The sequence below is a fragment of the Sander vitreus genome, chromosome 8 (genome assembly GCF_031162955.1).
Source record: "Sander vitreus isolate 19-12246 chromosome 8, sanVit1, whole genome shotgun sequence".
Classification (NCBI taxonomy): domain Eukaryota; kingdom Metazoa; phylum Chordata; class Actinopteri; order Perciformes; family Percidae; genus Sander; species Sander vitreus.
In genome coordinates this window covers 7382899-7453215 of record NC_135862.1, presented here as the reverse complement: position 1 = coordinate 7453215, position 70317 = coordinate 7382899, and the positions used below count along the sequence as shown (strand labels likewise).

At 39.0% G+C, this 70317-nt stretch overlaps 7 protein-coding genes and 1 non-coding gene across 12 annotated transcripts in view; 5 read left to right on the top strand and 3 right to left on the bottom strand.

Moving 5' to 3' along the window:
* The window catches only part of rerglb (RERG/RAS-like b), a 9939-nt gene extending 3797 nt beyond the window's left edge, over positions 1 to 6142 (bottom strand). Inside the window, exons 1-3 of the mRNA XM_078256028.1 lie at positions 5994 to 6142; positions 3381 to 3437; positions 1865 to 1938 (exon numbers count right to left, since the gene is read on the bottom strand). Coding sequence (XP_078112154.1) covers positions 1865 to 1938; positions 3381 to 3437; positions 5994 to 6045 — 183 coding nt within the window. The 5' untranslated portion in view covers positions 6046 to 6142. The remainder of the gene's footprint in view (positions 1 to 1864; positions 1939 to 3380; positions 3438 to 5993) is intronic.
* An 8555-nt stretch (positions 6143 to 14697) lies between these two features.
* Positions 14698 to 22313, bottom strand: LOC144521481 (uncharacterized). The gene is made up of 9 exons (XM_078256027.1): positions 22079 to 22313; positions 21594 to 21780; positions 21328 to 21467; positions 20899 to 21082; positions 20230 to 20819; positions 18824 to 18947; positions 17903 to 17977; positions 16684 to 16836; positions 14698 to 15443 (listed from the first exon to the last, which is right to left on the bottom strand). The coding sequence occupies exons 2-9, from the start codon at positions 21759 to 21761 to the stop codon at positions 15240 to 15242; spliced, it is 1638 nt and encodes a 545-aa protein (XP_078112153.1). The 5' UTR covers positions 21762 to 21780; positions 22079 to 22313; the 3' UTR covers positions 14698 to 15239.
* A 1758-nt stretch (positions 22314 to 24071) lies between these two features.
* Positions 24072 to 27788, top strand: rpl27a (ribosomal protein L27a). The gene is made up of 5 exons (XM_078256554.1): positions 24072 to 24189; positions 24848 to 24911; positions 24999 to 25074; positions 26081 to 26255; positions 27612 to 27788. The coding sequence occupies exons 1-5, from the start codon at positions 24187 to 24189 to the stop codon at positions 27738 to 27740; spliced, it is 447 nt and encodes a 148-aa protein (XP_078112680.1). The 5' UTR covers positions 24072 to 24186; the 3' UTR covers positions 27741 to 27788.
* Positions 25445 to 25574, top strand: LOC144522792 (small nucleolar RNA SNORA3/SNORA45 family). The gene has a single exon (XR_013502447.1). It is a non-coding gene; the product is annotated as a small nucleolar RNA SNORA3/SNORA45 family (small nucleolar RNA).
* Positions 27789 to 28314: 526 nt separating the features above from the next.
* On the top strand, positions 28315 to 31169 carry akip1 (A kinase (PRKA) interacting protein 1). 2 transcript variants are annotated; one of them, XM_078256552.1, is made up of 5 exons: positions 28315 to 28507; positions 29394 to 29580; positions 29681 to 29755; positions 29836 to 29955; positions 30763 to 31169. In XM_078256552.1, exons 2-5 carry the CDS (start codon positions 29422 to 29424, stop codon positions 30910 to 30912), a joined length of 504 nt encoding a protein of 167 aa, XP_078112678.1. In that variant the 5' UTR covers positions 28315 to 28507; positions 29394 to 29421; the 3' UTR covers positions 30913 to 31169. The 2 variants fall into 2 exon arrangements, with proteins under 2 accessions (XP_078112678.1, XP_078112679.1); XM_078256553.1 differs by lacking the exon at positions 28315 to 28507 and adding an exon at positions 28531 to 28684.
* An 11032-nt stretch (positions 31170 to 42201) lies between these two features.
* Positions 42202 to 46640, bottom strand: LOC144521480 (nuclear receptor-interacting protein 3-like). Of its 2 annotated transcripts, XM_078256026.1 has the most exons (7): positions 46436 to 46640; positions 45356 to 45529; positions 45066 to 45148; positions 44842 to 44981; positions 44674 to 44726; positions 43068 to 43157; positions 42202 to 42324 (listed from the first exon to the last, which is right to left on the bottom strand). In XM_078256026.1, exons 1-6 carry the CDS (start codon positions 46601 to 46603, stop codon positions 43071 to 43073), a joined length of 705 nt encoding a protein of 234 aa, XP_078112152.1. In that variant the 5' UTR covers positions 46604 to 46640; the 3' UTR covers positions 42202 to 42324; positions 43068 to 43070. The 2 variants fall into 2 exon arrangements, with proteins under 2 accessions (XP_078112152.1, XP_078112151.1); XM_078256025.1 differs by having other exon boundaries at positions 42202 to 43157.
* Positions 46641 to 49079: 2439 nt separating this feature from the next.
* znf143b (zinc finger protein 143b) lies at positions 49080 to 67500 on the top strand. Of its 3 annotated transcripts, none has more exons than XM_078256550.1 (15): positions 49080 to 49660; positions 51376 to 51488; positions 52374 to 52562; positions 52734 to 52811; positions 54662 to 54858; positions 57007 to 57075; positions 57168 to 57284; positions 57476 to 57551; positions 57924 to 58049; positions 59051 to 59230; positions 60580 to 60807; positions 61505 to 61653; positions 63595 to 63747; positions 64259 to 64387; positions 67142 to 67500. In XM_078256550.1, exons 2-15 carry the CDS (start codon positions 51383 to 51385, stop codon positions 67223 to 67225), a joined length of 1881 nt encoding a protein of 626 aa, XP_078112676.1. In that variant the 5' UTR covers positions 49080 to 49660; positions 51376 to 51382; the 3' UTR covers positions 67226 to 67500. The 3 variants fall into 3 exon arrangements, with proteins under 3 accessions (XP_078112676.1, XP_078112675.1, XP_078112677.1); XM_078256549.1 differs by having other exon boundaries at positions 51373 to 51488; XM_078256551.1 differs by lacking the exon at positions 49080 to 49660 and adding an exon at positions 49747 to 50383 and having other exon boundaries at positions 51373 to 51488.
* A 1273-nt stretch (positions 67501 to 68773) lies between these two features.
* wee1 (WEE1 G2 checkpoint kinase) overlaps positions 68774 to 70317 on the top strand; it is a 7044-nt gene continuing 5500 nt past the window's right edge. Inside the window, exon 1 of the mRNA XM_078256546.1 lies at positions 68774 to 69754. Coding sequence (XP_078112672.1) covers positions 69266 to 69754 — 489 coding nt within the window. The 5' untranslated portion in view covers positions 68774 to 69265. The remainder of the gene's footprint in view (positions 69755 to 70317) is intronic.

Genomic DNA, 70317 nt, shown 5'->3' with positions numbered 1-70317 from the left:
TGCTTTTATATTGGTATCACACTGACAAATTCAGGTAGTATGTATTATCTGTCTGTATGGCTTGTTTATACTGGGACAGATTCAAACAGAGAGAAATGGTTGAAGTGCACTGTGCCTTTTTATCAACTCATAAAGATGAGCTTTAGATAGACAGCCTTGGCTCATTAGCAGTTTGGTAGTTTTGGCCACAGTCAGCTCTGGACACTGAATAATATGATTCAACTCACAAAAAAAAGGTATGTAAAATATTAACACACAAATATGGAATATGATAAACAACGTTCATATTGTATCGCTTTACGACATTAAATTAAATGGGATTGATTGTGGCTTTTGTTTTAATGATCAAGAGTAAAAGATCCTTCATAGTATTTTATATTTGTAGTTAATTAAGATCACTTTGTAGAGATCTGTTTTCTAACTTTTAAGCCGATATAATCTAAAAGATTTGATTTAGATCCCCGTCGGTACTGCCACATATTCGGTTTAAGTTTAGAAGCTAAAGACATTCTAGCTTGTATGTCACTGTGACTTTAAACTGCCAATAACCATAGCAATAGTGCTTCTTCTTTTTCTTCTTGACACGTCACCCAATAATTCAAACAGCTAAACTGGACTCAACCACTAATTAACCAGACTGCAATGGATAACAGCTTTAACAAAATCTTTTGTAGCCTATTGCTACAAAAGATTGCTTGCTGTAACATGCTGCCCTGCATGTCCGACCAATATTGCTCCTAGTTATTTTTCCTCTTGGATGTGTTTTTAGCTTTCAAAGAAATGGCATTTCAGAAAGCTATTCACTGGGGAATTTCTCACAGGACTCACATCACATTTTTTCTATATACACGGTACGTATACAGTATACATTACTGTTGTCCCACTTCTTCTAGAGCTATTTTACTGCTGTTCTTGTCACCCTGAGAGGAGGAATCTGTACAAGTTTTAGTGACCTTGAGGAGAAACAAACCGACATGTCTATGCACTGTGCGAACTCACTCATCCCTTTCTCTTTATTGACTTCATAGTTTCTTTATGCAGTCCAGGTCAGAAGGGCAGGACATCCATTTCATGTTTCTTCATGAAAGGGCGCCCTTACAGTGACTTTAAGTGACAAAGACAATGGCCGGCTCTTGTTCTGCTGAGCCAAGGGGTATTCCAATAAAATACTAAGTCTGTAGTAAAAGGCCTCCCAGGTCTTTCTTCGGTCTTGCTGGAAGAGAAGTAGGCAGGTTATAGGCCTCTTTTCTTCAAAGAAACAGCCACTGGCACACATTGCCTCAGGATACTCTCGTAAACCTTTTGGCTTTGACTTTAAGTGTTGTGCAGATTGCGCACGTGCCCGCCCAAAGATAACTGTCATGACTATGATTCATTCAAGGTCCTGGGCATGTAGTGCAGCTTCCAAAGCACACTGAAAACTGGCCAGTTTTTACTGTTTTAATGTGATTATGTTTTCACCTCAGCTGAAGTTTTCACAAACATTTTTACCATTATTGGGCTTTAAAAACTCTTTGAAACCCAAAGGATACATTTAAAAAATAATGCTTACAATAGGAGAGCTTCTCTTGGCCCATGACATTTTGAAGATAGCAGGTTTTCTCCCAGAACTAACGCTTTGTTGACATTTTTATCAACAGTTGTATTGCCATACCTGTGAGTGATGCTTATCATTAGTCTAACAAAATGCTGGAATATAAAATGTAACTTTCAAATAGATGGCTGAAATGCAGGAGGAAGCAATAAAACTCAAAACAGGAAAGTTTGGAGTCCTACTGCAGCTCTGCTTTTCTAATAAAAGAATACACACATAGTTAAGTAGTTAAGTATCAACGATATTAGGTGTGTTTGTGATGTGTTGTACCTGAGAGCAGGGATCAAAAACCTCCAGATTTAGCTGCCTGCCATCGATTGACAGCCTTTTATGGTACAGGGAATCTGTAACAAGGATTAGAAAGAGTTAAATATAACAGTAATGTCAATTGATTAGAATATTCACTTATGTGGATATGCATACCAATTGCTTTTACCCATCAGGTTCTGTCCATCTGTCTTTCTGTTTGTTTGTTTGTTTGTTTGTTTGTTTGCTCTATCTTATCTTGAGTTTGGCTTGGTTTATTTTTTGGACTTAAAGCTGCACTAATAAATATTATTATATGAACAATGTATTAAATGAGCGTTTTAGCATCTTTCTTTTTTTTTGGTTTACGGTTTTGGTTTTGTAACATCACCATTATTTAACATTTAGCATAGCTTAGCATAGCATGTATCAGTTAAAGGTGCTGTAGGTAGGATTGCGAAGATCCAGGGCTTAGCCAAACATTTTTAACATCGACAACTTCTCAGTCCCTCCCCCCTTTCCGCTAAATCCCAAAACGGATCAAAGCGGGGATACAAAAACCTAAGCCCCTCCCCCCACAAGGGAGAATGAATGCGTGTGCATGAGCACCCCTGGCCCTGATTGGTGCATCTGAACAGGGAGCAGTGGATTTTTGCAAATCACACTACAGGCTGTAAGGGGTGCCAGAGGAGCCAGATTTCTTTTAATTACCTGCTTCATGTAGTTCTACTCAAACATAGGGTCAGTTTCAGCAAATATGACAGAAAGTTAGTTTTATAAGTCTTTCCTACTGCATCTTTAAAGAGACAGATATTTCCCTCAGGAGTTGGTGGAGAGCAAAAAAGAAGGAGATTAAATAATGGCTTTGAAATAAATAAATAAATATGGCTTTAATAGAATACAATAGGTGCTTCTCATGTCGCTTATTTGATAGCTCCTCGACTCCTCGGTCCTCGGCTGAACCGGAAGTTCTTCTGTCTCTCCTCGGTGAAGGTCCGTCACAAAGCTCTTATTTCTGCTCCAATAAATGAGGAGGGATCATCGAGGGAGCTATAGGCGAGGATACACGAGAACAGCCTTCCTGGAAGCAGTGCAGCTGAAGAAGTTGCTATACTTTGAATACTTCAGAATGTCTGCACAACGATTCAATGACCTCTGGTCGCGCACTTTAAATCCTGGCGCTCCAGCGAGATCTACGTCATTTTGACGTCACATTGTCGTGCGATAGGTCAGGAACGGCGACTGTAAAGAGGCTTTAAAACGTGAGGAAGGCAGGCAAGTGGAGGACTCAAGGAGGCAATCTAAGCGATATGAGAAGCAGCTAATGTAGTGTGTATGAGTATGGCATTTACTATTTTAATATTTTTACAGCATACAGAAGTAATCCTGGATTGATAATCTCATGAATGCTCAAGTGAAATCTATGCACCCCTAAGGGACTGAATAGCAACACCAATGATGTCTGGAGATAAACTGTTCTCTAGGACCAAAACCAAAACTCACATCAAACCTCAATCTCTTCAAATATGGAAACACTTACTGGCATTAGAGGCATATTCACCGATGAAGCGCCTGGTCAGGAACCGCACAAGGACAGCTGGAGGAAACAGACCAAATGAAACAACTAAATGAATCATGACATCATTACACTCTCAACCCTCACAGGTGGTAGTAGTGAGGGTTAAATGACCCTCATTCACTCCCGCAGGCGCAACACAGTGCCAATAGTCTTGGAGGATTGGAGCTGTGAAACTGAAGAGACTGTATGGCTCTGCTGGAAAGCATGTGTGCATATTTGGCAAGCTGAATGGTCATATTTCCCCCTCTGCTTCACCGACAGACTACGAGCTCCACATGAAACTGACTAGTTATGGTCCCACAGACAATCAGTTTCAATTAAGGGCTGAAGTTTCAAGTGCTGTTTGTAGTTATGGGCTTCTAAAGGGATTAGATAGGGGTTATGCTAAGGCTACAGGGACACACAAATATGGATATGACCCTAAAATTTACTAATGCATGCATTCTGGAAAATGCAATGCAAATTTAACACATAGGACTTTGAGGCACAATAGCAATTCATTTGGGGTATTTTTTACATTAACACTGATATATTCAGAGAGCAAAACAACAAGACAATGAGAAACGTACATTGAAAGCAGCAAAAAGCAGAAAAACATTAAATGGACACACATGCACATATAGCCTCCAGAGCTGTAGCATCTCCACAGTAACAGCTCTGCTTCACTGCCTGGCAGCGAGAATGGAGACGTCCCATTGTTTTATGAAGCTTGAACACAGCGCAGAGCCAGTCATTCTACTGATATATGCAACAAGACCCCAAGCAGCAACAAGGGTCATATAACTTGTAGTTTGAAAAAATAAAATCTGGAATGTGTTTGACTTTGCAGATTTCAGGTATGGTCACATAAACTGTTGAAAGTCTTGGAAAATAAGCTGATGGAGATGGATCTTTTTCACATGTTACTTATGTAAACAAAAGTACAGCGCAGTACAGCAAAGCAGTACAGCAAAGTCAGCGTAAAAGGCTTAATCTAGTAAATTGAAACATAAACAAAACCAGTAGCAGAGAACTTTAGCCCCCCTAAAGGTATAGGTTTTGATAAAACAAGATGTACTTTTTTTACGTGTTTTTCCTTTTCCAACCTTGAAACAAGCTCTGCAACAGATGCGTTTTAAATCTACCAAAGGTCTTTCAAAAGGCAGGGATTCTCAGAAGGCATACATAAAGTCATTATTTCAGTTTGGCTTGTTTTTTTTAAGTATGTAACATGAAACCAAAGCCCAGTAGAAAAGGCGTAGGTCTGTTACAACCTGAAAGCAACCAGCAACCAGTTAAAGTTAGCCTAGCTCAACATCCAACTAGCCTAGCTAAATTAGCTCACAGAGAAGTCTAGGTAAAATAGAATTCTTTATTTTAGAGAGACAACAAAGATGTGGTTGAACGCTCTGTAAATACTAATAGTAAGTGGACTTTGTTTAACATTTTTGTCAAACTACTGTTTTCAAATGTAAGAATGAATACAGTTGGCAGTTAGCTACCAGACATTAACACATAGCTAGTTAGCGTTACCACTACCTCATTTTAAGTCCAAACATCAATCCACAAATCACTACTTCAGTGGGGGGATGTAACTAAAAAAGGCGAGTATAGTCGAGGCGAGTCAAGCTAGTACCATGTAGTGGAAAAACGCCATAAGTCAAGCACTAACTTAAGTACAATATTGAGGTACATATTGTACTTTTGACTCCACTGCACTTATTTCATAACTTAAGTACTTTGCAGATTTAAATAAATAATACAAAATATAATCAACAAATACATTATTATCAATGGATAAATATAAAATGTATTGATCCCTTGGTGAAATTTACAAGCTATCAGTATATAAAGTAAAAAAATATCTCCACTTTTACCAGCTGTAAAATTAAAGTGATATTAATGCATCACTAAATATAATCTAGTCCATAATAATCCATATAGGCCTAGGCTACATTATTTTGAGATGGGTCATTCTGCATAATGAGTTCATACTTTAAGTTTATTTTGATGCTTATACTTTTACTTAAGTAACATTGTAGAATGTAGGACTTCTTGTAACATTCCTACATATTTCTACCATTTGGTATTACTACTTTTACTTAAGTAAAATATCTGAGTACTTCTTACAGCACTGCTCTACTTTGAGTCAGAATAACATCTATGATATCACTGAATTATAATTAATACTAATACTGCACTAATGTTGCAGCCAGGGCTAAATATAACTACTTTATATACTGCCAGGTAGCTTAACCTATACATCATATACATCATAATTAATTAGTTGATTTATATTTTGTATTAATATTCTGACTCTGCAAAGTAATAAATAATAATAATAATAATAATAATAATAATAATAATAATAGCAGTATAACGTACAATATTGGCTTCCAAAATGAAGAAGAGTAGAAGTATAAAGTTGCATGGAATGGAAATACTCAAGTAAATAACAATGTGCACCTACAAATTATTACAATTTGACAAAAAGAAAGCAACAAATATAACTTTTGAATTCCTCATTCACAGTACAGAGATAAAACAGGTAGGCTTTTTTTCTGTTTCGAATAAAAATCCCCTCCAGTCACTCACCTGATTTCCCAGCCCCCTGGCTTCCCAGCAGGGCCAGCTTGATGTCGTTCATGCCTGTGCTCTGTCAGGTCCTCAGCTGGCTCTGTGTGTTGAGTCTGGTATCTGGGTTAGTGTCGGCACATTAACTGCTCCTTACAATCCAGGCTGGATGGAAGTACAGGACTCCCCCCCCCCCTCTTTTCCTCTTCAATGGGCTGTTTTACTTTTTTAAAGCCGGAGGGAGAGGAGAGGAGGGAAAACAAGCGCCCCCCCTTTTCTCTCTGTGTCTGTGTGTGCCAAGTGCTGTTTTACTCTCTCACACCTCTCTTTTCTCTGTTTTCTCTCTCTCTCTCTCTCTCTCTCTCTCTCTCTCTCTCTCTCTCTCTCTCCTGTGTCCAACAAAGCTCTCTCTCCCCTCATGTTCCCCTCTCAGTCCATCTGTTTTTCTTCTTTCTTTCCCCTCTTGTGTCCATATATCTCTTTTCTCTGCTTCTTCCCCGTCCTGTTCCTCAAAGGTCATGGCTCACTAAACCCTATTGTGCTGTTCTAACCATGCAACTGTAGTCCAGCTACCATCTATGGACATTTGTGTTATTCTTCATACTGTAATGTTATGGAACAAAAAACTATGAACCGTTCCCTGTGCCTTCTGTCTTGGATTAATATTGAAGTAAAAAGTGAGTTGAAGCACAAGACTAGTTGAGTTTAGTCTAACATTAAACCAAAACCTGTTCCCTATACTTGTAACCACACAAGTCCTCCAAGTTCAACACTTTGCACTTACTAAGTCAAAATTATAACTATATTTCCCATAATTACGACTTAACATGAATATTTTTATTTTTATCATTAGCAACTTTCTGTGTATTTTTTTCTGGCAGAATTGGGCTTCCATATTTGTGGCTTCCTATTCAGTTAAAAGCAAGAAACCTGCATATTTATTTCTTTAAGTGGTGGAGTTATTGTTGACGTCTCTGTGATAAGATCCAGCAACTTCCCACTAAGTCCAGTGTTGATAATGTTCTGGCTTTAAGGAAAGCCATTTTATTGAAATTGAATCAATTTATTTAAATGAAAGGAAAGGCAGTGATATGATGAGGAGGAGGGGTTGGGTGTTGATGAAGTTATGTACTTCATCAACTGTACAGTCGCAGCTCACCAGACTGAAGCAATATAGTAAAAGTTGAGGCTTTAAATGCAGTGTAGAAGCGGGACTATGAGAAGGCCACATACTGATTAGTGCATCAGTCATAGTCCTGACAACAAACTAAATGATTCAGACAAGCAATCCATTTCCCTCAGCTTTAGCCGCCACACAATATGTGGCACATGCTGCCAATAAATCATCCTCCGGTAGCTTTGATTTCACAGGCGCTAACGTCAGCCAAAAAAATGTATATTCTTTAGACTAAAACCATATTTTTGTCCCCCAAGGCCCAGTTGCATACTGGCCATCTTGGGCCCATTTCCAAACTGGCTTCATTTGATCTTGTATCTGTTTGCATGCAAAGTCAGTGACCCTCTTCAAAAAGAAAGAAAGTTTTACCCTCGCCTTTAGAGAGGGCTGTCATGAGTTGGCTGCACTGTTGGTATTATCAGCATTTCACAAAAACAATTACAACACTGTTTTAAGCCTTCATTTTGGGTTGTTGTAGTCTGCTTACATAGTTTCTTTATGATTTTAATGGTTGGATAAAAGTAAACAAGGCTTTAAAAATACAGTGCATTATTCCATTTGTTAGTCTTTGCATCAAGAAAGTTGTCAGTCAGTGTGAGAGGGAAGAAATGTTTCAAAGCCTCCTTTTTTGGAGTTTAAAGGGCTGTCTTCCTGTTGACTTTAGGATCGTGCCGGATCTTAAAATACTGTAAAACAAAAGCTGTAATAATGAAATGAAAACAGCTTGACCACATTATGATGTGCATCCAAAGACATTCATAACACACAGCACGCAGAGTTGTTGGGCTTTTATTGTTTACCAAATTATGCTCTTTCCATTAGGCAATGTTTAGATTTCATATACCCACCAAATCAGCTTGCATGAGACAAAATAATTGGTACCACGTTTGAGGGGTTCAGATGAGGACTTATATCACTGTAAACACGTCACTTCAATTATTTGACTTGCTTATCAGAAGGAAGGGGAATATTTGCAAACAGAGAGATTAATATTGTATATTGGTGAAACATATGTTTGTCCCAATCATGCCTAATCCCAACCCAGTAAAGTAAGAATTTTAATCTGTCTTGAACGCTGAAACACTTGAGCTGCATTACCTCAATAGGCTGCAGAACAAAATTGATATGCTCCAACAATAGAACAATTTCAATTAAACCGCTTTTCCTCTCATGCTTCTCATCGTCAAACTTCTCAATGGGCATTCCTGTTGTAATCAAGAAGAACAAAGTTCCTCTGTTCAACTTTCCGACAGTGGAAGACCCAGCCATCCATGGCAGCTTTTAATCAGGCAGAGAGGGAAAGGCCATTTCTCGTGAGCTGATCAACACGTGGCTGTAGAGAGGCTTTCACATGGGACGACGTCATGTGCCTACAAAGCTACACACACCAAGAAACACATTTTTCTCAGCAGCTGCATACACACACACACACACACACACACACACACACACACACACACACGAAACCTCAACAAATCAACATCAAAGGGTAACACAGTACAACATAATTACATCACGTCTGTACACCAGGAATCTGTCTGGAAGGTTTCTGTTTATTCTGTGAAAACAAGATTAGCTATGTATGACATGTGAAAAGTTATGTCGAACTGGAGATTTACTCATGGCTGTGATGCGAACAGGAGACGCCGTTTCAGCAAAAATATAGGCGAAACACGGTAGAAAATGATAGGACAAGATACACACAATCTAACTCAACCATTTCCTTATAAAGATGCAATATCTACAAATAATCAACTCATAATTATCGCCTTCATTTTGAGATGGATGATTACAGATAGGATTGTCGATTGTCAGCAGAGAGTGCTGTTCCTGTGCAAAATGTGTAAAAGCTGTCAGGGTTTCCAGCATCTGTAGAGGATGGAAGGAGTGAATACATGGAAACTAAATCACAATTAGGCGTATTTGTCTTTTGCAAGACAGCCAAACCTTTGATTTTGTTACAGGAAATGACAGGATTTATGGAAAACGTGGTCTTAATCTTCAGCCACTTTCACAGAAACAACACCACTGACTCGAGATGGCAGCTATCGATCATTTCGACAGAGGTCTCACTTGGTAATTGTTTCAAGAAATCTGAGTTTATGTGACATCTGTTTTTAAAGGTGCTCTTAGCGATGTTGGGTGACGTTACTTCTTGTTGACATTCGAAGCATTTTCAAACAAAACTGAGGCTAGCTCGCCCCTCCCTCTTCCTCATCTCGTCCCCTTCCCCTCCCTTCCCCTTCTTGTCGGTTATTGGCTGGAACACTGTTTGGTGCAGGTTGGCGCAGTTTGTTTTTGCTGCTGTTTGTGGAGTCTGGGCTGTCTACAGAGACTGTGTTTTTTTTTTACAGTGTGTTCAGGGGACAGGCAGCTAGCGGCTAGTGAGGCGATGTTTGCTGTATGTGACAAACAATGTTGTAGCCTAAAAAATTGCTTAGAGCACCTTTAAAATTGCCCCTTTAAATCCCAAACTCACGATCGTCCTTTATTGTCAAAGGCCTGTTGGGTCAACTGTAGTTATACAGCTGACCCAGCTGACTATACATCTTGAACATGTTACTGTACTTAACCAACATTGTCAGTGTGACAGGCTGGAATAAAGACATTGTATGACACCCTTCAAAGTCAAAGTCAACTTCATTGTCAATTTTGGAGACTGCCCCCCCCCCCAAAAAAACGCTACCATTGGTCGTTTTGATTAAGCAGTGAGCGCAAAGTTCCGTGTAAGGAGGGATGGGTCAAACAAACACAGGACTTTCACCAAGGAGGTTGGGGTTTGTGTCCCGTTTGCAAATAAAAGTAAACAGCGATTTCTTTTTTTACTTTACTGAACAAACAGAACAAACGGACCTATGGCAACATTTGATTTTAACACTCAACTAAATAGTTTTGGTGCCTTAAAATATTTAAGTAGTTTTTGTGCATAAACCTAACAAAAGAGAATGTGAAACGTTCTGTGGTTTAGATATGAGAACGGAAAACGGTCCTGTAGCTCGTATCAGAGGGTAGGAATAAACAACCTATATAGAAGATCTAAATGCAAAAACAGGGTTTAAAAATATTCCTTATTGCCCTTCTTCTTCTACTTCTTCTTCTCGTCTTCCCTCAAGTTTGCTTCCCAAATTTGGGCATCAGAGGAGATATTTTTAACATGTTTGGACAGCTGAGGAATTATGAAGTGAAATGACACGAAGTGACTGATCGTGTGTCGGTGGTCTTTGAGGTCATTCCATTTTGAGGTTTCTGGCTTTTGACGCATCCAAATCTCTGTCTTTGGCACAAGAACATTCTCAAGTTAAATGTGAAAAATGATGTGCAACATTATTTTCTTTATGTGTGATATCCCAGAGCTTTCACACTGAGATATAAAATAAGGTAAAATATGTCTTTGCTGAGCCAACTTTCTTACCCCTATACTAAGATCAACTTTGGTCAGAAAACTAAAAGGCGGTATATGTAGATAGATCTTTATTGTCATTGTATGCGATACAACGAAATTTTGTTGGAGCCATCCTCTCCAAATAGCAGCATAGATTAAAAAGATAAAAAATTATATAAATATATATGTATATATATATATATATATACACACACATCTCACCCAAGCACATCTTGCACATACACATTCATCTCGCACATACACATTCATTCCATGTTCTCAATAAATAGCTATATGTACTGTATGTTTCAGTATCAGCTCTGCTCTGGTCAACACTGTTCAAAGAAAACATCATACACTTATCCCACTCCGAGACATGATAAGTCAAGAAAATAGTGCTTTAACGCAATAACTTATCAACACTGTAAGTGAGGAAGTGAGTCTGAATGACTGAAGAGTGCCGGTGGTATATCAACAAATCTTGCAGCTTTTTGGAGGAAGTACACATCTTAAACACCCATTCCAAAGTGATGAACGTGAGATGAATGAAAAATATCAGGTGTGTAATCGTGGCTAATGCATGCTCTTGAGTTTGATCTAAACATTAGATGTAGGTCTAATCTCAAAGAAGACCACTGCAGCCGGAGGAGCGTCGGCTTTATACTTCTTTGTGAGCGTGTTAGTGATTGAGACAGTGAGAGGGGAGCTGCAGGAGATGTTCTTTTGATGTTCGGAAATGAAACATCTGCACATTACTACTCATATGGAAAAAAAAAGAGACAAAGCGCAGACATGTGAGTAAGGTTAACTGGACTGAGTAAAGCGGGTTTAAAAGACACAAGAGAGGAATAAACCTCCCTTTGAAAACATCTCACGGTCAATTTCCCCTATTTTATCATAACATTAACCACAGGGCTGCTGGCCACCTGAAAGCTCCCTCTCACTTTTCTCCATATGTCTTTATTCAATGGCTGATCACAGTGGATGTACACGGTTTTATCAGGTGTTGAAACAGTTTTTGTCCATTTGAAAGTCTTTAATTGGGTTTAGGGAGTAAAATCACTCATGGTGCTGGATTGCATCACTGTACATAGAAGAGCATTTTGACAAAAGTGTATGAAAGTATGAGCTCTCTGGCTCAAATGGCCAACAGCAGTCTCTTCGTGTTCTTTCTTGTTTGACAAATTACACTATGATGAATCTTGGAAGAACAAAATGTCCTGAAACACTTACAAAAATAAAAGAATATCATGTTTACGTAAGAGCTGAAAATTGAAAACCACATTTAGAAACTGACACCAGACCACCAAGGAGTGTAGCAGAGTCCAGAAGAAACAAAGATCGGTAGATGACTAGACATCAGGATTAATACAAACAGCAGATGTTTGAGAGGAGATTTATATAGAGGTAATTATGGTGGCCGAGACGGTTCAACACAAAAACAAAAGTTACAACACAAACACAAAAGCTACAACACAAATACATAAGCGACAACGGAAGTGTTGTTGACAAACGGAGCCGGAGGAGGAAAGTTCTTGTATGTTTGAGAAGTAAGTGAAATAGGGTTCCTGGCTAATTATGATTACTGTCGCTACGTAATTGTCACAAATAAGCAATGTTGTTTAATATCTTTTTTATTTTCATATGTATGTACTCTGCCATTTTCTTGTAATATCGTGAAAAGTTTCTTGTTTTAAAGAGGATTTATAATAAGATTTGGCAAAAATTTTCATGGGCGCAACCCACATACTCAGCGCTGCTGCTCATCCCACAAATGCATGTTCCTTACAAATGGGGCACCCTTTGAAAGGGAACTAAACAGGCTTTCCAACGGTATAAGATATATTGCCAAAAAGCATTGTTACCACAGAGAAATAATCTACCAAACACAAATTTCCTTACTTAAGTTTACATACCAAAGTATTCCGTTTCTAATAGTGCAACCAGGCAGGCCTGCTTGGTTCTTTCGACGAATGATTGTAAAAAAAGAAATTACAAAGAATATGTTTATGGCATTTACTCTCCAACTGGGACGTTTTGGGACCGATTGGCAGGGGTTGCTGACGAAGTACACACGGTGACACACTGGTAAGAGCAAATTATGTTTCACCATGTATCCAGCTAATTTAAATAGCTCACATAACACACATAGTTACGGTTTTGTGTGAACAGTTAACTTCATTTCATATGTTATGTGGCGTTTTCTTTTGCGGGGTACAAAAACTATTTTGCAGAGCCACTGTCGCTGCGTCCGGAAGACGATTATGATTGGTTTAAAGAAATGCAAACGACCCAGAGCGTTTTTTTTCTCCTATCCCAGAATATATCCGTGGTGTAGCCAGACCTTATTCCACAGAGCTGTGGAGATAGGTCTGGCAATGGGTAGTCTCGCTTTGCCAGACCATCCACATGCTGCGGAGTAGAGGAGGGTCTGGCTAGTCCACACAGCATTCCAGGATGGGAGAAAAATGTTCTCTGGTTTATGGCATTTCTTTAAACCAATCACAATTGTGAATTGCAAACACCAGATGGAGCCACTGCACAATAGTCGTGCGAGAGAAAACTCAGATTGGACACATAGTGGAGGAGTTAACCATAGTCCTCATAATGCCACCTGAGTTTAAAATTCCAACACAAAAAAAGTGGAAGGAAACGGAAATTTGGCGAAAATACATGCATCTGGCGGAATTTCCAGCTGCATCGGAACAATCCCGGAAGTGGAACGTCAAGGATTTAGACTAGGCAATGGGAGACTAAGTTCAGGGTAAAACAACTAAAGTTAAACAAACTACAAGAGATTGATAACAACAGCGGAGCAGATAAAACAAACTGTGTGTATGTTTGTGTCTTCCTGTGAAGCTCCCCCGACTGAATCCTAACTATAACAAGACATTTAGTCAATGAGGTGAAGCATTTTATTTTAAGCCTTCACGGGGTTTTTACGACATCGCTCTGCACAATGTTTTATTTTGTTTTATTTTTTTATTTATTTATTTATTCGGGACAGTCCACATTAATGAACAATCTAACATTTCTGTACAGACTGTAAATGAGCCAGGTTATAGCATAAATGCTAATTTTCACCTGTAGTCCCGAAAACATTTCACCTAATTATTTTTGCAATTCAGTCTATTAAAACTTCAACATTTGCTGATTTTTATACATTTTTAAAATCCAGAGCTTGTTAAATATAGCGGTACTGCTGTCCACGCGACGCCTAAAATGTGAGGATAACAGGGTTTTTGAGAGTTTTTTTTGTGTGAAAATAATGTGCATTTAGTTGATATTGTTGTAAGGTGATTGATTAAAAGCGTCAGAGTATTGTTGTGCCCAACTCTGCCTCTCCTGTGTGCAGAAACCAGAGAGTGGAAAGGGAAGTAGCAACCTAGATAAGGATCATCTAAATGGAAAAAGAAAAAAGTGCTTAAAAAGTGTCACTGTAATGTCAAACTTTTGACTGTATGTATGTCGAGCCAATATAAAGTCTTAGATACAAACACGCCCCCTGGTGGTGGAGTTGTGGTTTCAGCAAGAGCCTGGAGAAGAGCAAACCAAAAAGAATGTACCTCAAAACCTTCTATATTTTTATTATCAAGCACTTGTCTCATCGTCATTTCAGGGTCAGTGGATTTCTGAGTTTTTACCTCCAGTTTTAGTTTAGTAAGGTATAAGCAGAGATGGCAAAAGTACTCACTTCTCGTACTCAAAGTAGAAGTACAGATACTTGTGTTAAAAAATACTCTGGTAAAAGTAGAAGTACTGATTTAACTTCTTTACTCAAGTAAAAGTAACAAAGTACAGGCTTGGAAATTTACTTAAAGTATAAAAGTAAAAGTAGCCTTGCGAATGACAACCATTTTTTATGCAAAGCTACCTGGACCACACAAATGTTACTAGAGTACAAGCTGAGAAACTGGGACTCCAGGTTAATAAGATTCTGACTAAGTAAGTAACAAAGAGCTTTAGTTACTTAATGCATCTGTTTTGTTTCTCTTTTAGTGACCTATTTATTTATAATATGCACAATGTTACATGTGTTTTGTTTTAAGAGAGAGAGGCAGGGGTTCAGGATAAACACGTTTTATTTCTTCTTTTGGGAAATAATTATTGTAATTCAAATACAAACAAAAATAACTTTAGTAAGTGAATGACCATAAACATCATATACAAGATACCACATATTATACCTACATCACTTATCGCTTATGCTTATGCATCACCTACCTTAGTAGAGTTAACTGAAGTACAATGTAAGTCACATCACACAAATAAAAAGAAACAACGTACAGTATGTCCATTGAAGAAGTCGATTGACCTTTCTAAAAGTTCATGGTTTTCAAACATGTGTAAAAAATAACTAGGAAAATGTTTAATTCACATTCGATGAGATGTTTGTGAGATCTATCAAAAATAATATTTCATTTGCATTTGACGTTTTTTCATTCTAAATCCCTAAACAGTAGCAATCCCTTTGTAAGAAATGTTTCTACCTGAACTTCTGTGAAAATACCTGAAATTTGAAAAAGACTCAACTTGATTAGCTCCCCACAATGTGTTCTAATTCATGAAAAGGTAAAAAAAAAAAAGTTACAAAATGATTGCCACACTTTTCAAAATCAATAAAGAACTTCCAACTCAACATGTTCTCCATCAATTAAAAAGGCTTAAAGGCAACAACATACAACTCTGCATGTATTGTTTAAACTAGTTACAGGCAATATTTTTTCCCACTGAACAAATATCTTCTCTTCCTGTAGTTCTCCTTCCTCTTCCTGCAGAGCCAGCGGAGGCGAGCTCTGTCCGTCCGGTCCTGGCTGGCCGATGGAAACGTCCGGTCGGGAAAAATCTCCTTCAGTTTGCTCAAGAAAAACACCTCCAGGCTTCGACCGGCCTGGCCAACCTCTGAGTCTGGCTGCACAGCAAAAAGAGATAAATGTAAAAATCCCAAATATTAGAGGCTAATTTTATAGTTTAAAGAAAGAAAAGTTGATTTAAAGGCTAGTTAGTCCTACTTAAGTTGATTTATTTCACAGGCCTCCACACCAATGAGGAGCGAGACAGTAATGGAGTTATAGACTGAACTATCTCAACAACTATTTGATAGATTGCCATGAAGTTTGGGACACACATTTGTGGTCTGCAGGTGATAACTCCTTGTGATTTTGGTAATCCTCTGACTTTTAATCTAAAGCCAGTATCACATTATAATTTGAATTTGCCAAATACTTTGGTTTATGACCAAATATCTGCAAAACTAATGACATAAACTGTCTGTAATTTGTGTTAAGTGCTAAACTAAGACTACAGCCACACTACTATGTTTTCATTTTAAGGCGGCGTTTAAAAAAGAAAAATAGATCTCCGTCCACACAAGCGTTTGAGCTCTGTAGCAGAACTAATCTCTGTCCATATTAACACGTCTGACAATCACATGACCATTCGCATACACTTGGCATGCGCGTGCCAGTGTAAACAGGAAGCAGATTGTCTAACGTTACTCTACGGTTGAAAATCATGGATGTGTAAGTTGAAAATACGAAAAATACTTTGGAGAAAGAACAACAATGGGGAAAAGTAAGACCAGGGATTTATTTGCTTGGACAGACGAAGACTGAAAGGTAAGACTATCCTAAGCGATAAGACTGACTGAGGTGCATCGTTGTTTCCAAAAGTCTCTGTTTCTGCCTGTCAAGACTACAACGCAACCCCGGAGTTTTCAAACCAAAACGAGGTCAGCAGTGTTTCGAAATGTCTCCGTTTTAAGGGGCTAGGAAACGCTGGAGTAGTGTGAACGCGAGGCGTAAACGCAGCAAAAGATATTCGTTTTAAACCAAAACTTGGATGTAGCCTAAGATGATGAACATGTTAAACATTTATACCTGCTAAGCATCAGCATGCAGCAATGTTATTGTGAGCATGCTGACATTAGCTCAAAGTACAGTATCACTGTGTCTGAGAACAGCCTCACAAAGCTGCCAGCATGGCTCTTGTAACTGGCAGGTGGACACAACCTGATTGGCAGTCGCTATAATAAAATCAAAGTGGAAAAGTTGCCCAGTTTTCTGCTACATGTGGAACTTATTCCCACAGGTTACAGTGCAGCAATAAATCAATTACACTAGAAATTAGATTAAAGCGGGAAATCCACTCACGTAGTTGAACGTAGCACAGTTTTTAAACATCAGCAGGACGTCATCAACAAACTGCTCAGCAGTGAAGTAGTGGAGAGTGTTGCTCTTGTCCAGTTTCCTGCGGATCACTGACAGGTCGATGGGCCTCTTGATGATCTGGTAGTAGTTTCGGGCCTGGAGCACATTCACAGAGGTTAGAGCTTTGTGGGGGAGATTGTTTTCATTTGAACATAAAGGTTATTTATGAAAGGTAAGTGGAACATTGGACATGTAGAGTACAGTAAACCAGTGTTTTCTCCACTTCACCAACCATTACATACTGCCATCACGTTGTGCCTCAGAGTTTTAGATGAGGCCAGCATCATATGTCTTCTTTTTTATTGCTAAATGATTTAATAGGTTTACCAGGACCTTTTACTTCTTCCCAGGATCGTTTCCTTCTGTCTGCTCCAAAGGTTAGAACTGAACTGGGGGGAAAAGGCGTTTAAGTTTGATGCTCCCTCTACCTGGAACAAGTTACAGAAATCCATGAAACTTAATGAGCTGGTCTCATTGGTCGCTTTTAAGAGGATGTTGATTGACTTGGAGGCAGCCACATCTGGCTGCAGATGTTTTGCCTGATGTGTTTAGGATTGTGGTTGACTTTGAGGGATTTGCTGATTCAGTTGTTTTATGTCTTTAGTGTTTTTGTGTATTTTGTGTTTGTACATACAGTATGTGTGGTTGTACTGCTGCCTGTCTTGGCCAGGACACTCTTGAAAAAGAGATTTTTAATATCAATGAGTCTTTTCCTGTTTAAATAAAGGTAAAATAAAATAAAATAAAAATAAAAATTTGATTTACAGTACTTGGAAGAAGCCATTTATCTGGATAGAAATGAGGTGAATTTGATGTTTGCAACAGAAAGGTTTACATTTATGTGTTGAATGTTCAAAAGAAGATATTGTAATATTTGTTGTATAGCATTTGAAACTTTATATATATACATGTAATGTTGATGTGATGCTGAACAACATCTTTCTGTGTTTTATAATATATTTTTTTATATTTAACCAATGGTGGTTTTATTTAATCCTGGGTTGAGCGCGGTGATTTATAATATCCATTTTTTAACTATACCTTTCTTGAGTGAGGGCTTTCATGTAGTATGACATACATTTGTACACTGATATGTGTTATTCAGTGGTGTCAGGGTGAATTATTTAATGTGATTTCTATAATGTAAATCTGTTGGACTGACCAGGACGCTGACAGGTTCATGGAACGGAGCGCTGAGCGTGTGATAGTACAACAGCAGAGTCAGCTTCTCACACCTCTGCACAGGAAACACACAAACAAACATACACAGTCACTAAAAAACATCTGTTCATCTAATCATAGGCTGATACCATATCAGAGTCTGGGGGGAAAAAAATATTGTTAGTATGTATCGTGATTTATTTTGTGACGATTTTTAAAATCGATTCTTTTCCCTAGAATCGATATTTTGTATTTATTTATTTTTTTACCAATGATTCACCTAAATATTTTCTGTTTATATGATACAGCCGACGGCGATTACATCATCTGTTTCCAGCTAAACAGACCAAAAGCAGAAAATGCAGAAAATACATGTTATGTACTTTTTTTTACAAATGAAATAAATGTCAGACTGACTGACTGACATGTGATGTGCATTCTTCTTAGAAAACAATTCATTTTTAGAAATTTCTCACGATATATTATATCTAGAAGTGTATTTTTCAACTTTTATTTTGTCAAAGAAGGAAAAGGAAAGAAAATCGCAATACTCAATACTATCGAATCGCAATACTTCTAGAATCCCAATAAATGAAAATCGCAATACTAATTGAATCGGCACCCATGTATCGTGAAAGAATCGAATCAGGACAAAAGCATATCGTCCCAGCCCTGACTGTTAGAAAGAAACATTTAAGTGATCTTGCTGCAGTAGAGAAAAACAAAAAACATTTTGTGTTACTCTTTCTCACTTAATGATTCTATAACCACTGGTACATTTAGTGAGTTCTATGACTGTTTGCCCACAAGAAACACATGTTCCTGCTTTCTTTAGGTTGAAACAAAATAAAGAAATTACTACTTTTATAGACAATACTTTACATGTTGTAAGGGTCAAACGGCTTCCCCCCCTGCAGCTCACCCTCTGGTCCTGGTTGCACAGTGTGTATGGAGCTTTGACTCCCCCACAGGAGGGCTTGTTCTCACAGTCGTACGTCTCCACAGGCTCCTGGTTGGTTCTGCACAGCGTGCACACCCAGTCACCTCTGTAGAACACATAGGACCTCCGTTACTTCATAATTTAGAGATTAAAATAATACATTTTCTCTGCAGCATCTATTCTTTACATGGAGTGATGCTTCTGAGATTTACTTTGTATTTTTAAATGATGCCGTTATTGTACCTTTTTATTGTTGTTAACAAATCTAATGAAACGACCAAAACCAAATGAATGCATCTACCATACCGTTATGTTGGCTTGTGTAGTATATTCCTCTTTGCTCATGTTGCTCATTGCACGCTCAGTATTGTCTAAAATAAAATCTAAATAAACATAAAACAACCTTTTATCTTTGTAGGTTTACCTACAATGTTTTTGTGTAATCCTATGTGGAATAGACCAACCGTTTGGCATGAAACAACAATAAAATAATATACCAATTTTAACTTGGACAAGTACTATATCTGGAGAAGGGTTATGCAAATCCACATGTCAACAGCCACAATAACAAACTGAGTGTAAGACAAAAGAACATAATGTCTCCAAGATAAACCTCCATAGATTTACTGTAAATGTGTAAAGGAGACTGTGGTGTCTGGTGGGCTCATTAACAGACAACCACAGAAACTGACAAATAACAGCTTAACAAATATCTTGGGTGGCTGTGGCTCAGGTGTTAGAGCGAGCACGTCGGCAAGTACAGGTAATGAGCACACTTCCTTCTCCTCTCCACATTTCGGAGTGTCTTTGAGCAAGACATTGCACCCTAAATTGCTCCCAATGTGAGTATGAGGAGAGTTCAATGTAAGTTGCCAACCTTAGAGTCAAAACCCCTGAAAGAGTCACAAGTCAAACTAAAATCCAAAATGAACAAGATATGATGATTTCCTGCTGCATCTTTTTAGGTCATTGACTAATCTTTGCTTTTTAATGTGAAATACTAAATAATTACTTCTTCAAGCCTCTATAACGTTATCCCGAGCGGCCGGAGAGCTCAGTTGGTAGAGCGCCCATATATAGAGGTTTACACGTCGACGCAGTGGTCCCGGGTTCGACTCCGACCTGCGGCCCTTTGCTGCATGTCATTCCCCCTCTCTCTCTCCCCTTTCATGTCTTCAGCTGTCCTGTTGAATAAAGACCTAAAAATGCCCAAAAAATTATCTTAAAATGTTATCCTCTCTTTGGTTGAACTGCTGACAACGCAAGTAAATACTGCTTCACTATAAAAAGTCACAAGCAAAAAGAGTTGGGAACCATTGTCCTCAGTCACGGCGAGTGTTTTGATTGTGTATAAAGCAGATAGTACTGGGTGTCCATACAGCACTTACAGTGGGAAGCTGGTGAGCGGAGGTATATGGCAGGCCAAGTGGTAAACTTTAGGGCAGCGGTCGCAGCAGAGCAGCTCTCCTCCGTTCCGACACACGGCACAAAAATCATCACTCTCCATCTCCTCGGCCCCTGGTCCAGGTCCAAGTATCTGGATACATGGGTCTGCCTCCTCCTGTGAGCTACAAATATCAGTTATTTGATCTTCACTGTCGTCTATTTGAACTACCTCACATTTAGTTTCAGCTTCATCCTCCAGCTCCAGGGATCGATCGGCTAGATCTTCTTCTGGTTCCGGATCCAGTTGGATCACAATGGTCTGCTCTGGGTCCGGGTCCAAATAAAATGTCTCTGAATCAGGTTTCCCATCCGGGTCCCATTCATCAGAGTCGGAATCCAACAGGATGTACGGCTGATCTGGATTGGAGTCACAGTCAAATCCTGAGTCCTGCTCTGGTTCTTCGGAGGGGGAGCTGTCGGGACAGTACGGCTCAGTCCAGGAGGTCGGTGTTGTTTCTGGTCGGCTGAGCTCAGACGGAGGCGACACTTCTCTTACCTCCAAAATGTTTGCTTCAGGTTGACTGAATCCATTCTGAAGACAGAGACAAAGGTGTCATAACATGGAGCTCATGTTAAGTGAAAGTTTAACGTGCAGATCTTCACCTTTGTACCTGCTGAGGACGTTCCAAACAGGAAGCGTCATTGCGGAGCTTGGCTTGTGTTTGGCACGGCAGCCGTACCAGAGAGACCACAGGCTGCAGACATGATAAGGACACAGACTGGAACTTCAGGCGCTCCAAGCTCACTACAGGTATGCAGGAATTACCCAGAATCCTTTGGGCCTCTGGGTGAATCCTGTCGACATAATTAAAGACTTGTAGTTAGTGGAAGAAATCCTTTACATTACATTTAAAATGTCCAAATAAGGAGTATTATCCAACACGGAATATCAAAAAAGGAATAGTTCTCATTTAGTACTCATCTACCTCTTGAAAAAAAGCAAATAAGCCTATTTCCCAAAATGTTAAACTATTTATTTGAATACATTTCCACATTGTGTTGCTGGGAGAATATGTTCCCCGCGTTGTCCTTTATTTTACCTTATTCTCTTCAGTAAAGCTGCTACATCTTTCCCAGGTTGTGGTTTTGCAGCTGAAGGAGAGGCTGCTCGGGTCTTTCCGTTGTGGGACCGGTTTGTCTCAGTTTCCATCTCACAGAATCCAGTACTGTAAAGCTTCTCCTTTTTTTAAATAGAAAAAAAGGTTCAATTAAATATCAATAACCCTTTGACAATGTCCTCCTTCCTCTTTAACACTGCTCAATCATGAAACCCTTTATTCTTTAACACCGTCTGTGTCTGTATTACGTGTTCTGCTGGGAGTCTTGGCTCCTCTGCTGTGGTTGTGGGATATGAAACAGTCTCAGATGACATGGCCTCCAGTGGCAGCTGTACTCCACACTTGGCTACCCGTGGCAACAGTGTGGCCTGTCTTTGGGGAAAGTTGCCATGGCGTCTGTGAGGCAGGTGTGCCATCTCGAGGAGAGCGGGCCTCCTGGGGTGAAGAAACAGAAGAGAAAACACAGAAGAAGCTGCTGATTTTGAAATCTCTTGTGTGCTCAGTGTTTAATGGCAAAATGAAAGAATCAAAACAAACAGATAACCCCCAAAGAAGAAGCAGAAGAACCATTTCAAGATTAATTTAACTGCTCATTTTACAAGAAAGCCATATCTCTAAATTAAATGAATGCTGATAACGTGTACAAAAAAGACAGTGAGTACATAACGATTTGTAACAGATCATTAACAACACACAGGAATCAGGTCAAAGTTGCCTCATAATTGTACCTTACCTGAGTGTGAATGTAAGCGATGAAAAAACAAGATGTCTGCTTCAGAAAGCCAGGTGAAAGTGAGCTGAGGATGAGAGGGACGGCACCGCTGTCCAGTGTCAAGGGGGGAACACGGATGATATGATTGGTGGAGAGTTGATCCAACCTCAGCCTCCCCCTGAGTCACTGCAAGCAAGTGTATCCTATTGACTACTGAACTAATCATGTGATGCTATTATTTGTCTTTCACTGTCGCCAGGGGATTCCAGGTATAAAGCATGAAGGAGAAACTGCACCAATGAAGCATCGAACATGAATTTAAGGAGATTCAGCTGGAGGTACAACCAGAGGTCACTCCAGTAAATTCTGACCAATCACGAGTCACAGGCTGTAAAGTTGACTCTTTGAATAACAGACCATGTTGTAAATCAACTTCACTTTAACTCTGTCTGCGGTATCGCCTGATAACCATGATGCAAATTTTCAACTCATTCATGTCTCTATTTTTTATAACCTTCTAGTTGTTATATTACCTTAGACCTAAGTTTACTATACTCCATAGATCCTTTTTAATGTAAAAATATTAATACCACACTGTAAAATACTTGGTTACAAAGAAAAGACTCGCACTTATGTAAAAGTATAACCAGGAAATATACTTAAAGTACTTAATGCAAAAAAAATGTCCCCTGTGACTTTTACACTATTATATATTATATCATTAAATCATTATTACTCTGCATTACTCTGCTTTTATATTAACTGCATTAATATAAAAGCAGGATTTCACTGTTGTAGCCTAGTTAATTGAGAAGAAGCTCAATTATTTTGTGTAGGACTGTCTGCCAGTAATGACTTTTTTCATCAGTTGTAGTGAAGTAATTTCCCTCTGACTTTCCTTTCAACAACAAAACCAATCAAATATTTCACAAATATTTCTGAAAAAACAGGTGGAAAATTTGAGATGAGAATGAGCTAAGCATTACAAACCTTTTCTGCAATGGATAACTTATACTTAGATATACTTTGCAAGTACTCAGATGTTTTGCTACAGAATTAATGTAATAGTACTGGATTTATAGAAGTCACAAAGTACGTCATCAAAATAGAGCAATATGTTCACATCATTTAACAAAACCAAAAATAAAGAATAATTCAGTGATTTACTTCAGGGAAATTCCCTCACAGACTTCATGGAGTCAGATACTAACAAGCCCCAGAAAACCTATGGGGCACAGATGGAAACTTGTATTTTCCTCAGTCTGAAAGGGAAGAAACAAGTTTAAGATAACAGAGTTCTCTCCCTTTAACCGGTGCAAAGATAAACTCCAGGCTGTGCTGTTGAATTGTGATTTGACTATCAATTCAAAGTATAAATCAACACTGACAGTGTCTGAGTTAAATTCTGTATACAGTACCACAGTGATGTGCCTGATGATGCCAAAAATGCAAAACGCCCAACTTGTTTCCATCACAGCTGACCGTTTCTGCTCATAATCATAAAAGACACACAAATACAATCCAGGTTAGGTTTGACTGTGCAATTACATTTTCTAGTAAATAATGCATCTATATGTGCACCACTGAACATTTTACGTTTTACTTCCAGTGAATAAAAGTCATATTTGTTTCTGTTTGATAAGAAGTATGATGGAGTGAATGTATGTTTATGCTTATGAGTCAGTGAGAAGCTGAAACAAATAGCACGTGGGCTTTGTCACTGCTGTGTAGAAATATTAGACATACTATGTTACAAGTAAAAAGTATGCATTCATAACTTTACTCAAGTAAAAGTTCAAGTATTAAAATATACTAAAAGTAGGCTACCAAAAGTAAAAGTAGGCCTATTATGCAGAATGGACCATTTCAGAAGTAGCATGAAATGGCAATACTCATTGTAGGCTACAAGTGCCTCAAAATTGTACTTTAGCACAGTACGTGAGTAAATGTAGGCCTGCTAGTTACATCCCACCACAGCTGTCAGGAAACTGTATTTGGCTATAAATTAATTTCTGTCGCCCATCACTGGGCGTCGCTGTGGATTTCTTTGCACTTTGTTACCAGTAGCCAAATCTCGCACAAAACCGCGTGGTTTACAAATCCCGTTCCTCTTTCAACTCGCCTCCAAGATGGTAGGTGCTATCATGTATCCCTGTGCATTGAAATGTTGTTAAATCTATGCCCATCCTTGTTCATTTGTACAGCAAACTATCATCTTATGACCGTTTACAGTACAGCTGTCTCCTATGGTCATTTGCTGGATGTTTTTTCCCGTGATTTATTAACTTTAAGGGAATTTGTGAGCGGTTTGCAGTGTGAGAGCTGTGCTTTCCTGGGCCCACGGTCGTAGCCGTCAGCCAGCATATTCTGTCTGTACTCACATGTTTTAACCGCGTACACAAAACCACTGTAGTCTTCATAAATGTGACAATGGTGGCCCCGGTTTTTAAAATGCAGAAGTGCCCCAGAGTAACGTGCTAAGTCTGCCGTTAAATGCATTTGAATTATCATTAGCTTCCTAGAATGCTAGGCAGCATGAAAGCAGCTACTAGGCGGTGTGTTTAAGCTTCTAGTCCTACTTCGTTTTAAGAAAAACTTCCTGCGAATATGTTTTAGTGTGAATTGTTGTTGCCTGGTCATAGTTGGCAGGCTGCGAAGACTGTTACTACATACAAGTAGCTAACGTGAGAGACCATTTGGCTAATTTAGCAAGAAAGCTAACTCCACTGTCTATGATAGGACTTGCTATATTTTCTTACGTTAACGTTATATTAAAATCTGTCTTGTTAGCCCACCAAGAAGACCAAGACCAGGAAGCTCCGAGGACACGTCAGCCACGGACATGGTCGCATTGGTGAGTTTTAACCTGTTTTTAAAGGTGATTTCAATAGTTTGCCACTGTACATGTACAAGTTAACAAATAACTTGTCTACCTTCACAGGCAAACACAGAAAGCATCCTGGAGGTCGTGGTAATGCTGGTGGTATGCATCACCACAGAATCAACTTCGACAAATAGTAAGTTCTGCATGGCATGAGATTCTTGTGATGTGTTTAGGGGTCCAGACAGTATGTCAACGGGCTGGGATTAACGTGTGTGTGCGCGCGCGTGTGCGTGCATGCACAAAACAAGTGTATATGCTCATTCATGTTTACAAATACACTGGCATGGTCATTTCCAAGTTTCAGTTTATAGTTATGAGGTCATTAGCCTAGCAGCAGTACCGGTATTGCTAATAGCAATTGCAAATTCATTAATTTGCTTTATCAGTCATTAAAGGCAGCGGTATGTTGATCTGCAATGCTTTCTGACATATGTTTATCTACAGTTTTCCTTAAGCCTGATAGTGTTGTTGTATCTGTTCAGTCACCTGTTGAGATTAATGTCGTAGAGACTAGAGTCTCACCTTGACATAATTCATTGTCTTGGTGTGCTAGAGTCCTCTTAGAGTGAAGACTGGTCCTATTCACCGACTGGCTCTTTTGTAGGCCAGTCAACCACATGGGCAGTTACAGATTGTTAGAACTCACTGATTACTCATGCTGTGTTGACATAAATTATAATTGGGAGAGATGTTTTAGAAATATGATGCACACTTTAAAAGTGACGTGTTTCTTTATAAACTGACTTTGGTTCATTTGGAACACTTTGCAATAATGTTTTATTGGAAATTAAATGGGGTTGCACATTAATGTGTTTTAATAATGTTATGTATAATGTGCTAAATTTTTAAAGTGGGAATTAAGTAGTCCGATTGTTAGACTGTTGTTTTGAGCACAAATGCTGTCTTTAGGTTTGCATTTAGATTATGCTCAGAACAGGAATATTTTTTTCCACCATTTGTTGACTATTTTGGTAAATCTATCTAGAGAGATTAACAAGAGCAGCAACGACTTTAAAATAGATCCCTTGCCTAAGTGTTAACCTGTATACAGCTGCCAACCATTTTCCAGTTATGTCCTAGATCCACTATGGATAGACAGCGGTTTACCTTTTGTCTCTCCTCCCTGTGTGTCTCCTCAGCCATCCGGGGTACTTTGGTAAGGTGGGTATGAGACATTACCACCTGAAGAGAAACACAACCCACTGCCCCACCATCAACCTGGACAAGCTGTGGACGCTGGTGAGCGAGCAAACCAGGGTCAACTATGGCAAGAAGCCAGACGGACCTGCACCCATCATTGATGCTGTGCGCGCTGTAAGTATTGACATTTTTTTGGCATGGCTTAAAACTGTAATGTAACATGGTTAAGCTAGATGTAACTCTAGATGTAGTTGTAACGTGTGTGTGTGTGTGTGTGTGTGTGTGTGTGTGTGTGTGCACGCGCTGTAGAAAAAAACAAGACATTGAGTTTTAGTTGCAGATAGCTTACTCATTGCAGCTATTTCTCAACCAGCCAGCCCCAGTGCCTGCAAACAGCATCTCGGAAGTCCTCACAGTGGGGTAGCTTAGTTTTTAGATAAAAGAATTTTAAAAAAGACAGCTTTGAGGTTGCTGAAGTTGTTACTTTCTATGGATGATGATGTTTCCCTGATTCTAGTCTTTAAGCTCAGCAAGGCTTAATGTATAAAATACCTCTCTGTACTGTTGTCAGTGTTCTCATCACTGACGTGTGTCAAGTGTATTTCCAAAGTTGGCTTTGTTAAATGTGAAATCTTCCAATTTTGATACACACAGGAACGCCTGACACAAAGTGAACGTTTTGCTAAAGAAATTTTGTGCTATAATTTAAACGTGCACAAACTTTATGCCTTTGATACTAGAGCTGCAACAATTAATCATTTAATTGATTAGTTGTCAAGTCTTAAATTAATCGCCAACTATTTTTAATCGATTAGTCGGTTTGAGTAATTTAAGACTAACGTCAATTCTCTGATCCCAGCCTCTTCAGTGTGAATATGTTCTAGTTTCTTCTCTCCTCTGTGACCGTAAACTGATTATCTTTTGAGTTGTGGGGAAAAAACAAGACATTTGAGGACGTCATCTTGGGCTTTTGGGAAACACTGATCCACATTTTTCACCGTTTTCTGACATTTTAGAGACCAAACAACTAACGAGGAAAAAAAATCAACAGGTCAATCGACTATGAAAATAATTAGTTAATTGCAGCCCTACTTGATACTTTTGTGACCAAACTGTCATCTTCTGCCACTGTCTGTAATCAGTCTGCACATTTCAGGTCATACTGAAATGGGTTGCAAACTACAAGAAAGGGAACAATAACTGAGTTCACACTTTGAAGTAAAATTGCTAACAAATGCAAACGGGAGATAACAGTAATATTTCACCAACCTATTCAGCTGTGTGAAAGAAATTGCTGAACATTTCTGTGGATGAAGATTTGTAGATTGTGTTAAAGTACCCTTCTAATGGGAGGATCTTAACTGTTTTGTGTGCGTTGTACATATATTGGCATTGCATGTTAACACCACTGTTAATGTGCTGCTGGATAATATGGGCTTTGTTATCCTGTTAAGGGAAATTTTGTGGAATTCTGTCAAAATCTGACTATCTGATTGACTAATATAAATTTTTTTATTTTTTTCTTCACAGGGCTACTACAAAGTTCTGGGCAAAGGCAAGCTGCCCAAGCAGCCTGTGATCGTCAAGGCCAAGTTCTTCAGCCGACGGGCTGAGGAGAAGATCAAGGAAGTGGGAGGAGCCTGTGTGCTGATGGCATAATGCTCCTGTCATTGTTTTTGCAGAAATAAACTGTATAAATGGAAACTGCTTGTTTGTCATGTCTGATTTAAATGCCGCCATACATGGCAGATACACTGACTACAGGTTACCTTGGTCAAGGCGTTCATCACATTGGATATAAAGTATTGTCTTGGGTCAATGAGTCACCTCAGGGGCTGCAGCCCTCAAAATGTAAATTTGAAAATGTTTTGAATGTTTGAAACCTAGAAGATGTATTGCTACAGCAACGGGTTAAACGAAGTCAAACACTGAAAAGTGATGGCAATTGGTTAGAGTGGCAACTGAACAGGGAAACGGAACATAGTTTTAGAATACTGAAGATGTAAAGCTATCCAGGATTTTACAAGACTCATTGGATACAAATAAACAATCTATATTTAGTACATGGGTATGATTTTCTTATTTCATGGCCCACAGATCGGAGAGTGTTTAGGATGAGCACAGATGACGTAGTATACTTTAAAAAAAAAAAAAAAAAATAGTGTCTGAAAGGCATTGGAAATGAAAATTGATGTTTGCATTCTAAATGAAGGGGGGCGGGGTTTAACATGCAGGATTTCCTGTCCTGTCAGTTGAAAACCGCAGCACGGTCGAGGCTGTGTGAGACCGTAACTTCGCAAGCTAAATCAGGAGAAATGTGAACACTACATGCCGCGAACTGAACGAAGAAGGACTCTTCCTCTGCAGGCTTGTATTTATGCGTGTGTTTACTTGCTGACCCGCCCAGCTCTCCGTGCGTTGAACAGGTAAACACGTAAATAATCTCTTCACCCGAGATCTGTTGACAGCGCGTAGAACACTTCAAGTTGTGACGTATCCAATAGAACGTCGAATTGTTTGACGTTTCGGTGTGTTAGTTCATAGATATATCTATGGTGTTAGTTGAGCCAGCGAAGCCAACTGTTGACTGTTTAAAAGAGAAAGTAAGTAGCCTACTGATACAAGTAACATCTTTCCGCTTTCGTTTCTAATATGGCCCAGTGGGGCGATAATCTTCACGCATGCGCCCAGCTGCGTTCACTTGTGCTATGTACAAAATGTATAATTGTTCGTGTTTAATTGTTATAATTTCGATAGAGCTTCCAAGCCACCGTGATTGGAGAAGCTTTCTAGAATAAAGTCGCTCATCATTTTTTTAAAGAATTAAACCAGCACTTTGACGGTGTTCGTTAATATTTCACTCATGGTATAGGCCTAGCCTATTTCTAATTTATTTGTCTTGATATCAAATAAGGGTTGCAAATATTGTTATCAGTTCCCTATTACAGCCTGCAATCTGCCCATTACTTCCTCAATTAAACGATTAATGTGGTTTTAAAATGTTCCAAATGTTGTTGTCCATCTGAGGTTATGCCTTCCAAAGGATAAATGTTTTATCCGAAATATATTCAGTTTGACATCATGAAAGACTAACAAAAAAAGCTGAAGTTTTGGCATGTTTGCTTTAAAAAAAAAAAGAAGTGAATTATACTGTTAACTGTCTGTCAATCAAGTAATCACTTTAGTTCTATATTATAATAGTAGAAAAGACAAGTATATTTGGAATTTAACTATAGTCTCAATGTGTGTACTGTGAGCTAAAAGAAAAGGAAGGTGGCTGAGGTCTGTTTGCTTGTTTCTCCACTCCACCAGGTAAAGGGCACCGGAGTTTGACCTGTTCATGGCAAGCCAAGCATGGCTGGAGTCTTCTCTGCGGCGCTCTGCCAGTCTGGGACTTGAGGTGCTGGAGCGGGCCTCCAGGCGGAGTGTAGACTGGACAAGCACTGGAGCATCCCAGAGCCCCACTACTACAGATGAAGACTCACAAATACCTGTCAAGGTGCCGGCATGTTTTCTGTATATTGACCCCATCGTGAATAAAATTTGGGTCTTGACTTGACTCGCTGTGTTTCAATTCCCTTGCTTTTGACATTTTGCAGAGAACGCACACAGAGCCTGATGATGTCTTTGCAACCATTGCAGAGTTCATGGCACAGACGACTCATCAGTGCAAGGTCAGTGGTCATTTGCCTGCACCTGTTTGCTTTCAGCTTGGACCTGAAAGACTAAAATGAGAATATTCTCTGTGCTGCAGATGTTTTATGAGTCTGACTGTTGCACTGAGCCCACTGACACTGAGAGAAGCCATGTGTCCAGGTTCCACTCACGGCCAGCTGTTGGGATGACAACACCTGCACACTCAGCCAGGAAACATGTAAGGGCTCAACACAACCAATTAACAAGAGTCTGCTGCTTTTTCTTTGAGTCATATCAAGCTTTCATCTGCCAAATGTGATTTTTGATAATTGGGAAGCAGAAAAGATCCTAAAAACCAACGCAGAGGAACAGAGCCTTGTCAATGTATCACGTTACTATGGCTAATGTGTTAGCAAACAGCTCGCAGGTGACCGAGACATCCTATTTAACTTGTAATGCAATTTCAATATTCACTGGCTTTTTAGACTTATTTTCGACCTGCAAGTCCTGAGAAAAATATTGTGTTATTTAGCTTGCTTAATATTCAAATTGTTTACTTCAGCTCTGCCATTGTTTTGCACCAGGGGGTTGAAAACCCTCGGCTTGTGTAATCCGCTGAAAGCTGCAAAAAGCTAGTAAGTGTTGATTTTTTTTTTTTTTTAGAGGGAATGCTACTAGCAGCACTTTTCTAGCGCATTCTAGGATGTATCTTTGAATCAGTTGACTGTGATAGGCAAACCCCTATCAATAAAGCATCCAAAAACTTGTTTTTAGTAAAATGTCCTTAAATAGAACTGTGATTCTTACAACACACATTCATAGCAGTAAAATAAGTCCACAACATTTTTCTTGAAAAAACTCAAATGATATATATATATATATATATATATATATATATATATATATATATATATATATATATGTTTTTATTTTTTCATTTGAGTTGAACCCACTGCTTCCACTCCCCAAGCTTTGTTGGTTGCTGCTTGGAACAAAAAGTAAAAAAAAAAAAATCTTTTTAAAATTCAAGCCTCTCTCTCTTCAGGGTCGTGCGTCAGCAGCAAGTGAAGATTTCGTGATCGAGGTTTCACCGGGGACGTACGCTATCACTGCCAGCATGCCGGAGTTCGAGCAGCAGACCCAGCTGGTCAGCGTCAAAGCTGGAGAGAGTATCAACCTCACGTTCAATCTCTGACCCCTCGCTCTTAACATAAATACCAAAACTGACCAATGCTAATGCTATTTGTGTGTGTTTATTGCCTGTTTTTACACAGCTGTGTTATGCATTGTTATGCTATCAAAATGTTTTATTCGCTGCACATTGAGAAGCCATATTTTATTGTATTTTATTATGTGGACCATGTTTCCTAGAACATCATGCTCTTTACTATATTTTTTTACCTGCACTAATGCCACAACATTGTATAAAAATAAATTATTTTTTTTAATCAATTTGTGGTTTAACTTTATTTTATCTTTTATGTGTAAACAGAAGTAGCATTGCTGCAGGAGAAAGGCTGCAGTGCCGCTGGTGGTCGAGGTTTGAAGTTGTACGTTCCAAAAACATCCCTGATGTTCGCTCTTCTTCCTTTAGCAACAGGAAGTGACTGAAACAGAGAGCTGTGATTGGGCGAGGCACTGATCTGTGGGACAGAGAAGCTGGACCTCACAGGTTGTGATGTCCTCCTCGGCACTAAAGTCCCTGCAGGTCAAAAAAGAAATGTATCAACATGACCAGATCTGAAAACCTTATTAATATTGTTCTAAATCTTCAATCAAATGTACATCATATTGTAGTATCTATTACAGTATCAATAACATGTCAAATATACAGTATTAGTTCACACTTAAATTGCAGTGAGATTTATTCTGATAATCCACATTACTGGCACACTGACCACATGTCCTCCTCACAGCCACTGGACTTTGTGGACTGTTGTGTCTGTCAGATAATTAATAGTCTTGCATTGCCAGACCTTCCTCCACGTGCTGCGGAGGAGGGTCTGACTAGTCCACACAGCATTCTGGTATGGGAGAAAAACATGCTCTGGTTTATTGGCATTTCTTTAAACCAATCACAATCGTCAAAGCCACGGTGCCGCTGCAAAATAGCCTCAGGAAGGAACTTGTTTTGGTGGAACATGTGTACGTTCAAAGGTTGTTTTAGTCGTGCAACAGGAAACTCCGATTGGACAGATAGTCTAGCTAGCTGTCTGGATTTACCCTGCAGAGATCTGAGGAGCAGTTAACCATAGTCCTCATAAATCCACCGCAGTTTAAAATCGCAGAAGGTGACGGACAACAGGCTGAAAAGAGGGACATCCTGCGGAATTTCGGGTGGCACCGGAGCAATCCCAGAAGTGGAACGTTGTGGATATAGACTAGATAATCAATAACCCTGTTTATGGTTCTCAAACTTTTTCTGAATAATGTACCCCCTTTGAAATATTTTTCAGCCAAGTACCTCCTGAACAGCACAAAACATTTTTGGTAGAAAAAAGCCTATATAAAGAGGTACAACGCTGTTGTTTAAGCAAAAAAAACAACAACTCCTAACTGAATAACACATAAATGCTAGCCTACATTTCAAATGTTTGGAATCCATCACTAAATTCATTCGTTATGGTTTGATTGTATTAGGAAGTATGCATTAAAAAATATGACATGCCCTCTGCAATACTACAAAGTTCCCCCATTTGAGAAACAACAACTGGTTTATTGCATCATAAATTAATTTAAGTGGCACCTCAATTTGCAATTACACAATAAAATAGGTTTGACTTAATGTTGCCTTCAAAAGAACATGCATGGTAAAAGATTAGAAATTTTAGAAATTAATGTCTGTGAATGTAATGTGAACTATATGACCTTAAACATGAGTTGAACCAGCAGCAAGTTTAAGTTAAACCTCCTCTACAGGAGTTAAGGCAATTTCTACACAGCAACCAGGTTCAGACTAAACCACAGGTGCAGTTTAAACCACAGCTTCTGAAGACACAGCAATGGGATTTAAATGAGACAACACAGGTTTAAACCATCTTAATCCTTCAACCACAGCTAATATTGAATATCTCCATTCCAATTGAATTTGATTGCATTTTATTACTGTGCATTGCCACAGCTTTAAGCGTGTTTGCATTAGGGCTGCAACTAACGATTATTTTTCATAGTCGACTAACCTGTTGATGGGTGGTGATGGCGCAGTGGATATGACACATGCCTTTGGTGTGGGTAGACCTGGGCTTGATTCCCAAGGACACTGCGATACCAATGTGTTCCTGAGCAAGACACTTAACCCCTAGTTGCTCCAGAGGCGTGTGGCCTCTGACATATGTAGCAATTGTAAGTGCTTTGGATAAAAGCTAAATGACAGGTAATGTTGATTTTTTTTTTTTTTTTTCTCGATTCATCGATTAGCTGTTTGGTCTCTAAAATGGTGAAAAATGTGGATCAGTGTTTCCCAAAAGCCCAAGATGACGTCCTCAAATGTCTTGTTTTGTCCACTCAAATATTTTCAGTTTACTGTCACGGAGGAGAGAAGAGACTAGAAAATATTCACATTTAAGAAGCTGGAATGAAGAATTTTTACTTTTGTCTTAAAAAATTACTCAAACCGACTAATCGATTATCAAAATAGTTGGTGATTAATTTAAGAGTTGACAACTAATCGATTAATCTTTGCAGCTCTAGTTTGCATGTATTATTTTTTGTAGGAATCTTAAAAGAATGAATCAGTTTAGATAGACATTGGCTGTGTTTCCCACCTGGCTGTCTGTGTTGTGGCTCTGATCCAGTTTGTCTCCAGTACCTCCAGGGAGGACGCTGCTGTTTGCTCCTCAGCTTCACTCTGCTCTCATCCTCAGAAAGAGATGAAGAGGAGGAGGGTGAGGGCACCTCGGGGTCACTCCTGCTCACATCTGTATTTTTTAGGTCCGGCTGTTTAACCAGCTCTGCCCTTTCAAATCCATCCGTTCCTCCAAAGCTGGACCTACAGCTGAGTGGAAATAAGCATGGCCGAGGGTTTGAGTATGAACAGCAGCAAGATGAAGACTGACAGCCGTCAGTGCAGAACAGCTGGGGAGGGCAGGAGGAGCTGTGAGCACAAAGCCAGCTGCAACAACGACTGGAGGCTGATGTCGGGATTTGGAGCTCCCTGACTATTCTGGCATGTTGAGGAGCTGAAATGGGTAAAACCAGGCTGCCGGGAACCAGAGACACACAACCATTCCACATCAGCACCCGGAGGCTCTTAACATCAACTGCAAAGTCAAATGAGTGAATTACTGAGAAGGATAGACATCATTCGATGCTAATTCATGCTTTTTGTGTGAATAATAATCGAAGCATAATAATTAAACATTGTCTTCTTATAAGTAGAACCATTAAAATGTAGTTTAATATTAAAAGTAATCAGTAAAAATGTATAGCTAACAGTATTTGCAATTCAAGTAACATGAGAAATATAAACAATCACTAAATAAGTGATAGAAAATTACTAATAAACTGATTTTTTCTTTACTACTTAAATAAGTACATTGAAATGTAGATATACTGTATGTTGAAAAGTGTGTCATATAACAATTCAAATGTTATTTAATCTGAAGTTAAATATTATATATATAAGGAAAAATGTGAAACTAACAGGAAATGCAATTATAGTAAGGTGAGAAACATAAAAGCAAGACAAAAAGTAAACTGATTAAAAGTTCAATAAGTACATTAAAATGTAGCAACCCGTTCTCACTCCGAACTCGTATAATACGGACGTTTGGGCAGTGTAAAAAGTGCCCTTCAGCGTGTGTGTGTATAACGCACTGGGGAGAGCAGCAGCTACGCGGGGTTTGAAGATGACATTGCACTAAGAGTGACTACGGTAGCGAGTAGTACGAAAGCCCGAAAATCCGCATAGGGAGGTTGGTTGGGGTGGTGGAGGGGTCAAACAACACAGGACTTTCACCCAGGGATGGTGTCACGTTTCCTAAACCCAACCGTCGCTTTCTTCTTTTCCTAAACCCAACCGTCCCGTTCTTCTTTTCCTAAACCCAACAGTCCCGTTCTTCTTTTCCTGAACCCAATCGTCCCGTTCTTCTTTTACTAAACCCAACCGTCCCGTTCTTCTTTTCCTGAACCCAACCGTCCCGTTCTTCTTTTCCTAAACCCAACAGTCCCGTTCTTCTTTTCCTGAACCCAATCGTCCCGTTCTTCTTTTACTAAACCCAACCGTCCTGTTCTTTTCCTGAACCCAACTGTCCCGTTCTTGTCCCGCATGTCATGGAAATGTAAGCCCACCCACGACCTTTTCCTTAACCTAACTGCGTCAAAAGTGACGCCAATAGTCCCGACCAAGCGTGTTTAGATAAAGCGTGTTTAGATATGACGCTAAAGGCGACTTTTAACGTCAATAACAACGCCAAAGGCACCTGACCAAGCGTCCGTATTTTACTCGATGGGAGTGAGAATGTGTTGAATGTAGATATAAATTTTTTTAAAGTATATCATGTAATAGTCTGTATCTATTATACTTATTTCTTACTTATTACATCTACATTATTTCTAAGTTATCAGTAAATTGTGAGCGAGACACATTTGTTCATTAAATAACAACTTTGTCACTGGAATTTGACATCAGAAGCCGACGTATTCTGAACTTCCACACCACTGAATATGGCTGTAAAAATATAAACACAAACATTATTTAACGCCGTACCGCCAAAGCCATCTCTGTGTTCGGTGGCGGCCATCACTCTCCCTGGCCCGTATCTTCTCAAATCTGATTCCCATGGCGACAGGACTGCATCACCAGGTACTAGACAGCATGTGTGAGCTCTGGTGTGGTTCACCATGTCGAGGGAGCAAACCAGCTGCCTCTGGGAGGAGACGACCCCTAAACTAGCACCTCCTGGATGGTCAAACTCGACAACCCAAACTCCTCCGCGGCCCTGAGTTTCGACACATGGGAAGAAAATGTCAACATACACACAAAGACTCAAGTACAGTACTTGAGTAAATGTACCAGTCCACCACTGCCTCATAGTCATTGTTTCCAAGCGAGGCCGTGGCTTCTGGGGCTCCAGCCCCGAATTTTTTCTCAAAAAGTCTTTTAGGTTTTTAAAATAACTAACTTTTATGTCATTTCCCCTCAGTCTCTCTGAATCAATGGAGCAAAAGTTCTATTACTGGGGAACTATCGCCAATTTATTCTGTGAACTACCCTACCTATGTTATGTAACTTAAAAAAGAGTGACATCAGACACATTTTGCCTTTTTCTAGGTGGCAGAAGTGAAAATAAGTCATCCTCAACATTTGTTGTGTTCTGGTTTCAGAACGATGAAGACAGTTGGAGAACATTTAGATACAAGATGGGATGTAGGCTCAACAGGATGATTCTTTTCCTTTGCAACTATCATGTTTTTCCCAAATGATGTACAGATTTTTAGGCATTCTATTATCAAATGGCTTGAAAAATAATGCACATAGCTGCTGTAAATGGAGCATGCCCCAGAAACCTATAGGCTACCCCCTCCCCCCCTAGGTTTGGGCTAAGCCCTGAATGTTTACAATGTCTGGCTAAGCCCCTAGTGTTGTCCCTGTACTGCTGTCCAAATACCTTCATGTAAATGATCCCATATGTAATCATGCAGTCTCTTTTAACCTGTACTTGCTGTATTACAGTTCCCAGGTAGTAGAGGCCATCCACCTCCCTCCTGGCCAGCACTCGGCATCCTGGGAAGAACTCTGGACCGCTCAGGTTTTGAGCAGACAGGATGGATGGATTACCCAGACTGCACCAGGGTGACCACAGGAAGCCAAGAAACACAAACACAATGCCGGTATCTGTCATTTAATCCACAGCACCTTACAGTACAGTATCTATAACGTCATGTTTCTGTCACATCCTAAATACGTCTTTTTTGGTACCATTGTTTATACTGCATTGTTTTAAAAAATAATAACTGTGTAACCATGGAAACCAACCTGAGCAGAGGCGATGACGTGCTGTTGTGTGAGCTGAAGGCGGAAGTGGACGGACAGCAACACTTCACTGGAGAGATTGTCGTTGCTGATGATTGCTTCTCCACAATGTACAGAGGAACTGCCTGACAACATGCATGGAAACACACACACACACACACACACACACACACACACACACACACAGACAGACACACACACACATACAGTCACAGCAATGTCCGTGCGACTAATTTATGATTTAACCCTTTACCGTAAACCAGATATAAATATTTCAATAATAACATATAAAAGGCATATATCATGTGCAATTTTACTTTTCATTATCATGTGCAATATAATATCTATTTTAGTTTACTTATTTTACTTAAATGTATCTTAACTTTATTGTTTTTATATTGTTATTCTATTAGGCACTGGTGTTAGCATTACTCCTTATACATGTATTGCTCTGTTGTTTTTATTCTTATGTTCATGTCAATCTCTGGCACAAGAATTTCCTTCGGGATTAATAAAGATCTATCTTATCTTATGTAAGATATTGCTTTTATTTAAACTGTTAACTAAACTGTTTTTACTTGCAAGTATAAATCCTATATTTGGCCTTTTTTTGCACAAAATATATTGCTCCTTTTAATGACATGTGGCACCTGGCCAAGTACACACACATTTCTTTAAGTTTATTTTCTTGATATATACATTTCCATAAAATAGACCTAATATTGAATTAGTCATCCATTGTATATCCAAACCCTCCGGTTGGCTGGGAGGCAAACCAAAGATCAGCAGGGAGTTTTTCCTCGCTACTGTGGATCAAAATGCTTGCTCTTGGGGGAATTACTGGAGTTGTTGGGTCTTTGTAAATTATAGAGTGTGGTCTAGACCTACTCTATCTGTAAAGTGTCGTGAGATAACTCTTGTTATGATTTGATTCATAAAATTGAATTGAAATTGAATTGAATTGAAATTTGCAACTGATTTAAAGAAAAATAATAAGACAGTTGTTTTCAGCTCATCTGGAGATTTGTCTTTAAACTAGTGTAGATTCTCACAGCGCTTGAACCTGTTTGGGATAAATATTTAAATGTTGCAGATGTTTAAAGCATGGGAATTTCTGTGGCACTTAACTAAATATTATCTTTGCACAAATCTGGATTTGACTTTGTGCTTTATACCTTTCTGTGAGGGACAATAAAAAAAGAGAAAACATCCTGTCTTGGGGTTTAATAAAGTGTTTCAATATTAACCAACTTTTTTTAGCCTGTACTGTACCCATTGAGTTCAGCCATACCTCCTCCAGCACTCCATTCAAACCAACTGGAATCACATAACAGCTCCCTGTTGTGGCCTGGGCCAAACACTGCAGGTAGTCTCTGGTGTTTCTGTCCAGCTGAGCACCTGAGTCCTGCAGGTAGAAGACGTTCACAGGCCTCCCAGCCGCCAGAGCTGGCAGGGCTGCCAGCACTGCCTCCGGCTGGCCGGGGAGGCCCGTGCAGAGCAGGTGGATGGCGTGACAGGCGGGGTCAGTGAGGGACATGCTCAGGGCGGCCAGGAGGTCCCTGCCGTGACCGCAGCTGATGGAGTGGATCCAGGACAGAGCCATGTACACTGTGTCAGGGGCGCAGGGAAGCATGTGGTGGGACCAGCAGGTTAACTGTAAAGTAGAAAGAGTGAAACAGGCCACTCACAGATGAAAATAAATAAATGTAAAGGTGCAGAAACCGATTTTTTAAATCAAATATTCTCTCTAGGCCTTAATTTAGTTTTAAAAATCATATTATTTTTACTGTCGACTAAATAATTAATTCAATCGGTCCAGAGAATCATATCCTAACATCTCAACTTTGCAGTGGTACACAATAAGTACATTTACTCAAGTACTAGTCTCGCATTGCCAGTTACACCACACATGTATACATTCCGGGATAGGAGAAAAAAAACGCTCTGTGTTGTTTGCATTTCTTTAAATCAGTGGTGTAGTCTACGTGATACGCAGGTATACGCATTATATCCACTAAGAAAGCTCCAGGATTTCCATATACCCATTTAAAATTGCCCAATGAAACGCAACAACATTCTTTGCATTTTAATTTTGATATATTTTGAAGTTAAGGGAAGTTTGGGGTCCCCTGCTGGAGCTGCTACCCCCGCGACCCGACCCCGGATAAGCGGATGAAGATGGAAGATGGAAGATATTTTGAATTGTGTTTTCTTCTTCACAAGGGTGACATTAAAGTGTGTCAGAATGCAGGAAATGAAGTCGTTGCTCAAAACTTCCCTCGGGGAGGACACCCAGACCCTCCACTATGAAATGCTCCCCCCCTCCAAAAGGCCCATTCTGGCCCATATGTACAGTATAGGCCCATACATATACAGTACAGTATAACCACTACAATACATTAGACTACACCACTGCTTTAAACCAATCACAACTGCTCTGGGTGGCACCAAGCTCTAGACGCAGCGACGGTGGCTCTGCAAAATAGTCTTGGGAATAAACTTGTTTTGGTGGAATATTTGCACCCCCGATAAAAATATTACGTAAAATATTAAATGTAGTTAACTGTTCAAACAATACAGAGCTATTTGAATTAGCTGGATACACAGTTAAAGGTAATTTGCTCTTACAATTGTATCGCGGTGTGTACTCCGTCCATAGCAAATCCCCGCCAATCATTCTCAAAACGTCCCAGATAGTAAATGCCGTTAACATATTCTTTGTAAATCTTTACAATCATTTCCCGAAAGAACCATGCAGGCCTGCCTTGTTGCACGATCCAAATTATCTTCAAAACTTGCCATTTTCAGCGTGTAGCTTGCTAGCTTGAAGTTTGTTGTTTCCTGAAGCAAAGGGATTTTGAGGCAACACAGAGAACGGAAACAAAGGACGCGCCGGATGTCAGGCAATTATCCTGGAAATGTGCTCCTGTTGATCCACACTACTCCAGTACTGTAGGCCTACCTAAGTACAATTTTGAGGTATGCACATTGCAGCTTTCCTTGTTCTCTTCTAAGATCTTTTTTGTGTGGCAGTATTTCTGATGTCGGTGTTGTAATGAGCTGTCAGTCCCCCCCTCACCTTGCCTGAGAACGTCATGATGTTGAAGAGAGAGTCCCTGAGTGAGGCCTTTGTCAGCAGGGTCTGGATCAGCAGGCGTTTCACTGACCCCAGGGCAGCCCTCATGTTCTCTGAGCTGTCCACGACAAATGTGACATTGCATCGCTGTTTGCCCAGAAACAGAGGAACCAGTGCAGCCTCAGAGGCCGTCGTCTGCCTGGATGTCATCGCTGTACCGCAATAATGTCAGGAAGTGACTCAGTTTTCTTTTATTTTCAGTGCTTAATGAGATAGTTGAGTGTAACAGGTAAAATGCAACAAAAGAGAGAGACAGGGATACAATAAAACAATGAGTTGCTTAAAACAAGGAGTCTAAAAAAGAAGAAGAAGAAGAGGTACTTTATTGATCCCCAGGAGGGAAATAAAAAAATGTTTACACACTTGATATATATTACACATTATACACAGGCCCGAAATACACACACCTGCACATACAGGACCTTAAACATGCACTAATGGAGAGATGTCAGAGTCAGGGGGTTGCCCGTTAAGGGCCCCCCCCCCAAGCAGGGTTCGGTGCCTTGCTTGGGGGCAACTCAGCAGTGCCCAAGAGGTGAACTGGCACCTCTCCAGATACCAGTCCAAGGTCTGTATTTGGCCTGTACAGGGACTTGAACCGGCAACCTTCCGGTTCCCAAGCCACTGACTGAGCTACCACTGACCCAAACAAAGTTTTGTTAATTCTCTGCATTTATAGTTTCTTTTTTACTCTACGTTTACCCTTCATTTTCAACACAATGGCTATGTTAAGGACATTAAACCATAAAACCGCTTCAAAATCAAATTGAGTATTTTAATTTTACGCTACCTATTTCTACTCCACTACATAGAGAGAATATTGTATCTTTTACTACATTTATATGACAAATGGAGTTACTACTTTACAAAAGATTTTATAAACAAGATATGATATAAAATATGATAATGTGCTAGATTAAACCCATCATATTATAAAGTAGTTAAAATGTGCTTCACCTCCACCAGCTGTAACATTAATATGCTGCTTACATGTACATGTATCAGAATAATACTCCAATAATATGATATATATTATAATAATATAACTATCTGAAACAGACTATTCTGCCCAACAAGTAGCCTCTTAATTTAATACTTTAAGTATATTTTGCTGTTAAAATGTTGTACTTTTACATATTTTCACAGAATGATATTGCTGAAAAAGTTCTAGTTCTAGAACTAAACCACTTTTCTCTTATCATAACAGGAAAAACAATTATCATGTGTATGTTCTGTAAAGGAAGCAGCTAAATACATACTTTCTTTTTCTTTGCTGTGAAAGTTAATACACAGAAAAACTGAGTGTGTACATTACCTGCAGTTTTTATGTTGTTCACAGTCAGCTGCAGACGCCAACCTCGCCTCACTGTTGATGTTGGTTTCCATGGAGAAATGTTCAAGACCCAGAGCCAGTCTTCTTCGCGGCCGCTGGAGAGGCTGTTCACCGGCCGCTACCAAACACTGCTGTCATGTTACGGTTGCTATGGTGCCGTCATAGGTCAGTTGAGCAATTAAAGCTGCTCTCTGTCTCTTCCTGAACAGGCAGGGGCGTGAAATGATTCCTGCTGGTGTGTCAGGATTTTTCTTTCTTATTAACAGCTTTAATGATATCAGACTACCTTCGGCTGGCCCTGTTTATAAATGTTTCTCAGATTAAAAAATAGGTCTATGCAAGATTTCCCAAAAGTGCTAGATTTCCTGTAAAATAAAAAAAATTATGCAAAAAAGAAAACGTAGAAAAAATTTCAAATCATTTGGGATTTTATTAGATATTCAGTGCTGCACTTTGCTACAGTCACAGCCTGATCAAACATCACAAGTGCCATTATCATTTTGTAAACATTAAAAGGTAGTGACCTCAATGCAAATACATGTTTTTGGACTAGAAAATACATTTACAACATTATAAAATATGGTAGATAAACAGTTGTATGCCATAGATTGTGCTAAGTTTTTCAGCTACACTTCACGATAAAATCCTCCATCCTTTGTTCTCCAAGATTTCCAGCTGTTAACGTAGAATACTACTGTAGGTCTAGCAGAATGATACTTATTTATAAGATACAATAGCTATAAATCACAATTCTATCAGAATCTTAAAATACTGCAAGTTCTGTTAATCATTTATTTTCTAGCTGCACAATACTTACTACTGTAGTGACAGCTAAAACATTATTATTGGCTACAAGAATGCTACATATTGCTACATGAGGAACTGCTGTGAAAGCGAAGTCAGTGTGGATGAATGCAGCAAACAGGCAGAGAGAAAGTGTGAATTTATGCAATTGTAAGAAATCTGAAGCTCCCCAATGAGGCGTCTAGTTGTAAGAGTAAATAATTGTATTGCTTTTGGTCACTGTGTGTGTGTGTGTGTGTGTGTGTGTGTGTGTGTGTGTGTGTGTGTGTGTGTGTGTGTGTGTGTGTGTGTGTGTGTGTGTGTGTGTGTGTGTGTGTGTGTGTGTTGTTGTTGTTATCACAGGTCTCTGAAATCAGAAGAACTGTTGTGCAAAAAGAAGAAGAAGGAGAGAAGAAGAACCAGAAAGGATATGGTGAGATCAATTTGTAGAATATTTGGTTTCCTTAACTTCATGTAGTGTCCATGGTCCAATAATGTCCAATAAATGTTGTACTGATTCAAATAAATATATTTTGTTGTAACATTTCCAAATATGAAGAACTCTGTTATGCTATTTTAAGTAATATTTTTGTGGTTGCAAGTGCATTTAGCAGGATAAACTTTTTTGCAGCATTTCTGTATGTGCACAACATGCAATGACAGCCTGAAATAACACAGTAATTTCCCAGTTTGGGATCAATACAATCTATCTATCTATCTATCTATCTATCTATCTATCTATCTATCTATCTATCTATCTATCTATCTATCTATCTATCTATCTATCGATGTATGTATGTATGTATGTATGTATGTATGTCTGTCTGTATGTCTGTCTGTCTGTCTGTCTGTCTGTCTATCTATCTATCTATCTATCTATCTATCTATCTATCTATCTATTTATCTGTCTATCTATTTATCTGTCTATCGATATACACAACCGTCACAAAAATGTTGTGCGATAAGCAGATTTGGCACCATGAAAAGTGTTTTGTGCAACAAAATGCATTTCATTTCACTTGTTAATCGTGTGGAACTGAGGGCGTATGAAGTATTATTCAGGGTCTACCTAAACGAGGACGTGCACTCTCAGCAAACTCTCTGTTGAAGGTCATAAAATCGTACCTTTCATTGAATGGCTTTTTTGGAGAACTGAAGTTGCTCCCTCACGGTCGTCCCAAACACCAACATCTGCTTTTCAGTGTCAATTACACACTACAAAACAAGATGATATACCAACACATAGATTTACATGCAGATAGAGATCACATTTATTTGCACTTATTTTGCTCTACTAGTGGTGAGGATGTAAGAATAGCAGAGTCATATGTCTATTAGTTAGTCTTTGATCTTTTAGAAGACTGTCCTGCCCTGAAAAACGACACCATAAGTCGTTTGTTCAAGCAGCAAATACAACCCATATTTACGTTTATAGATGGAGCGCCCTCTATTGGCCAATGAGAGCTAAGCAGGAAGTAAGGTGACGAAGTATGAGAGCACCAAAACTCCGTCTAAGGCAAGGGGGTAAGCTTCGCTTCAGAGCTCGAACCTCCTATGGCGCCATTTTGATGCTACAAAGCGATCACCCGACGTTAGCATTCCATTGACTGCCATTCATTTTGACGTCACTTTGACAGCGAATAACTTTACATCTGAAGCGTTTAAAGACTTTATTTGTCCATTGTTTATTTCTAAAGAAACACAACAACGTATAAAAGGCTCCATTACCTTTTACCTCATGTTATGGCTCCATAGTAGATGTTTTTGTAAAAATAGGCTAACGATTGTGTCATAACCACAAGACTTACTGTCGCATAGTAGAGGAATTACCGTAGAGTACAGGAGAAGCTCGCAGGCAGTTTGGACTTACATTAGCTGTTTAAGTTTAATTACTAATGTTAACTAGCATTTTAGTTAGCAATTAGCCTGTGCCCATGTTATCTCCTTACATATACCTACGTTCTCCGTCTCTGCAAGATTGGGAATGATTGAGATTTCTCTTGGCACAGCTACCAGAAGACTTCCAACTTTCAGACAGGTTGCTCACGTCACATCTACGTCATCTCTCTCAGTTGGAGGCTGCGCAGTAACGCTCAGCGCTCACCGGAAAAGTGCTTCTAATATCCTTCACTGGTCTCCGTTCAGAGCAACGGGATCTGTTGGTCCATTCTTATATACTGTCTATGGTCTAAGGAGGTAGGTTGGGGTGGCAAACACTTTCACCCAGGAGACCGGGGTTTCTATCCCAATTGAAAATAAAAGTAAACACAGAGGTTTTTTAACTTTACTGAACTACTTCACGTTCTGTGTCACGTGCGTAACCAGTGAAGTAACATAACAAAAGTACTGATTTGAACCCAAACCACAATCTTTTTCTAAACTTAACCAGGTTGTTTTTGTGTCTAAAGCTAACCAAACTGCAACTCTTTCACAACATCAACGACGTGTATGAACCAGGGCCTGTTAGGTCTCTGGTTTAGATATGAGGACAGAAAACAATCCTGTGGGTCGTATCCTGCCTAGGGACGCTAACTTATGAAACGCTCCTGTAGGTCATTTCAGAGGGTAGGAACTACCTATATGGTTTTATGGTTTGGAGGGCTTGTTGTCTCTTAGCTGTGTATCTTGATTATTTAGGTCACTATGTTGCTGATGATCTTTAAGTGTTCCTCCTGTGACTGGATGATTGATTGAGTCTGAACGGTATCCATTAGGGAAGAAGATGGTTTACCTTGAGTGACTTTAATGTCTTGTTGCCCAGGGACATCAGCGGCCTGTCACTTTCTGCAAATAATTAAATGTAATTGGAGGACAATAATAATTTAAAGTGCCTTAAAATCACTGGTTACAGTAAAAAAAAAAAATCAATGTAATCTTGAATCCTATACTTCTTCCTTACCTATGATGACAAAGGAGCACACTATTCTGCGATGCCCGATGGTTAGGCGGAATTCTCTGATGTGTCCGTCGATACAAAGCTTCCTCTGAAATGGAAACCCATCTGTCTCCATTTTGTTTTCCTCAACCAGAGCTTTCAAACTTTGAGAGAAACAAAAACAATGGACTCTCTGAATGGTTGTAGTGACCTAATGTACGTCAAATGGACATTTAATCAAATCTTACCCTAATTTCTCCACAGTTAGTGAGGACATCAGGTTCAGTTTGCAGCCGGTGTCAATCAGCACATTTACCTCCTGTCCTAAATACTGTAATAAGTGCAGCAACAGAAAATAAAAATAAAAATATCATTTGTGCAAAAGCTTCACAGCAGTTCTTTGTGTTTTAAACTGATCCTGAAATATAAACAACAGTGCTGATTACAATTCTGAATTAACTATTTATATTTTACATTTTTTACATTTTTTTATTTTAAAAGTCATCTAAATAATTCTAATATATATTTACTCACTCACCTTGCAGGGCACATAGATGAAATCGTCCTGCTCTTCGTCTTCATCCTCATGTGAAGTGAAATGGGTACAGCTCACAAAGAGCCCTGCGTTGTTTGGTGGCACTCCACACATGTTCATCTGTCCCCGGGACAACTTGGCCTCCAGCAGGCGCTTCTGGAGGATATGATGTGGTTGCTACAATAAACAAAATACAGTTAGAAAATGTGATCAAGTTCCTGTCTCATTCCTGTGGATCTGGGGCTTAAAAACAAATCAATAATCTGAAATAAAGCTGCCATTTAATGCTGATAAACTAAAAAGATGTGAAATGTTACTTTTGAACAACATAGGAAGACACTGTCTGCAATGTAAATATGAATATTAATTTCTAGAGCATTTAGACTTAATCAAACAAAAAGGGAGGTCAACTTAATTTCATATTTTCACTTTTTAAAGGAATATTGGTTATAGCAGCAAAAATACAAATGACTGCATTTTGCTAAAATAAATAACCTCCTGCACATTGGCAATACTGACTCCTTTTTATCCATGCTTATTTTATCCTTAGATATATCAGGGCCTTTAGGCTATTCTATAACTTAAAATAATGAAATCAATAAGAATACAGCAGTGGCTCCCCCATCTTCCTCATAATTTGCATTAGTTTAGCATACTGTGATAAGCCTTTAATTTGATTAAGGAATTAGCCAAAAAATGTGTTTATAAAATAAGATAAGATAAGAAGATCAGATGGACATAAATGAATCAATAAATAAATACAGATAAAAAGAGAAAGTAAATAGAATAGGCTTTTTTAAAACTAAAAAAATAAGTAAAAATATAAATATAATATGATTAAGTTATCATCACTTAGTGGATTTGTAATATGGAAATATAATAGTTTGTAGGCTAAAAGAGTATACCATATAGTAGGTTATAATATATTATGGAGTTGAACCTTTATACAGTCCATGACGGGGAAATGTATAGGCTAATAATTAAATAATATATAATATAGGCCTAAGCTAATATGTATGGCCTATAGTAGCATAATTACTGTGGCATTATATTTAATATGCAGGCCTGTGATAAGAGGCTCACCCCCTGTTTAGATGTCCCAAGCTTCTTCAGTCCATCCAGAGGCAGCAGATCAGCTGAGTCTTTATGGAGGAACTGGATCGCCTGTTTCAGCCTCCTCTGCTGCCTCAGAGCCGCAGCATCCAGGACCCCCGAGTCCCCCCGGCTCTCCGTCCGCGTCCCGGTGAACATGACGGCTATGTGTGTGTCTGTGTATGAACCTGTCTGATCTATCTCTGTAAACAACTGAGTCTGTTATGAGGAATCCCCCGATGATGAGTTAGTGGCGAAGAGGAGACGCCCCCATCATCAGGACCAGAGGAGGCAGTCAAGTCAGACGGGTGACAATACGACTTCTGGTCCAAACCTTCAAAATAAAACTCAAATTCCAAAACTGTGGCAAATAAAAATTATCGGTAACACTTCACTTGAAGGTATCTACATAAGAGTGACATGACACTGTCATGAACAAATGACACTGTCATGACACAGTCATGACACATGAACCCTAACCATAACCCTAACTTATCATGACAAAAACCAAATGACACTTACTAAAAGAAGCGTTATGTCAAAAACGTTTATGACTTGTTTATAATGTTTATGATACGTTCATGACAGTGTCATGTCACTCTTATGTAGATACCTTCAAGTAAAGTTAGAAAAGAAAGACCACAAGAACTTATTATAACGCCTTGTTTTTGTGAAACTATATATATATATATATATATAATGAATGCTGTAACCGTTGAATACAAACAAAAGTGAGAGCTTTTACTTTGACAGTATCTTCCTGTCTGTTTTGTGTCTCGTGGCAGCTTCCACCTGGATCAAAAAGCCTATACGTCACTTTAATCGTGACTCCATTAGAAAGAGAGAAACCTTGTGTTTTTTGTTTTGTTTTGTTTTTTTAATAGGCTAGATTCCAGTTGTAAATCAGAAAATACCCCATGTTAAATGAAATAAATATTGTTAGTATCTCAGTGGCTAACTTGTACAATATTCACTCACTACACTTGTGCACACATTAAAACTGAGGTTGAACTGTTCATATATATATATATATATATATATATATATATATATATATATATATATATATATATATATATAAATAATAAATAAAAGAATAGAGTTGCTGTGTGAGTTAATGTGTTAATTGTTCTTTGTAAAGCCCTTTGTAATCACTGCTATAAAAAAAACATTATTACTGTTTATTATCAAGCATGCATTATATATAAATAGTTACTATGAAAGTGTATTGATAATATTCTTTACTTAATGATTTCACTTTCAGATCTAAAGGGTTTGCTATCATGTTATTTTTCAGTGATTATCTCTGAAGTGTTACAATACCTCATAATTCTGTACTATAACACTTAGATCAAAATAGAATCAACAAATAAATGATGATGTATTATTATGGATAAAGGTGTATTGATCCATTGGTGAAATTCAGCAGTAGTAAAATGTATCTCCACTTTTATCAGCTGCAACATTAAGGTGATGTAGCCTACATATGAATGCCTCAATAATTATAATTTTGTAATAGGCTTTAATGATAATGGGCCTGAGATGGGTCATTCTGCAATCTAATGCAATGTTTAAACAGATCTGTTTAACTTTGAACATTGTAATCAAATATATAAATGAAAATTGGTCAACTTAAAAATACAAACAGAAAAACTGTGAATCTTCTCTTTAAAAATATGTAATATTACTTTAATATAAGTAAAGATAGCTTAAGATAAAAATAGAAAAGTGTGGACATTGCAGTAAAAAAGCAAATAAGACTAAGTGAGAACGGTGTAAACATGACAACATTTTTTAAGGAGTGTATTTAGAGGTATGCTATCTGTGAGAATCAGTGGCTGTCCTGTACTGTAAGTAGTGTCCTGAGGAGTGTCCCGGGGCAGTCAGACACTGTCCCGGGACAGTCAGACACTGTCCTGTGACTCCCAGACACTGTACTGTGTCTGGACTGTGTCTGTGTCACAGGACAGTCTCTGGGAGTCAGTGTCTGACTGTCTCAGGACAGTCATGGGAGTCACAGGACAGTGTACAGGACAGTGTGTGACTGTCCCGGGACAGTCATGGGAGTCACGGGACAGTGTCTGACTGTCCCGGGACACTCCTCAGGACAGGACAGTTTTTGCTGCCACTGCTGCTATCTGTTGTAGTACAGTGTGTCTACAGAGATCAGCACAGTATGTGCAAACGGTCAGTGCATTAATACAGATGACACACAGCCTTCAAGGTGGTTTTATTCCATCACAACAGCTTACAAATTGCTGCTGTGTTTGCACATTGCTGTATGTTAACTGGCAGGTATGGAGTTTTTTTTGTTAACAGTCATGTTTTTAAAATCTTTTTGGGTGTTTGGAATCTGTAAGATTGTCTCTGATGTCTTGGTACAGTTGGCAGGTAGTAAAAAGTGCAGCTGTTGTGTGGGTCTGTCCTCTTTCAGTCACAGCTGTGGTCAGGTATTATGCCTATCTATCTATTTTATCTATCTATCTATGTTTTGAATCTTTTCATGTGATGCTTTTTCTAGTTTGGTGTCAGCGATGGATGTATTAGATGTCAGCTGGACATTTCACCCCTTCCAGAGATATATAGTATCCCTTTTTACTGCATTACCCACATTCCCCTTTTTTTACCCACACGACCTTGTTTCCAATATGGATGCCGAAAAACTCCACACACATCGCTGTTTGTTGCCGTCTATGGTTTGTTGCTGAAGAACAAATCAAACCATATCCTTCGGCACACCGTGACTAGTAATCCACAGTCTAGGTGGACCGTCGAAGCTTAAATATTTCATTTTCTACGACGACGCAGCACATTTTCTACAAAAAGCCCGAGACAATACGAAAACCGACGCAGGCAAATAACTTAAGACTAATTTTGTGTTTTAAAATGTCTTTGTTATGGACAGTTTGTGTGTGTATATACTGTTGATGTACTAAAATAATGTAAAACAAATACGAAAACCGACGCGGAATGGCGTCTGCTAGGGGCCCGGGAAGCTGAATAATAGCAACACCTCCTCGAATAGAACATGGCTGTCGAATCAGAGTGGGAGCAGTGTTCCCTCCAACCAATCACAGTGTCTGGATTATGAGTAGGCGGGTGCATCGCGTGGAGGATTCTGGTGTCATACATGTTCCCGGTGTGTGGACATCGCGAAGCGTTTCCTGCACTGGTGCATGGTGGTCGAACAAGAGGAATTGTAGGAAATTTTCGGAGGTTAGTATATAAATTGGTTTTTACCCAGTATGCATTATTCCCACAGCCATCTCCGAGAGAGAGGGAGTGACAGGCTGCGACTGCAAATGAAAAGAAGGATGGGAAATACTGTTTTACGTTGAAATAAAAATTGACATCCACCGAGTCAAAATGCTTATGTTATCATTAAGTAGCTCGTTCTTGTTTCCTAACTGCGTCGCTAGTTATAGGAGCTTAGCCGGGAGCTTCATGGAGACAGCTAGCTAGCCCTTCGGCTGTCACATAGTCAGCTTAGACTTCATGTATTAACTTCTAATAGCTGTATTCTCATAAACGTCGCAATCGGCAAGAAACAGTTTGTTAATAAACCGCTAACAGTCGTGACAGCCCAGTTGGCGTAGTTAGCAATGCTGTTAGCGTGGTGGCTAACTATCCACCCTAGCTGCTCTTTTTTTTTTGACCAGGTTTTGACATATCGTTTCGGCTGTGCATACAACCATGCCTTCAGTGTGCTAACGTTAACTGAGCACCGTTAGCCTTTACAACAGAGACGCTTCATTAACGTTACATTTGTTAGATAATGTTTCATTATAGGGTGACACATGTGGCAAGTCATAGTTGTGCTAACATTGTAGCTAGCTAGCCCCCAAATGCTATATTCAAAATAACAAGCGCCAAAAAGAAACGGTGACAGAAGATGACATATGAGCCCGTTCAGGTGGTCAGCAATCATTAGCGTAAAAAGTAATATATAGCTTACACCTTAATGAGTTTATATGTATATATTTTGCAATTGTCATGTATGCCTGTAATAAATGGAGCTAACTCTTATGTGTCAAACGAAGTAAACAAGGCTACATTATCAACTTCCCTAGGATTCCCAGAGCTCCAGGGATGTATATTTTCAGCAGTGGTGGAAGACGTATTCAAATAATTCACTTATGTAAAAGTAGCAATACCACAGTATGAAAATACCAGAATTGCAAAACAAAATGTGTGTATTAAAAGTAGTACTCATACTGCAGAGTGGCTACTGTCAGTGTTATACTATTATATTATTAGATCATGACGTATTAATATGTAAGCAGTACTTTAATGTTGCCGTTGGTTAGGGTGAAGCTTTTGTTAACTGCTAACGTTAACTATATACTTGTGGTAGTTTAATCTCCAACAATAAATCAGATTTTATAAACTGATAATATGTTTTGAATGTAAAATCTTAAATTGAAAAGTTACTAGAAACTATAGCTCCTAAATAAATGTAGTGAAGTAAAGTTTTCAGGGACAATGCACACAACATGTGAAAGCAAAACATGAAGGATAAAGCAAGCACTGACTGGGTGTGATGGCTGGTCTGGTTGCTTTTTAACTACGTTTTAAAAGTCACAATATCATATATTTAATGGAATGGTAAATGTTATTTGTTATAATTATAATAAAGAAAATGGGAATATGCACCACAAAAGCACAGTTACTGACATGATAAAGGCCTTAAGGCTGGTTATGCTTTATTACCTAAACTTTAGGCTCCGACTTGAAGTGGGAACCTGTGTTAAAAATCAGTTGTAAGACCTTCATTATTTCAGTTTTGTGCTCATATTGCATATTCCTAAATGAATGTTTGAGCATAGAAAAACTGTAGGCATTACTAGCTGTCACATCTCAGTGCTTGTGTCCGTGTGTCTCTGTGTGTTTACTGACCAGTAGAAGTTTTAAATGTGTCTCCACTCTAGCAGCTGAAGCATGCTCTTGGCCCAGATAAACCGGGACTCCCAGGGAATGGCAGAGTTTCACGATGCAGACGGGCAGCCGGTCACACTCTGTTTGACGGAGGCTGTGACTGTGGCAGGTGAGCTCCCAAACTTGAACTTGTCATCATTATAACACAAGACTAGAATACAGCTTAAGGTGGACAACCGTTACAGTTATTTTATTTCCAAATGTCTTCATTATATGTGATGTTTTTGCTGTACCGCTGCTGAGTAAATAAGACAAACTTTATTGATCCAATGCCGAAAAATGTGTCACACCACAAAAATAAGTACAAAAACAGATGCATACTAAATATAACTAGAAGACTGCATACATAATGAGCATCTACTATAAACAATATGAGGTGTATGTGTGTGTGTGTGTGTGTGTGTGTGTATATATATATATATATATATATATATATATATAAATAAAAGAATAGAGTTGCTGTGTGAGTTAATGTGTTAATTGCTCTTTGTAAAGCCCTTTGTAATCACTGCTATAAAAAAAAACATTATTATTGTTTATTATCAAGCATGCATTATATATAAATAGTTACTATGAAAGTGTATTGAGATATAAAAGACCATAAATAAAATTAAACGAGATAAGGATGTTGCAATTAATAATCAAGCATAAACATTTCTGTACACACAGTAGTACAGAAACTTAACAGTTGGGCACTGTGATTGGTTCGTAGGACGTGATTAGTCATATAGAAATACAGTATTTCTACCCAAATTGGAGACACATTGGAACATCCTTCATCCTAATTAAGACCTTACACGTTTAAATTAGCTTAAGGTGCCCAGTTAAAGGAGTAAATTCCAATAACCTTTCCAAAATAAAGTTTTCCAGAAAGTTTTTAGAAAAGCTTGTTTCCATGTGCAGCTATAATGATGATCTTGCAACTGCCACAATATGATCTTCTTACTTCTTAAGCAAGCTGTTAAAGTATTTTCATTGTCAAATCATTTCCCAGATGGTGATCAGATGGAGAGCATGGACACGGTGAGCCTGCAGGCTGTTACTCTTGCAGATGGATCCACTGCATACATCCAGCACGACTCTAAGGGTTCCTTTTCAGATGGACAGATCATGGATGGCCAGGTGATCCAGCTGGAGGACGGCTCTGCTGCCTACGTTCAGCATGTGTCGATGCCTAAAGGAGGTAAAACACAAGTCTAAAAGCAATTGTTTTTATTTGTATTTTATCTGGATGATATAATGCAAATTTTACCATGTATACACTCTGTAGAGATATCCAGAAACTCAAGCTAAGCAGAGGTTACTGTTGGCGAGGTGCTTGTGCCTAATGTTTTTTTTTTTTTTCCTGTCGTAGATAACGGTTTACAGCTTGAAGACGGACAAGCAGTTCAGCTAGAAGATGGAACAACAGCCTTCATTCACACACCCAAAGGTAAATAAAAAAAGCATCTAGGAGGTTGATTTTCTTAGAGGATGTTAGTTCCTTTCATCTCTTTCTTCCGGTGTCTCATTTCAGTAATTTTATTTAATTACATATCCATGATGAAAGGATTTTACAGTGATAACATTATGCTTTATGGGTTATATTCAGTTCATTCTGTAAGTCATTTGTGATGAAGAGTTGTAAAAAAGAAAAAGTCGTGCGTACGACCAAAAACAGGCGTAGGACGGGCGTACGCCGATTCCTACGCAAGGCAAGGGATTTATCAATTTGAACGTGAGCGTAGGCTGCGATAAAATCTCATGTCTGGTCTGAACTCGTGTACGCAAGTTTTCGAGTCAGTGTGGACTTGCGGTGCAGCATATAAAAAGTTTAACAGGAGAAGGAGAAGTCATCAGTTGATCACACGGGCCACGGTGGAGTGCTCCATCGGATTGATTAAGGGCATATGGCTCATGGTCTTGCATCAGCGGGGGGACCCTACTATACACGGCAGAAAAAGTCTGCAACATTGTTTTAGCCTGTGGGGTTCTGGAGGCAGATGACCCGATGCCCAGAGAGCAGTGTCCAGCACAGCCCCAACTGGGGGCTATACCAAGGAGACAGGATATTATTCCTCGCTTTTAAAAGGTATAGTGTTATGTTTGGCAATGATATTCAATACAGGAAACGTGACGACGCACAACTTTTTTATTTATTCTTCAGGTTTTCGTTTCTCTTTTAAAGTGTCGTTAATGGCCACAAGTGAACGATTTATTTCTGCCATTGACCGACATATTTTGGCTTGTTTTTCCAGCCACTCTGCTGTCAGGAGACAGGGTCGGGGTGGTTGTCCTGCATGGGGAGGGGGGCGGAGGACACACGCTCTCCCTCACAGCTGTTGCCCGGCTCTGGCTCTTGAAAAAAACACGAGAAAAATAAAAGACAAAAAAAAGTGCATAAACTCCGCTATTGTGTGTTTATTTAAATATAGGTAAACCATGTAGGCCTAAGAGATTGCAATATAAGCCTGTATATTACTATAAGGACTATAGCATACATATGTCAAGGATGTATAAATTAAATAAACTTCAGCTGGAGTCTGATTTACCACGGCAACACTGTTGACTGCATCAGTGATCTCTTTCCATTCACCGTTCTTTCTACAGCCTTTAATACCAGTTTTCAGGCTGCCAAATCTACAAATGTAAGTGCAAGTGAACCTGAGATTTCAGGGTTTCAATCTCCACCTCTGAAAAGTGCCGCTTCTCAGCCGGATTACGTCTCGCCATGTCGTAAATTGTAGGGGAGAGGCCTCAAAACCGAGAATATATTGGGGCGTGATATTTAAATTACGATCGTTTCCAGCTGCTGGATTTATCAATGTACGACCATTCTTACGCTCTGATTGGTGTGATACGAACGTTTCATGAATCACACGTGAAGCCTGTCGTAAAATGATTTCTGCGCTCATATCTGCGCTGGTTTCTACATTAGGTTGATAAATGAGGGCCACAGTGTCTTGTGGCTTTCATGAGTATAGAAATTGGTCTTTGTGGCATTTCTGATGGACACTAAATCCCAATGTTGAACCCAACCCAATGTTTTGGAAATATTCTCCATGTTTGTCTGTTTATTCATGAGAATTAAAAACCTTCAAACAAATTTAACAAGTAGACCCAGACATGTATAATACATTAATAACTCTAGCTCAAGGATTTAGTACAAAGAAACGTAAGTTGGACTACAGTCATGTAGGAAACCTCCATCCTCCCTGAGCAAACAACCATCTCATTTTTCATACTGGACCTGAGCCCAGTTTCTCTCTCTACATTCACATCCTCCTCCTTGTTTCTGTGCAGATACATATGACCAGGGCGGCCTGCAGGAGGTGCAGCTGGAGGACGGCAGCACCGCCTACATCCAGCACACTGTGCACATGCCCCAGTCCAACACCATCCTGGCCATCCAGGCTGATGGCACTATCGCAGACCTGCAGGCTGAGGCCACGGCCATTGACCCGGAGACCATCAGCGTGCTGGAACAGTACACCACCAAGGTAAACATCATTGTCTGGCAAACCTGTACTGCACTGCAAATAATGCTAGAACTATTTTTACTAGAGATGCACGGATTACAATTTTCTAGGCCGATTCTGATTTTCTTTGAGTTAGGCCAGCCAATACCGATTTTAGCCGATTCCGATTTCATTTTTTCTAACCACTTTACAGCACACACAAATATTTATTTTCTATCTTTTCTTTAATAGAACATTTTGCACAGAACATAGAACATTTTTTGAACAGATAATGGATCACTATAAAATAGAACTATATAAATTACTCCTGGTGTGGGAAATTCACACACATCTAAAGTGCAACGTTAGAACTATTTCCTCCTTTTCACATCCAATATCCAACTAAAAAAGATGTGATTTTGGTTTTTGGTGTTGTCCCTCCACGCCCTACTCTTTCCTTGCAGGTGTTGCATATTGCAAACTTGTTATCTTCTGCACACACGCTGAAGAATTTCCAAACAGCTGACATGTTGCAGGTTAATTCACGAGGTTCCCTACATGTGCGAGAATAGCGCGGGTATGCGCGACACGCGGCAGAAAAGTTGAGAGAAAGGAAGAAGAGACTGTGCTGTCGCGTTCATGTGTGCGTGCGTCCTTGAGAACTGTAACTCGTATAACTTATGTGGTCAGTTAATTGTAGCATTGACCGGCATGAAATCGGCATATGTCAGACTGACCTGAAAATGTTACTATGTCAGTGACGTTATATTTAATAATTCCAATATAATTTTTTTTATTTTTCAAGTTTAAGTTTTGTTTATGGTCGTATTAGGGCTGCTCGATTATGGGAAAAAAATATAATCACGATTATTTCAGTCAATATTGAAATCACTATAATTAAACACGATTACTCGTTGACTTCTGGAAAGATGTTGCAATTATTGAACTTAAAAAACAGTGGGAAAAGTTAAATAAATCAACAGTAAAAAAAAACACATACAACTGTGAAATTTGCCTTAATACTTCTCCTATTTAAACTTTCTGTTTTCATTCAGAACACAAGAGAAAATAAGAGTTTACTAAGAGTTAGAGAGCTAAATAATTGTTTTCTCGATTATTCTGTTTTTGTGATCATTGGGAGCCGAAATCATAATCACGATTACATTTCAATTAATTGCACAGCCCTAGGCCGTATACCTTTTTTTTTTTTTTTTTAAAGTGCAATTGTACCTTCAAATGCAATAAAATGCATCTGCTCTCTGTCCTTAAAACTATATATGAATAAACAAAATGCAACAACAATGAGAAGAAATCCTACAATGCTAAATAAATCACCTTTCACATGACAGTTTTTGTTTAATTTGACCTTTTATCTCTTTATATTAGTTTGTCTTTTTATTAAAAGGTGAAATGTATGCAGTCTGTATAGAGAATATGTTGGGAAGCATGTGCTAATATAGACTTCATTCACATGTAAATATTAATTAGATTACAGTGTTAAATGTTCTCCTTTTTGTTTATCTTGTGTAACATTTTTGCAGATGTGGTTAGATCGATTTTTATTGATCCCAAAATGGGAAATTACGGTGCTGCAGCAGCAAAATATCAGACACACAGCACACATACAGAATATACATGAAATAATAAAGGATAAAATAAGAACAAACAGTCAAAAAAATGAAGATAAAAAAAATCCAAAGTGGAGAATGTACAAACGTATATACAAGTTGGGAATAAAAATGTACAACTACTTAAATAGTATTTATAAAGATGTAAGTAAAACCTTTGTGCGAGTTGCACGTAGTGTAGTATTGTGATGTACTGTATATGAGTCTCATCTAACACTCAGTGATGAAGTGTTAAACAGTTTTATTGCCTGTGGTAGGAATGAGTTCTTGTAGCAGTCCGTGCGACATCGAAGCTGTCGCAGCCTCTTCGAGAAAGTGCTCCGCTGTTGGACCAGTGTGGGGGGGGGGGAGAGGGTGGTCGGGGTTATCCATAATAGATAACAGATTGTTCAGTGACCCTACTCTCCACCACAGCTTCAAATGTCTCCTGTTTGCAGCCAATAATGGAGCCAGCCTTCCTGATCAGTGTGTGTCTTTTTCCTTTCATTTCTCTCGATTGTGAATGTTTATAACTCTGACAGCAGATACTGTAATAGGAAGTGTCCGCTTTCCTTCCTGTCAGGTGGAGAATATAGACAACCCCTTGGGGTCCTTCGGCAGAGTGGAAGCAGACAATGGCGTCCACATGCGGGTATCTATTCGAGAGTATTTTTTTCAATTACTTTTTTTATCCTGGGTCCAGGTGTAACAGTGGAGTCTAATTCATGTTTCTGTATGCTTCAGATTGTGTTACAGGGTCAAGACAACAGGTCAGGAAGGGGCTCAAACGTAGGAGAGAAGTCTTTCCGCTGTGACTATGAGGGCTGTGGAAAGCTCTACACCACTGCCCACCATCTCAAGGTAGGTGTTGTTTTTTTGTGGTCGTGTGTGTGCACAAAAATGTGTTCATGAAAAATAAAGTGTTGCTTGTGCCTACTCAAGTGTGGGGATTGTTTAAAGACAATATTCCCTTCACAGTGTCTTCCCATGATGTTGTTAGTTTGCTTCTTCAGCCTCTCTGCTACACACAACTTTGTTTGTATGTCCTGCAGGTACACGAGCGCTCCCACACTGGAGACAAACCCTACATCTGTGACTATCCTGGCTGTGGGAAGAAGTTTGCAACAGGTAGCTGTGGGGTCTTCATCTTTTCTCACAGGGCTTTCTCAAAAAAAATTATTATTTGCACGTTGGGACATTTTATATTTATCTCAGTTTTTAGTAGAAAGAGATCCAGCCTTCTGCAGAACATTTTTGCAGATTGCTTTGACATTCCTTATGGATAACTTTTATATCTTTGATTAAACACCTTGATAAAAATTATATAATTAACATAGTGACATAACAAATAAGCACATCGAGATAAAAATTAAATCGGGCTGAGGTGCTCTTTAGTGGCTACAACAAAAGATCGTACAAAAATAAAGGTGCATTAACCAATAATAATGGCCTAACTGAATGTAAATGACTCTCAATTTCTGTTTATATTGCGATTTCAAGGGTATGGACTGAAGAGTCACTCACGCACACACACAGGGGAGAAGCCATATAGATGTCAAGAGTTAAACTGCTGCAAGTCCTTTAAAACCTCCGGAGACCTTCAGAAGCACACGAGAACTCATACAGGTACACAATTACATCATCATTTTGTTATGCCATATGCCTGAAAGGTGTATAAATGTCTTATATATGAGTCACAGGTCTGGCACAGGATGTATCTGCTGTTTGCTACTGCAGGGAACTGAAATGATAACTGCTACTCTGCCTCTGTATGTTTATACTGAAGTGTTTGCAGCTGAAATTGCACTACTACACACAACTACCAGGCCAGAGTCATGCATCACTGGTTTTTGAAACAACACAGATTGGAGTGCAGTGCCTCTGTCCAGAATTTATCGAAACAGATTTAACGGTTTTGTTTGCTGAATGTTTGGAGCAGACCTTTTCCACAAAGCCACCAAAGTGCTGGAGGCGTTTTCAGGCACACGAGAAGCATGACTCTGAGGTGCTACTGTTTTTAGCAGTTTTAATCTCACTGGGATAGTGAGACACTGTCACCAGCATATGTAATGTCAAACACTTTCATTTTCCTCCTATAATCTAAAAATCAGCGCACTGTCAAGTTCAAGTGGATTCATTTAGGGCTGCAACTCACAATTATTGTCATTGTCGATTTAATCTGTTCATTTTCTGGATTAATTGATTATTTGTTTCATCTATAAAATGTCAATCAGTGTTTTCCAAAGCCCAAGATGACATCCTCAAATGTCTTGTTTTGTCCACAATGCAAAGATATTCAGTTTACTGTCACAGAGGAGAGAAGAAACTGGAAAATATTCACATTTAACCGATATTACTATATTATTTATATATTAGTCCAATTTTAAAAAAAGTTGGCGATTCATTTAATAGTTGACAACAAATCAATTCATCTTTGCAGCTCTACAGTAAATTTCATAATTTTGTAAACATTGAACTGGTCACAGCGTTGTTGAAATGAGAGTCAATTTCTTTAATCTAACACCAAAAAAATATCAACAGACCCATTACGTCTTGAAAACATGGAGATTTAATACTGGAATGATGGGTAATCCCTTAAAACCTGACATCCCATTTCTTGTATGCAGGAGAGAAGCCTTTCAAATGCCCGGTCGAAGGCTGCGGCAGGTCGTTTACCACCTCCAACATCCGCAAAGTTCACATCCGAACACACACAGGGGAGCGGCCTTACTACTGCTCTGAGCCAAGCTGTGGAAGGTCATTCGCCAGTGCCACCAACTACAAGAACCATATGAGGATACACACTGGTGAGTATTTTTACATCAGTCTGTCCCTACCATGATGTAATGAGTCATGAAACTGTGGTTTGGTGTCCTACTCAAGAACAACTGACCCTCAGCATTGAGCCTCAAACAGGCTGAACTCGACATTTAGAAAGATTTAAAATAGCGGCAAACTAATATTTGCTATGTAAAGCTATAGTGGAGTAATCGCGTCCTGAGCAGAGAATGAAGTCACACTTCCTCTGTGTGTGTTGTAATCTGAGTTTCTCTGTTCTTTCTTTTGATTGCAATGTAAGTGCATCTGGCCGTGAAAAAACGTAGGTATTTGGAACGGTCACAGACGGCGGACAACGTTTTTTTCAGTCTCTTTGAGTTAAGCACATTAGGGCTGTCAGTCTTCCTCTATAATACTATTCGAATTCCATTTGTTATTTTATTTAATATTTGAATATTAAATGCTCAAATTCATCCTGTTATTAATATTTATATTACACAGGCTTATGGATCGCCAATGCCACTATCAGCATGTGGTTGTTGTTACACATTCTGTCCACTAGAGGGACTACTAACAATACAAAACAAACTTTTGAAAACAGGTGAGCGCTTTCTTATTAACAATAAAACAGCGGGACAAAATGAATGACTTTAATTTGTCAACTTTAATGTACCTTGGCTCAAGCTCGTGAATAAAATATTTAAATCCAGGCCCCTGCGTGATGTTGATCGGTCTCATATCTTTACATTTGAACCGTGTCAGTTTGTCCGTTATCGCCTGGCGGACAGCTGGTAAGCCCCGCGATGAGGAGAGAGGCAGAAATAAAGTCATTCTTGCCCGTTTTTAGCGGCAATTCCTCGGACAGATCGCCCAGCTTGTCAGGGTGTAACGTTGTCAGGTGTGCCCTCAGGTCGCTTTCCGCCATTTTTGATAGTATTGTGATGATGATACCGCGTGGATGTACGTATTAAGGGAACGTGTACGATTGTGATACGATTCCAAAACTTTATTGTTCATCAGACTAAACAAAAGCATTTACACATGCGTGTAGGCCAAGGCGACGAGAAAGGGAAGATTGCATATAAAACATTTGAAAAATTCGTAAAAAAAGCAATATTCGAATAGTAATTTTAGCATTCGAATAGTATTGATTTTTTTTTTTTTTTTATTCGAATTTTGAAATTCGTTCCAACAGCCCTAAAGCACATAGTCATTCTTGAGTTCTTGTACAACTGTGTGAATAGTATGCAGAAAAAAATATGGTTTATACATCAAGATTCCAGGATTATTTTGTGTTTTGCTTGTGTACAAAGGACTGACATTTCCAAAGGTACTAATATTAAAAGTAACATTAAAACCTACATTTCTACTTCTCCAGGAGAGAAACCTTATGTCTGCACAGTGCCTGGCTGTGAAAAGCGCTTCACAGAATACTCCAGCCTTTACAAACACCATGTGGTTCATACACCCTGCAAACCTTACAACTGCAACCATTGTGGGAAAACCTACAAGCAGATCTCAACACTCGCCATGCACAAACGCACAGCGCACAACGACACAGAGCCCATCGAGGAGGAGCAGGAGGCCTACTTTGAACCCCCAACAGGTCGGTGGAAATATAATCATATATAGAAATTCCTTTTAAAAAGCTGTTTTTGATAAATGGTCAGTGAGATGTATAATATTAGATCGAACTGGAATATAGAGCTGCGGTTAACAGAAAAAGACTGAAACGAAGACAGCAAAATGCCGCTTCTTAAATCTGGTTTTTGACTGTTAATCAAATAAAACAAGTAATCTGAATACATTGCCTCGGCCATTTTTCTTTTTTCTGACATTTTATAGAGCAAACAATTAAATGAGATCATAATTTGCAGATGAATTGATCGCTAAGGATGTTATATTTTGTCATAAATGATAATTGGGTTTTTGACTGATGGTTGGATAGAAACAACACACTGGAATTAGAATATGACAACTTGGACTTTGGGAAATTGTAACATTTTTCACTTTCAATCTGTTGTTTGAAAAATGAAAATAATTGTTAGTTGCAGCCGTACTTGAATTGTACCCTCTGGCAATGTGGGTGATTACAATAAGAATCGGTTTAACAAAGAAGCGTGAGTATATAAATAAATATCCCACCAACAAAAATGATAACACATTGAGCAGAAATACGTATAAACTACAGCGTGACACCTTGTGCAAAATGTACACAGAATGAAAATAAACAAAATATAAAGTTACAAATGAATAACATAATCTTAAATAGTGACAAACAAAATCTTTCCACTCCAATTCAGATGCCATTGATGACCCCAATGTCAGCTACACGACACACGTGGTTGAGGCTGATGACTCCGGCTCAGAGCAGGTTCCTGTGGAGAGCTCGGACATGATTGGCCGGCAGCATGTTGCCTTGGTAACGCAGGAGGACGGAACACAACAGCAGGTAATGGAATGAAGTGACATCACAAATAATAAATACATTAAGCCCAGTTCGGACCGAAGATTTGCGACGAGACGAGTTGAAACTTGCAAATTCTTGCAACGAGCCGACCTGCAGCGTTCTGAAAGCTGCCAGTTCACACCAATTAGACGAGACGGTGTATCATCTCTATGACAACGCCCCTTCGTACCTCCGTTCTAACTTTTGACTTTTAGGTTTTTTTGTAGCTGGATATATCATTTGTTGCATCTAAATATGAATGTGGATAACGTTAGTGATAGTGAAATGCTTGCTACAGTTACACTTCTAGTGATGAATCGGCGAAAACACGTTTTATTTCTCTGATTCTCTGCTTTGTTCTGACGCCGCTGGGCGCTCCCTTACTCTCTATCTTGCGCGACCATATAACGTAACCGTGTTTTCGGGCGTCGTCGAGGCTCCGTCTAAAACTCTGCCATTTCAACCAGCTGTTTGTAACATAGAAATAAAATGGATTATGGATCATTGTCTATAATGTGTAGCTGACTTCACCAGCTGACTTCTCTATTGGCTGTTGAAACAGGTGACGTCTCAGAATTGTGTGTGTGTATGTGTATATATATATATATGTATATATATATATATATATATATATACACTTATATTGTTTGTTCTGTTCAACCTGTTTGTTTAACTTATTTTAGAGAATGTGTGACGTGCACCTACAACACCAAAACAAATTCCTTGTATGTGTAAAAAATGTACTTGGCAATAAAGCTTTTCTGATTCTGAAATACTTTAATAATCCCACCGGTTCAGACCGCTGCAACCTTTCCCTGCGACATTCTAAAATGGTTTTGTCTCGTCGCGAATCTTTGGCCTGAACTGGGCTTTACAGTTCCGAGGATTTAAAATGGCTGCATGACAACTGGCTGTTAGAGGCTGTTACATTTGTGTATGGGGAATAAAGCGATACGGGGGAAAAACATCTGTTATAAAAGTGTGTGGGCACGTTTTTAAGTTCAAAGTAGAGGAGTGACTTTCCGTGTGCTGATCTGGCGGTCACATCCTGCTTTATGATGAATCGTGCACAAGTTAAAGCAGCTGATGGGATTTCATTTCACTGGAACTGTACCTGTACGATTTCATGTGATGAATCAGTTGATTGATTGATTGATTGATTGATTGAGCTGTTTAATCATCATCCATGTACATTCTGTGATGTGTAAACATCTTACGAAAGCGCTTATAGTCCTCTCCAATAGTCAATATTGAGTTTTTCCTTTGTCAAAATATTGTGATATTTGATTTTGTCAGTAACACTAAGAAGCCGTGAAGTGACATTTCATCACAAGCCCAGTAGACCTAGGCTGCAAGCCTTCTGTCTTTGCTCACTGTCCCGTGTTATACAGTTTTCTAACACAGTGGTTTCTTGTAGAGCTGCAAAGATTAATTGATTAGTTATCAACTATTAAATAAATCAGCAACTATTTTGATAATTTGAGTAATTTTTTATGGGGAAAAAAAAAAAAAATTCTCTGATTCCAGCTTCTTAAATGTGAATATTTTCTGGTTTCTTCACTCCTCTGTGACAGTAAATTAAATATCTTTGAGTTGTGGACAAAACAAGACATTTGAGGACGTCATCTTGGGCTTTGGGAAACACCGATCATACTGATCATACCATTTTCTGACATTTTATAGACCAAACAACTAATCGATTAATCAAGAAAATAATCAACAGATTAATAGACAATGAAAATAATCGTTAATTGCAGCCCTAGTTTCTTGTGCCTCTTTTGTATTTTAGTGTTCAAAAAACAAAGTAATTAAGGCAGGATATCTTTTAAGCTAATACTGAAGATATTTTGAAGAGAAAATGAACATGATCATGTTGTTCAGCGTTAGAAGAATGATTTACTGTGACACTGAATGTTCTTCACTCTGTGTTGTGTCTCACATCAGGTCAGTATCTCTGAGGCAGACTTACAAGCTATGGGTGGCACAATCACCATGGTAACCCAAGAAGGCACAACCATAACCATCCCAGCCCACGAACTGGCAACGCAAGGTGCACACTCAGTTACCATGGTAACAACAGACGGCTCAGATGAACAGGTAAACAACTGACCGAGTTCTGTGTAGACTGTACAAAGATGTTGTTACAACAACTTATTTTAGTTTTTTTGTAGGTATAATTGTATTGATTTTTTGTACTAAATGATTTGAGCTGAAAGTTTTCAGAGAAAACAAAAATCAAACTCAGAACACGAGAGTCACGTTAGATTGAACATAAACTTAAAATGTTACAAATAGTTAAAAAAAAGAGAAAAAAAAAGGCAGGTATGTGGCCGTTTTTTGCCTTATTTATTTGCTCCTCATTTTGTGAAATGTAACATTTTTCACTTTCACTCTTTTTTTTAGTTTCTTGAAAAATAATAATAAACATTAGTTGCAGCCCTACTTGAATGATACCCTCTAGAAATGTGGATGATATCAACAAGAACTTGGATACAACAAAGAAACAATAGTACAGTAAAAATGAGATGGTATAAAATATCCCACACCATATCCAACACCAAAGCAGTTGATTGATTGTATTTGTGTACAATGTCTCTGTCTCCCTCAGGTGGCCATCATGACACCGGACATGGCCACATTCCAAACTGTAGAGGAGGCAGGCTACAGCCAAGAGCAAGATGATCTTCATCCTGTCACATTACTGGCCACCTCCAACGGCACTCACATTGCTGTGCAGGTTAGTAGACCGACACCATAGGAGTGAATAGGCTAGTGGGGTGAGTTCCGATCTTGGAATTTGTTTCGTTTTTTGCGAGAAGAAGACTGTGAACATCTTCCACACCATGTTGTTTAAATGCAGAACATCTGTGAAATGGATTATTTGGGAATGCGAGTTCAGCAATAGAGATCCATGAAATTTAAAGATCTCAGATAGGGCTGGGCGATATGGAGAAAATCAGATATCACGATATTATTTACCAAATACCTCAATGTCTATATTGCGACGATATCGTAGGGTTGACAGATGATGCTTAAAGAAAATATTTTCACAGTTAAATTTTAGATAAATAATCACAAATAATTTGGATATAATGATTAAGTAGGTAAAGGCAAATAATACAACAATCTGGTAAGTTAAAAAATGATATCACTTTACTGTAACGCAGCCTTTAAAACCAGGAAAAGACAACACTTACAGACCGGCTACATTGCACGCGTAAACATATGCAGAGCGGATGTTCCAACACTATGCTTCCACTTTAATCAATGAAACTGGCTACACCGGACACAAGACAGTCCCTCCAGGATTTCACGATGTCGCGATCGCGCCAATTCACGCAAATTCAACCAATCACTGCGAATTTGGTGCGACTCGCAATTTTGACCAATCACCGCAACTTTTCTGCACATTTGACCAATAACCTGAAGTTTCAACCAATTACAGCAGTCCCACGTGCACTCTGAGAGCCAATGACCAATCGGGAGTGAGAACGGGTTGATCATTTCCTTGTTTGTGATATGAAGACGAGACGTGTGTGTGACTCATTTACCAACAAAACGTATAGCCAAAGAATGTGCAAAACATTTCAGACCGTCCGATACATTTTAACATCAATGTAGACTTTAACGATTTAAAAGTCGCTGAAGTTGCTGCCGTTTCCATCCTGGCTGTCGGCGGGTGGGGCTACTGCTCCGTACCCCCCGCGACTGACACACAAACACACACACAGACACACACACAAACACAAAGAACACACACACGGTGGATGCTGGAGAAAAAGGAGATGAGACGGCGCGATGGTCTAAATTGAGGACAGCGGCGCTCGTTATTGTAAGTGCAATGATAAGTTAAAGTCAGTATTATCAAACCGTATGAATGTGTGTCCCAGCCCAGGTTAGGAAATGAACTAACAATGTAAAAATCAGCAAGCCACTGACACATATGTTTAAATTTGATTAATTCAAAAGACATTGCAACTTTTATCGCAATTTTTTTACAAAAGCTCCCGCGAAATCAGGCATTTTGGGCCGCAACAATCTCAAAAAAAGGCCGCGAAATTCTGGAGGGACTGACAAGAGCAGCATGTAAGTGGTGCGTATGCGCCGCGGAGATCCACTTTACAAGCATAAAAATAGGACAGTCTTCTATTTATATTTTTTATGCGAGGTGTGTGCGGTCCTTTTACACAGAAATTAATCAGAAAAAAAGTGTCTGTTATATATTTTTTTTAATTAAACTAAACTACTGATATACAGAAATGACGACTGATGACCGTCAGTGAGCGTATTGGCAGTTTTATTTTGAGAGTTTCTGTTTTTATTTCTTTTTTCTCTCACCTGCATCCTCTGATAACAGCTGACAGTAGATTGACGTTTTCACAGCACCGTGCCGGATCCGAAAAACTAAAGAAACAACAACAATCCCAAAGCCAAAGGCTCACCGTCTGGCCTGTGACTCACACAACCCTACGCCATGTGTGCACTGCAGGTGTAGCCAGTTAAAAGATACATTTCGTGGCACATACGCTCCACGAACCGTCCTCATACGTTAGGCGTTCAATGTAGCCAAAGCGCTAGCATATTACAATATCCAAAATCTTAGACGATATCTAGTCTCATATCACAATATGGACATATTGTCCAGCCCTAATATCAGTTGTAGACTTTGTATTGATCCTACAGGGTCTGCTGCATTTCTACATTGACTGCTTTTGTTTTTGCTGAGAACTGCACTCAGTTTTCTGTTGTTGCTCCATATGACACTGACAGGAGTTTTAGTTATGGGAGTACTTAAGTTAGTCCCTTAACCAAATAATCTCTCCCCAGATCCCACCCTTTTGAGCTATTTGCTTAAACACTTAACTAAAAATCATTGGAAGGTGGGGTTCAGCACAAGTTTGTTGATGCTCTCCTGCTGGTGCATTTGATTAGGGATCTACAAGCACTAGATGTGTGAGTTTACATGTAATCCAAATTGATCCATGATTACCACAAGCACTCAATATGCAAGAAAAGGAAGCCAAATCTGTAGTAACAATTGACTGTTGTGGTTTTATTTCTCAGTACAAAAGCTCATCACCAAAAGCAGAAAGAAATTACCGGATTTTTTCATACATTAACAAAAATAAACGTGTTTTAACTACATATCATACTATTTAATACTATTCAGGCCTACAACCCCAGAGGGGCTACGATCTCATCACAAGGTTGTATAGGTCTCATGACTAGTCTTTATTTATCCTGAAAAAACGGTTTTCATTCACTCCCTTCTGTTCTTTCTGTCATGTTAATTACCAGGCAAATGTTCTTTTTTACCATGTGACAGTCATCAGTGAAATTCAGCAGCCTGTAACTCAGTACGACACAGTCAGAGGTGGTATTGTCTTCTAAAGAGGTGTCAGAGTTAATCAGTAGGGGTGATCGTTTTACAGTGGTTATTAGTATGTGAATCAATGTTTGTGTTGTGCACATTGTTTCCTTCTCTCTGTAGCTCAGTGATCAGCCTTCACTGGAGGAAGCCATCAGAATAGCATCACGAATACAGCAAGGAGAGTCGCCGGGCCTGGATGATTGACGGACTCATTACGGACTATGATTTAGGATGAAAACCATCTGAATTGGACTATATCAACAAGAGAAATCACGAGTCTTCCGCCATGATTTTTTTCCCCCACAAAAGAACTTAGCTTTTATGTGTACATAGGATTTTGATAACTGGAGTTCTGCTATGCTATTTTGTCCCTCAACCAAAAAGATGGGAGAGGATAAAATGCTTTCTAATGTTTATGGTGCACAGTGCACAGTGCAGTGTACAGCTAATGCTATTTCTAATAAAAAAAACAAAAAACAGTGTGATTAGTTGACTGTACTTTGATTTTGAACACCTGAATCCCTATTAAACCTATAAAAACCAACATGCCTATAGATAGATAGGGTTACATGACAAATTCATGAAAATGTATTGTATTAAGGTATGCTCAGTTGAGACAAAAAAGAAAAATACATGTTTATGCTTGATAACAAATGACAAATGTGGTTAACACAAAAAAAAACTGTTAAGGCCTGTTCCATAGATGAGCATTGTGAAAAAAAACTACCTTACAGATGTAGATGACAGATATGTGTTACCAGCTATCGGCCTTATCAAAAACACCCGATAAGGGACAACGTACAAAGCACATTCACACTCGAGTCTGTATGCAATTTTTTGAAACAACCTGTTTTGGTTTGGTGTTTTGTGAATTTTCCACCATTACTTATTATTATTATTATTATTGTTATTATGCTGCACAGCTCCAAGTTCACTTGGGCAAATATTGTACATTTTACTCCACTATAGTCATTTGACCGCTTCAGTTAATAGTTTGTTTGCAGAAAAGATATGATCATCTCATAAAAATAGTGCAGTGTTAGAGGTTAAAGTAACCAACAATAATTAATTAAATCTCAAACCGCTACATTACAATTATAATTTGTCGATAACACTCTAATAGCAGCCTTTCTGCATCATAAATCAATTGAGTAAATGTTTCTTAAAATACTTAAATTAGAATTTGATTTTTTTATTGCTACTTTTAAGTCAGTCATCCACTTGAAAATGATTACATTATAAATTGACAGATTTATCTTGTTAAAATTAACTGGATTGCAAGGTGCTGTGTTTTCAAGGAGAAAAAGTAAAAAGTGTGGTTTTTATTATGAATTTGAGGCAGTGGTGGTAGAAGTACTCAACTGTTAAAATAAATAAATAAAAATACTAAAAAGTAAAAGTCCTATATTAAAGATTCCACTTAAGTGAAAAAGTAAAAAGGTATAAACAGCTGAATTTACTTAAAAGTAAGCCATACCATTGAAATACTCAAGTAAAGTAATAGTAGAAGGCTACTTAAGAGTGGACCTTGATCTTTTTAAGTATCGCGGCTTCATTGATCATGCCGTCTATATAATGGACGCATTGTCTTGAAGTTAATGTAATTGTGTGACTTCGACGACTTGAAGGCACGCGTTCGCGCCACATCGTTGCTGTGACTTCGATGACGTAACGCCTCCCGAAACCTCTCTGTCTGGAACGCCCTTCTTTCAAAAATTCGAGACGCGCTCTGATTGGCTGCCGGGACACGTGACCAACGGTCGCGGGAAGTCCTTTGCCACGCGCGTGATAGGAAGAGCCGTTCTTGACTCATTCAAAACTTTTTTTGTAAACATTGGTATGGTTTAATTACGGAAAGACTTGTTTCTGTGTTGGTTAGCCATCAAGAAGGTAGTGACTGATACTGATACTCGACTGGACGGACTAGTTTGGGGATATGCTTTTAGTTTAACCTTAAATTCGGGACGTTGTTCTTGGTGAATACTAGCTAACCACTCCGGGGCCATTTCTCAGCGTTGGATGGGCGTGTTGGAGTTAGCAAACAACTAACTTCTTCTGGGATGTTAACGGACCTTTAAGCGTCTCACGGCACTTTTGGGTCACTTTTTATATCGATACCTTTATTTTAAGGTAGTTAGAAGTCGATATATTTGTGTTTATTTGCGAGAAACGCCACTACAAACGGTAGTGGGGGTCCAACCGCGTGATTTTCCCGTCGACTACGCCGGGGTTTAAATCCTGAAAATGTCGAGCTACGGCCGCCATCGGCACGGATCTCCCTCTCCTAAAACTCTACAAATTCGGCAAAAATTACAGTTTGCATGCAGCGACGGAGAGGATGAACCCATTGAGGACGTTAACAACAGCACCGGAGGAGAGTCTGGCTTCACGGAGATGGATTCCCCGATGCCAGTGCGACGGGACCCCGTCGACAAACGGCTAGAAGGGAGCAGCAGCCCCCTGAACCAGTCCTGCGGGGACGACGACGTGGAGCTGTGGGACGAGGAGAGCTTCGGTTCCCCGTCTCACCTACGATCACCGAGCAGTGTTATCTCTGCCAACTGCTCACCGTCGCCGAGGAAAGCTTCTCGGCTGTACGGAGGGTCACCGGAGCGGCCTTACCTCCAGGACGACGGGGAAGGATCCAGCTCCCCGATCCCAGACTGCCCGGACACACCTCCACATAAAACATTCAGAAAACTCAGACTTTTTGACACACCGCACACGCCAAAGGTTATAATTTGTTTATAAAAGACTTATATCAATGTTAAGAGTGTTTTTGAGATCACTGGCAGGATATACCAGATTTAAACTTTAGGTAACGTGTTATCAGTTTATGTAACTTTACAGAATTTACTCCCATGTTTGCAGGGCACACAGATTTAAACTTTAGGTGTTCCCTTAGATTAGCTTAGAAAACATCTTCACAGAACATTTCAGAGTAACATTTATTCTCTAAATGTCTCAATTGTATTCCGCATTTATTTGGCTGCTTCTGGATCTTATGTGTTGAATTGGAAAGAATCTGTGGAAAAAAAGCAACTCCCAGCTTGTACAAACAAAGCTACAAAGCTTCTTTTTTTTTTTAATTCCATGGGATACTTTTGCTGTGTCAGTTAAACACAGTGACCCACTTAATGTACAACTGTACTCTTGCATAATGCTCCCACTGTAGTCAGCCAGCCAGATGATTTGGTGACCTGGAGTTTTATGTCTGGGCATGTTTTTTTATTATCATGTTTGTTATTATATAGAATAACATTTTAAGCACCAAATTCAAGAAATCCCTTAATACT

Excerpts from the sequence above, each read along its gene's own strand:
- znf143b (XM_078256550.1), top strand. The coding sequence starts at position 51,383 with ATGCTCTTGGCCCAGATAAACCGGGACTCCCAGGGAATGGCAGAGTTT. Across the intron at positions 57,076-57,167 it reads ACAATGGCGTCCACATGCGG|ATTGTGTTACAGGGTCAAGA; the intron begins GTATCTATTCGA and ends TGTATGCTTCAG. Across the intron at positions 58,050-59,050 it reads GCACACGAGAACTCATACAG|GAGAGAAGCCTTTCAAATGC; the intron begins GTACACAATTAC and ends TCTTGTATGCAG.
- LOC144521481 (XM_078256027.1), bottom strand. The coding sequence starts at position 21,761 with ATGGCACACCTGCCTCACAGACGCCATGGCAACTTTCCCCAAAGACAG. Across the intron at positions 18,948-20,229 it reads CCGCTCACCAGCTTCCCACT|AGGTGACTGGGTGTGCACGC; the intron begins GTAAGTGCTGTA and ends TGTGTTCTACAG. Across the intron at positions 15,444-16,683 it reads ACTGTGCTACGTTCAACTAC|CCAGACTCAGAGGTTGGCCA; the intron begins GTGAGTGGATTT and ends TTTGCTGTGCAG.
- LOC144521480 (XM_078256025.1), bottom strand. The coding sequence starts at position 46,603 with ATGTTCACCGGGACGCGGACGGAGAGCCGGGGGGACTCGGGGGTCCTG. Across the intron at positions 45,530-46,435 it reads TTGGGACATCTAAACAGGGG|CAACCACATCATATCCTCCA; the intron begins GTGAGCCTCTTA and ends TGTTTATTGTAG. Across the intron at positions 43,158-44,673 it reads AGACATTAAAGTCACTCAAG|TGTGTAATTGACACTGAAAA; the intron begins GTAAACCATCTT and ends CTTGTTTTGTAG.
- rpl27a (XM_078256554.1), top strand. Across the intron at positions 25,075-26,080 it reads AGAATCAACTTCGACAAATA|CCATCCGGGGTACTTTGGTA; the intron begins GTAAGTTCTGCA and ends GTGTCTCCTCAG. Across the intron at positions 26,256-27,611 it reads TCATTGATGCTGTGCGCGCT|GGCTACTACAAAGTTCTGGG; the intron begins GTAAGTATTGAC and ends TTTTCTTCACAG.
- akip1 (XM_078256552.1), top strand. The coding sequence starts at position 29,422 with ATGGCAAGCCAAGCATGGCTGGAGTCTTCTCTGCGGCGCTCTGCCAGT. Across the intron at positions 29,581-29,680 it reads ACTCACAAATACCTGTCAAG|AGAACGCACACAGAGCCTGA; the intron begins GTGCCGGCATGT and ends GACATTTTGCAG. Across the intron at positions 29,756-29,835 it reads AGACGACTCATCAGTGCAAG|ATGTTTTATGAGTCTGACTG; the intron begins GTCAGTGGTCAT and ends TCTGTGCTGCAG.